We start from the raw sequence: 72089 nt of genomic DNA on the forward strand, positions 1-72089 counted from the left end.
GCTTGTTGAGCAAAACATTTAAGCTTTTAGAGATGAAACACATTGTTACACCAAGATAGTGTGATAAAGAGAGGAGATAATCTTCCAGACTTTATCAAAAAGGGTCGAAAGATCCCTATGCTTCTTGAGAATCTTTGAGATGAGCACTTGACAGTCTGAAGAAACATTTTCAATTAGAAATTTGATTGCCTGGCACTAGATTAAAGCTCTTAAAAGGGCCTCTGCTTCTGCATAAATGGGAGGTAGTCCTGAAATTGCAAAGGAGAAAACACCAGCTATAAAATTATTATTACTATCTTGAATCACTTCTCCATATCCATGGACATTATTCTTGCTCTGCATTGCTGCATCCACACTTAGCTTATAATTTTCAAGAGAAGGAAACAAATTATCATGGACCTTTTTATTTGAGGAACAATTTTTTGTGATGGTTTCAGCTCCAGGAATAATCCTGACTTAAGCTTCCTCATATTCTGTAAGTAAGAAGTAATAAAGGAATCTAAGCAAGACTTCTTATCTGCAAAAAGAGACTTTTACGATAATTCCATACAGACCACAAGACACCAAAAAATATAGCCAAATGTTGTTTGTGAAACTTATCAAATCCTCTCAAAAGCTAGAAATTCTTTAATATCACAATATCTATTATTTTTTATTAAAAAAAAGAACTCTATAAATTTAGTGTGCTTCTAATATTTACCTGCCTTGGGAAAGGAATGCGAATTAGAATCAATTTTATTAAAACAAAAGGAGCAGAAAGCATCAATCATAATTTAAATATAATATATTTATATCAAATACGACATGTTCTTCCCACCACACTAATTCCAAGTCCACACTATTAGTACCCATTTAGCATGAAAAGAAAATCGAGAAATAAGCAGGCTTAGTAGTATATTGATACTTTAGAATGACCCCATTATATATAAGATTGACCTTTTGCCTATCAAATTAATCCATTGCAAATTGATGGCCTTGAGGACTCATTTGATGAAAGCATCCTTTTGCAAGTCAGGAACCAATTCTGTTGGAATTGAGGAGAATGTTTTGCTGATAAGTAAAATTTTAAAGTAGGCAAATTTATGTTGATTTAAGAAAATTAAAAAGTACTAAACATGTTACACCACAAAGATCTATGCAAAACCCATATAAGAAAAATTAAAAATACAAACAAAAAATAAATATATATATATATATATATACATATATAAATCTTCTTAATATATTCATCATAGGAGCTTGCAGCTCGGCAGAGCAACAGAGGAAAATCAAGAAAGGAGAAGAGAGCGAGAGAAGGCCAGAATGAAGGGGATCGAGAACGAGAGTGGGAGGAACAAGCAGAGGAGAGTTCTCTGTCGTCAATGGGGTTGGGATTGGGGTTTGGGGCACTCAAAGAGAGAGAGAGTTGGGATTGGGGTAGAATGAGGTGGTGCGGTCGGCGTCAATGGGGATTGGGGTTAGGGCAGAGAGAGAGAAGAGAGGTTCTGATTCGAAATGGAGATCGATCGAAATGAGAAACCTTATTTTGATTTGGGGTTTTTTTTAAAAATAAGTGTCTTTTAGCTTCGAGTATAAATAGAAGCGAACTAATTTTGCTTCAAATTCTACCTGACGCTAAATGTCTGCGTATAATTTTATTTTTTTAAAAAAATATATCACATTTTGCTTCAAATTTTATTTTAGTTTTGGAGATATCACTGACGCTAATCAATTATTATTTATGACAGTGATCAACAGAAGCAAAAAGTGTGGGTTGACTTTTGCATCGGTTAACTAGTTTGATCAGACGCGTTGACCGACGCAAAAACCCCTTTTTGTAGTAGTGCATGTAGGCCTAGCCCACACGTGTAGGGTAGGCCATGGTAATTTTATTTGATTATTTTATTATTAAAATAAATCAAATTAAATTAACTAATTATCTTTTATTTATTGAATTAAAGATATTATTAAATAATCTATTTAATTAAAAGATAATATTAAAATAAAAGAATATAACTAATTTCTGTTAATTAATTATATAATATTTATATTTGAATTAAATAAAATATTATCTTTTATTTGAAATGATTAAATAAAAGGATTTGTTTTATAATCTTATTGTGATGAAAAATCCAACACGTAAGTACACGTATCATTTACAAGTAATAGACTCACAAGAATTAGGTCGATCCCACAAGGACTATAGTTAATTACTAAATAATTAAATTCATAATTCTATTTGGTAACAATAAAATTAAGAAAATATATTTATTTCTACTAAAAAGAAAACAAAGAAAACAAATAATTAAGGTAAAATTAACAATGATTAAAGCTTCAAGTGATTAATTTTGATTGCATCTACTTTATATGGTTTAATATAATATAAGGACAATTATTATGCTCATATTTTGAGCACTAAATATAGACATGACAAGTTTCATATAAGTCTAATAGAATGAAGGAAATAATAAATGCGAAGAATGAATGAATGCTAGGAATGAAGGAATGTCCCATTGTAGCAATAAGCTACAGTTTAAAAGATGTGATGACATGACGAGGTACTATCAGCATAATGATTTACAAGGATGCCAAGATTACAAGTTAAATCCTCCTAACTAGACTGAGATAAACGGGGCAAGTGAATAGCAGGAAAGAATGAGTTAAGTAGAAAGGGAAGATAACGAGTTTTTTAGAGCTTGCAACTCATTGACCCACATACTTGTGGGTATGTTTAAAGAGGAGCCTGGGGAGGCCAATCCTCAAGTCACTCAACTCAATTACAACAACAAATGCGAGACTCTATTGATAAGCAACATGAACAGTTTCAATACTGGTTCATGGAAAATTGGAGGAACATCGAAAGCCAACGCATTAAGCATGAACAACGGAGAGCTAACCTGTCTCAACGAATTAGAGAAACTTATCGCTCTAATCGTGGAACTACTTCCTGTAGATGTATTTCTAAGTTGGTGAGAGACTCCCCGTTGACAAACTGGTCACATAGTGCTCAAGAAAAACCCTTAACGCTTGGAACACCACCCCTAACACTAGTAACTAAGCAAGAACAAAGAAAACACCAGGCAAGGAGAGCTCGTGGAGGGAAGGTGCCTTTGAGCAAGAGCCCAAAAAGACTCGGCTTAAGGATGCCAACCAATGAGCCATCCACCTAATATTGAACGACCTCGCAACAATGAGAGAACCAACATGACTCATCCACCAAGTCTTTCTCAACATTCTCATGAAACCAGGCCTTGAGACCCTACAAGGAGAAAGGGATCTACTACTCAAACTGAAGAAAGTAGCAGGAGATGCTACTTTGAATTGAAGGCGACGATATCTGGTAGGTAAAGTCCAATGAGCCACTTCATGCTCGAAAGTACGTACTTCTGAGATGAAAGGGGTGAGTTTTGCCGTTACTTTGCCCGTGGCTCCAATGGCCAATAGTATGAATACTTCCCTCAAGTACATGGAGAGAAACTGAACCTGAGCAACTAATTCAATTCTCTTCACACTTATGATCCAGCTTAAGACTACTTTGAGGGAAGTAATCACTACCATGCTTTGAATGAACACTCCTATAGTGGGTCATCTTGAGACGATCTAGACTTCATTCTGGATGCCTCACCAGAGTGCCTTCGTGACCCCGCGGTTTGGAGATGAGCTAAGAGCTCGATTCCTTCTTCCACTTCAAATTCACTCTTTCTTGCTTGCATTTTCGATGCTCTAACGACTTTTTGCAACTGTCTCCTCCATTATTGGAAACTCCAACAATGTGTATAATGTAATATGATGAATAAGGTGGCTGGTACCTTTTCTTTCTTCTATTCCCCTAGGGTACACCTCATTTACACTAATTAGAAAGCCCAACAACTCCCCTCTGGCCCACTAGTTCTCTATATCCCATTCTCACATTAGCCAGGTAGCATAGATTTAAGTGACTGCCACCTCCGCGCTAACTCGGCTGAAAAAAATTCTCACTGCACTTTGTCCACGTTACTTCTCAGAATGCTAAATTTATTGCAACAATTTCTTCAGCAATTTATTCCAGTTTTAGCTTCAATATCCATTTTAGCCTAGCATTCATTTACTTTCATGTATCACTTTAACTTTTCTTTACTAAACAACAAAAAAACAAACAATATTTAGTTAAATAAGAATTAGCTAAAACTAACAATTTACAAGACTCAAAAAGCTAACATACTAAACAAAAAATTAAGATATAAACTAATCAACTTAACAAATAAATACACTTTCATTACTCTTTTCATGATAAATCAAGTTTAAAGCCACTAAAAATCAAGTTTATTACAGAGTTATCATAAATCTACATACTCCACGAGATAATATTATTTATGAGTTTTTGTTGTGTGGCTTTATAAATCATTCTTTTCTCTTCTCCTTTGAGTGAATCCCTATTTATAAGAATATAGTGGTGGTTACTCAACCTTATCTTAGTGAAAAATTACACTTGATGGGTGGTTAATGCCCACATTTCACATATAACTGAACATTTAGATAAGTATAAAAAACTAATTTTATTTAAGATACAAAGAATGGTCTTTGACTTGCTCATACCATGTTACTTGTGAACAGATGCATTATTGTGTGTATAATATGAGGTGATGCATCACTGAGTGTGTAATACGAGGATATGTATTGATGAGCATGTATTACGAGGAGATGCATTGTTGTTGTGTAATAAGAAGAGATGCATCGTGGACTATATGTATTACAAGAAGATACAATGTTGAACATGTATTACGTGGACTATGTATTACGAGAAGATATAATGTTGAACATGTATTGCGAGAAAATACATTGCTGACTATGTGGTATGATGAGATGCATTGCTGCTGTGTAATACGAGGAGATGCATTCCTAAGTGTGTAATACGAGGAGATGCATTACTGATTGTGTGATACGAGGAGATACATTTCTTACTGTATAATGCAAGGAAATGCATTCCTGACTGTGTAATATGAGGAGATGCATTGCAGACTGTGTAATACGATGAAATATTCATGACTGTTTAATACAAGGAGATGCATTCCTGACTGTGTAATATGAGAAAATGCAATATCTTTGTATTACAACCAAGTACAAGATCTTTGTATTACGACCAGCCACAAGATCCTTGTATTACGACCAGCTACAAGATCTTTATATTATGAGATGTTGAATATTTATCAAAATAACATCCCGACAATATTGAAATATCTCACTTCATGAACTTTGTGATCCTTATGTAGATGAGGTCACCTCACGTGTTGAATCCTAAATTTATTCAACTAGTCTCACAATACATTTGTTACAAGATTTATTATTTATGTCACGTGTCATACAATTAGACTTGTTTATTAATAAATAGTCTAAAAAATAAGTATAATAATCTCCGTTATTGAAAAATTATATCACAAATTCCTATTTTTAATATAGGACTTATTTTCATAATAATGTGCATGATAATTTACTACTTAATGGGCTCGTTTGGGCAACGTATTAGGTCGTATTGTATTGTATTGTATTATATTGAATTGTATTTTATGCAATATTTTTATGTGAAACTATACGTGGTTTTAACTTTTATGGACAGCTAAATATATAATATTATAGTATAAATTAAAGTTTAACATAGTATAATATAAAAATATGATATATAATCCAATTCAATATAATACAATACAATACAATACGACCTAATACGGCGTTCCAAACGAGCCCAATTAGTCATATAGTACTAATAATCTCTTAATTTCCATGTTTAATCATGTCTTATTACACAAACCAAGCGGAAAACAAACTTAATTATTTAGTGTTGGATAATAATTTTACTTTGAGAAAATTCAGTCGGCAACTTTTTCTACTGTTATATAATGATATAATTTATAATAACAAGCTCTTTCTTTAAGTTAAATAAATAAATAAAAACCTTAGTATATGAATTTGATCCTAGCTAGTACGCATTATAAAATGGTGAATTTTTAACATGTGTAAATTATATAAATTTCCAAATGTTTATAGAATTAAAATAAACTAATATAAAATGAAAATACAAAAATAAAATGATCGTCATCATGTCATAATTAGATATGCTTAGAAAGAATTACAAAAAAAATGAGTAGAAATTTGTCCAAAATATTTAGTGAATCAAATTAACAGGAGACGAAGGTGTTGCCGAAGTTCAATCCGTCAAACTCCATAGCCAATATTCTTATTTATTTCTTGTTCATGGTCTTGCTATCATCAGTAGTCCTAGTCTCCTTCGGTGAGAGGGGTTTCTTATCTTGATTATCAGTAGTACTAGTCACGAAGGTCTCCCCAAAATTCAGTCCATCAAACTCCAAACCCAATCTCATTTCATTCTTCTTCTTCATTGCCAGAGATTTGTGATCTTCATCACTACTCATCATCACTTTGTTCTTTGTCGACGCTTTGTTATTCATCAACCAAGAAGAAAAAAATTTCTCCCCAAATAAGATTTCAGCACCCCTAATTTCGAAGCTACTAAACAGAGAATTTATTGTGGAAAATGTTATTATTAATTTGTGAAATTAATTTGATTAAATCCTAAAATGAGCCCTTGAAACTTGAAATAGAGAGTGTATTATTAGTTGTATACGTAGGCAGTAATAATATTTGAGTTTGTGAAAGAGGAAAAGGGGTATATTTATAGAGAACTAATTTACTGATAGTTTCTTATTTCTTTTAGGATTAGGATTTATAATACGTTACGTTGGCGTCAAGAAAAAAGCAGGCCTAACTGATTTATTTTTTAATTAAATTTGAAAGAAAAAAAAAAAGAAAAAGATATAATCATATAAATATACATATAGCACATATAATTATCTTTTAAATAACACACCCGTCATTGACATTATTTTAGTTTAAAGCATACTAAATAAAAAAAATAATAATAAAATCTTAAAAAAGATCGAAATGAATATTGTGTGTCAATACATTTTCATTATTTAGTTAGTTATATATAAATTAACAAGCCGCTCGGTTAAAAAAAAATATATTATTTTAAAGATGTTTTTTCTTATATTTAAATCTTGTAAAAAATATATATTTTCATTATTTGATCATTTATTCCTTTTAAATTTTTAGGTATGATATGATAGATCTGTTTTCTCGTCTTTTCTGTTTTATTTTTTAATAACGTCTTCTGTGTTTTATTATTTTTTGGTTCTTAAGTGTAAAATATCTATTTTTAATTTTAAGAAATATATTATTATTAAAATTTATTAGTAAAACAATGAGCATACTTTTGCCTTCGTACAATTTTACAATTAATGTTTCTTAAAATGACAATATATAATAATTGGGACATGATTTTGTCCCATCTTTGTACCTTTACGGAATGTATTTCGTGATGTACGGACAATGGATTAGATGAAGGAGTTATTTGATCTAAGGCCTGAGATTGATCTAAGGGTAATTGGGGTTAAAAAATAATAACCTACCCTGACACACATCTAATATACACTGAGACCCATGTAATGTATCACGGAATACATTCCGTAAAAGTACATTACGGAACAAAATCGTGTCCCTATAATAATTTTACATAAGTAATTTATAAAGATATTTTTATATAAATTTATTATTGTGACGATACTTTTATTTTTGGGTAAACATCATTTTCAACATTGTTATTATTTTGGATTAGTTAATAACTAGTAAACAACAACGTGAATGTTAAAAAAAAAAAAAATTATATAAATAAATGATGTATTTTATTTAATAATATTTAAATAATAAAATTTTATTAAATTTTAATTTTAAAAATTTTTTATATAATTTTTTTTTTTGAAAAATATAAGAAGTAATTAAGTAGATGTAAATCACGATCTAGACAACAACGTAGTCATTACTAACAAAACTGGAGAAAAATTACAATTTTATAAATTTTTGGTACTTATGTCGCTAAAAATATTATTAGATTTATGTCACTTACAAATTCAAAAGATTGGGTACTTATGCTGCAATTTACTCAAAAATCTTCTTGTGATTCTCTCATACTGATAAAATAAGTCATCCCTTGTTGTGTTATCTCTATAAAGATCCAAAACTGATGTTATCATCGTACTCCACCTGATGTAATAAATAATAAAATAATTATTCAACCAAACTATTAAAAAAATTTATCAATATTTTTAATTTGTGATCATTACTAATTTTTAATGTAACTGTTAACGTGGATTTTCGTTAACTAATAAATAAGTACTTTTGTAATAAATGATCTCCAAAATTAATTAAGTAATAATTAATAATAATAATAATAGTACAATAAATGACCAGAGAATTTTTATGTGGTTGAAGTTAATTCTTCATAGTCCACGAGTCCATCTTATTCTACGTTGATAAATTTTATATAGAATACAATAAATTATTTTACAGAATGAATAATAGATATAATTCTCTATCTATTTCCGAAAATGGTTGTCCTTTATTCCTTGGGTTTTGTCTCTATTTATACTAGTCTAGGATGTAAGTTATTCTCTTGAGATCTTATCACTTGTAACTATTCGTGAAACATGGATAATTCCTACGTTTCATCTTTACGCACATGAGATAATTACAAGTAACTTCTCATAACCACACTTTTAACTTTATCCACAAACGGTTATGATGACTATGTTTCATACTCCTCGTAGTATGACAATTTTTGTTTACACTTTATCGCAAGCCAGCGTCTAAGTATATGTTGTAGTATTCCTTGCGTTCTTCTATTAATATTGAGTGAGGCACACGCGTTGTCACACCAAGAAAATTGTGAGGTGAAGGTGTTGTATTTAGTCTTTCAATATACTCACGTGTATGTGTGTCAATGAGTTACAAGCTCTTTGGATAACTCATTATCTACTCTTGCCAAATAATTTGTTTATGTGTTCTGTGTAGTCCAAGATGGACTTTCTTTGTTTGTCTTGCTGGTCTCATCAATTGGATGTTATCATTCATGTCTCGCCATTGTTTATAGGAGGGTGAGTTTGAATATTTTTACCAACTGTACTTTTCTAGGCGAGTTGTCTGAATGCATTTATTGTTGCATAATGCAGGCTGGTTCATATTCTAACTATATTACACGTGTCAACACCATATTGCTACTCAAAATATGAGTAAAAAAATAGCTCCCTAAAAAGTATTTTTTTTAAAAAAATAAAAAGGACTTTTTAAATGCCTTGAGGTTACGATCATATTTTTCTCATTTTAAAACTGCATGCTTTATTTTTAGCAATTTATAACTTCAAGGTAATATTATTTTAGCATTTATTACTCTGACCTTTCTCTTTCCAATAGTTCCCATCCGTTCGATCTATCATCATTGTGATCGAACAATTTTTATCTTTTGGGTATAAAATCCAAAATCCCTTTAATTTTGCCATTTTCACCCACGAAGCTCTCGAAACTCAAAAGAATCTCACCCATCTTTTTTCTAAGATTTCATGCCCTCACTGTCCCTCACATATTTTCTTCGAATTTCGATTGATTTCATTTTTTAATCCCAAAAATTCCATGGTCCAGGCCCCTTGCACCAGGAGTTTTCTTCAAGAAGCCCTTCAAGACCCAAATTTTTTCGTCGAACCTGTTACACCCAAAATTCGGCTAGAGGACACGTGTCAAGATTAAGGGAATATGAATCAATGCAATTGCTTTTCATGGAATAACTCATTAATTACGTAAGTATCAGAGTATATTTGTAACCCGCTGACTGTAAGGTCTTAGGCGAGGAATTAATGTACAAACTGACACTTAGTATATTAGCGAGAAACCATATGTCGCTAAATGCGAATAGCGAGGCACCAAAGAAAGCGACATGTATCAATCGTGAAAGTCCTTAGCGTACAAAGAACAAACTAAGTGTAAAAGTCGGATCAGTTCAAGAACAAGTAAGCGAGGTGACCGTCTCGTTATGGGAAGATTTCATATAACTTCATCATGTTAGTGTCAGCGAGGCTTACAATCCCAACGAGCCAGACTATAGCATTCAAGTGAGCCTCGAAGAATTCTTTGAGGATAAGAACCGCAATCGAAACCAAACATATATCATCGACCTCGAAAGGAAGAACGGTCCCAACTCGCTATTGAGAATTTGAGATCACTGGAACCAAGTTTCTGTCGAGACATCTCCAGATAAAACAGCTAAAGACATGTTTAATACACGATTGTTTTGACCTAATAAAAGCGGAAAAATCATAGCTATATGATTTTCAAATCATAAACCGCATTTACACTACGTGATATGTAATCAAATCCCATGATTTTAGGGATGATTGTTGTAAACATATTCCGGTCAACTTTGTAATTAATTGCCCACTATGTAATTAGAAATAGTGACAAACAAGATCAAAAAAGGGAGGAAAAAACTCATACAAGAGAATTCCTAAAAAAACAATCAGAAATCTGAATAAGATTAACTCGTGGACTATGCAGAATTTTAACTGCAAAACCACGTAAAAAACTTTGTGTTCATATCTTTATTTCTATAGCTTTATTTTTCTGTGTGAAATTACTACTATGAGGCTCAAATTTAGTTAACGAAAATTTAGGGCTAGAAACATTTAAGGTTGTGTGATTTGCAGGTCTCGAGTTTAACTTTGCTCTATTTTTTCAAGAAATTTTTTGGGGTATTATAATTTGACAATACCATGTCCTATTTTAATCCAACTCCCAAACCCCTTAGAATCAAACTATCCTTAATTACAGGTCGTAGTTTTAAGCCTCAAATTCTCAAACCTCAGTCTATACGTAAAATCAAATGATAGAAAAATTAGCAAGCACCTAATTAGGACCAATCAGGAAGAGGTATACACCTATTCAATTCTTGAATGAAGTCATATATAGAAGATAGGCGTCATTGTCAGCAAGAAGCAGCTTGGCCTGAATCGCTCAACTTAGTAAATTTACCCTTAGCAAGGCCATTATATTTACCACAAGTCATTGTTGCTTTTCCACCAAGTTACTTAGAATTTAAATTCATGGCTTCTAAAGTTCGCAAATCCAAGATGCCCTAGAATCATACTGTTACATTTGAAGCATAAATGATCGAGTCTAGGTTTAGATAATTTTTCCATTATGTTGGGGATGTTTAAGATCTTATGACATTAGGAACGAGAAAGGATGTCACATTCGCTCAGTTGCACCTGGTGAATTTAGTTGTTTCCCTCTAGAATGTGTCTTAAAGGACGAGGGTTGCAGCACCAGCGAGTCTTCAAACAATAGACAGGGAACACTGAATATAAGTTTGAAGAGTTGGGTCACAAACGGTCTAGAATGTCGGTGGAGCCTTGATTTTATTTTCAGATAGTAAAGTAATCTGAACTTAGTGGGATGTTATAAATTATTTTAGAAATGCACTCAACTACTTATTTTGTTTTTAAATATGAATGATCATTCGCTTTTTGCATATTTATTGTAAAATATGTTGTATATTTCTAAACAGTTTTGAATCTTTTCAATTAATGCATCAAAAATAGTATTTTGTAAAATAAGACAAAATATCAGGACATTACATGATCGAATATCCATAACTAGCTATTGTGTGTTTTTGGGAGAAATTTTGTGGTTTGCCAGTCAAAGAAAGAAAGTACTATTTTAAGGTCTTCTACTGAGACTAAATTCATAAGCATGGCAATAGTTGTTTATGAAATCACACGAATATAGTCTCTTCTTTCAGAACTTAAAATGAAGTCCTCTCTCACTCCATCTATTTGGTGTGACAATCTCAGCTCTGTAATGTTAGCAGCAAACTCGATTCTTTATGCTAGAACAAAACATATCGAGATTGATCTATACTTTGTTCATGACAAAGTTCTCATTAAAGAAATCAAAATATCTCATGTTCTAGTAGACTTTTAAATTGCAGATTGCCTCACTAAACTTATATCGAGCAATCATTTTCCTACGCATCAAGACATGTCTTATGATTAAGTACACTTACTTTAAGGGGGACTGCCAAGGAAAAAGAAGTTGAGTCATCTTAAACTTGCTTTATTTTTTGTTATTACTTTTCAATACTGTTACTAAATGGTTTCAGTTAGTTAGTTTAGTTTTCTAAGATTATCTTTTGGTGATTGGTGAGGTGGTACTGTAAGGGTATTCACAGATTAATTAATTTGGTCTAGAATTTCAATTTTTCAAATCAAATTACAGTGTTACGTTTACCAATTAAATGATCAAACCAATCCACTCAAAACTGATTAATTTAGTTCAAAACTATAGTTTATATTTCGTAGTTGTTGTAAATTTTTTTTTACAATAATTGTTTATTTTTCTGGTAACTTTATTTACTTTTAATAAATTTATAATACATAAATAACAATAAAAAATTATTATCATAACAATATTAACAATATTAGGTCAATATCAAAATTCTATCAAGTTTTTCTCAAATGTCAACATTTTATTTATATAATAGGTAAAAAAATATAATATATATTGTATTAGCTCCCATTAAGTATATATAAAATAATTATACACATTGATTTGATTTGAATCGCTATTGAAATTTCTAAAACCGTACGTGATCGAATTGAAGAATTTTAAATAGTCCGACTAGACTAAATCATTCACACTAAATTTATTTAGTGTGGTCTAAAATAATTTGGCTCAAATTAATTAAGATTTAGAAATAGAGATGGAAAGTTCGCTTCACGTTCTCTTATACATTTCTTTACAGAATATAGTGGAAATTCACATGGGCCAAAAATATTTAATTTGATAATAAATTATCAAAGTAGCTACGTTACTTCATTCCATAGTATAGTTGGTGGATAAGATATGATAACACAATATATATATTTTATTAAGTTGTTTTATTTTATTTGTGAACATATTTTAATTATTAATTACTAGTGGTACTGGTAGTAACATGAATTAGATTCACACCTGACATACATTCCATATCCATCTAATTATATAGCAATACAAAAACATATCCAATTTAACTAAAAATCAATACTTATCTCCTTCCGCCTCTTTATTTTTACATTATTTTTAAATAAATAAACAAATGTTGGAATACATATCCATTACCATTTTTATTTTTATTAATTAATATACAATAATCAAATATTCATATCCATTAAATCATGTGATACGATATTACCATTTTGAATCACAAGTTAGATCATCTTTAATACAAAATTTTAGATATTTTATTAAATTTGACATTAAAAATAAATAAATATTATATTTAATATAATATTTATAATTGTACTCCAATACATAATAATAATTTAAGATGTAAATTAATCTGAAAATAAAAAATATTAATATTATTAACAAGTTAAATATTTAAAAAAAATTAATTAAAATTTTTATTCTCAAACTAATAATATAATTATATCACATGAGTCTAAACTAAAATAATGTACCATATAATAAAATTTATATATCATATAAGTAAAAAATATATATAACATGCTAATAAATTATATGCGTTAACAAAAGACAATAGAAAATATAACTTAAATATCATTTTAAGAAGATGAAATACTGTTTAACAAAAAAAAATACATATACTATTTACCAAAACATATATATACTAACAATAATAATAAAAAAAAAGATATATTACTAACAAATATATATATGGGTGCACTCTTAATGGGTATTACTTATGAATGGGTAAAATTAAAAAATTTTGAGTTTTTATACTTAAATTTTTTATCTAATTAAAATAATCTCTCATTTTTATATCATATGGGCTGAGATTGTTCCATCGGTAAAAAAAATTAAAAAAAAAAAGTTTTTTAGCAAGAAAAATAAGAAAAGTTTAAGTTAAATATTTTTGTATGAACATATTTTTGATATAGTGTAAAAAGAGATATTTTTTAATATATTTTTTTAATTAAGTAGTTAAATTAAGCATAGAAATTCAAATTTGTGATTTTATTATTCGTTATTAGATCAAAATTCGATGGTTTGATATTTTTAAAATTAATATTTATAGTTAAATTTGTTTAGTAACCATTCATGGGTAATACCTATTAAGAAGTGTTCCATATATATATACTAACCAAATTATATACTACAACTAAAATATATATATAATAACAACAAAATTATATATCACCATTGTATATAATAAAATAGAAAAGAATAATATTATTTAATAAATAAATGATATGTCATATAATTAAAATATATAAAACTAATAATTTATTTTATGTAGCATACAAATAAAATTATATATCTACATTGAAATATATGTATTATATTAACAAAATTATATATCACTATTATACATTATAAAATAAAATAAATATCATTTAAAAATAATAATATATCATATATAAAAAATATGTATATATACCAATAACCTACATCAATTTATAAAAAAAAAAAAAATTGACATAACTTTAAAATAAAAAGAATTTTAACAAAAACTAATGTAAATATATCATAATACTTGATATGTTTCTAATTCTAAAAAAAAAAAAATTAAAATATTATAGATTTTTTTATGTTAAGACAATATAAGTAATAAATATAGTAAAAAGGTTGTTTCTTATAAGTTGTAAAATGAGAACATTTACATACTGATAAGATTTAGGGTCATCTATTATAATTTTTTTTTAATTGTAAAAATATGATAAAGTGTTGTTTTGTGTTAAATGTAGCACAATTTTATATTATAATAATGTCATATAGGAATGCTAGTTTGTTTTAGTTAAAAAAGAAAAGAATAGTCAAAGTTAGCTAAAAAGGAAGTCAAAGTACTAAAAATGTTGACTTTGTTGAAATAATAAGAAGACCAGCGTGGCCGCCTCACGCGATTTTAGGAGGTAACGTCGTCTTTTCTTGCTTTACTATATAGTCAGTCCCTCATTCCCTCTTCTTTATATAAATAAACCCTTCAAATTCTAATTCAATCCAAAGATTTCTAATCATTTTAGATATAAAATAAATACTCTTTTCGATCGATCCTATCCACAATGAATTCTCTCTTCAGTTGTTTCGATGTTTTTTGCGCTGAAGTTATGTTGGGCAAGACTCTCAAGACCTCCTCCTTCGCTTCTCCTTTTTCTCCCGTGAACAATAAAGCACTGGATGTCGATAATAAGGTCTTCATCTGTGAACAAGATCGCAAGTCTTTGCCGGCGGCCAATGATCAGGGAAAGAAGAAGGTGATCAGATCGGCCCCGGAATTTGATGGATTGAACTGTTTCGAGACTTTCGTCTCTTATTGATGAGATATATTCATTTGTACCCAGACAATTTTGATTCTTTCTCTTCTTTCTACCTAGCTAACTTGAATCAATATACGATTCTTTTATTATTTTACTACTATACATTCTATTCTTTATTCTATTCTTTGTTGTAATAAATTTAGTGACATTTATTTTTTATGGAAAAAAGTATTCTGTTCTTAATTTTTATGTTCATTCATATATACTCTGTTTCAAACAAAATTTCATTGTTATAGTTTCCTAGTCTATACATATATAGACTATTCATGATCTAATCATTTAAACTACATATAGTACTAAGGTACTTTAAGATTTATGCGTAAAATACACATAGCCATATGTTATGTATAATAATCTCTTAACTGTGAGGATAGTTGATAGACTACATGATCTGCGTGAACTATTAAAACCAAATTCAGTCCTAATTGGACTAAACGAGTTGTTCATTAGTCTAAGTGAGTGAGGTTGGTGTGAACTCATTTTGTCTCTGAAATGGTGTGAATTTGATCTGAATGAAGTCAAAACTTGGACTGAATAAGTTATGAACCTATAGTGTGATTTGTGAACTGTGAAGCTCTCCAAACTAGGTTCGAATGAGGTCTAAACAAAAATTTCTAGCTACTATTGTAGGATCATAACATGAAAAAGATTGTAGCATCAACAGTTAACCTTAAGAATACTTATATTCAATTTTATCTACCACTCAGAAGGCACAACAGTAGAAACTGTTGCAGTAGGTTCATTCAATCTCCTAATTTGAGCACTCAACTATTGTGCAAGGTCAGTCGCAGAGAACTTTTTATTTCCAACCACTAACAGCAATTTAATGGTAAATCATCGAAGAACAAAAGAACTAGCAACGAAACAAAACAAAACAAGATCGTGTCACATAGACAAAACTAAAACACTTAAAACTATATCATAGAGACATGACTAATAAAACACTCAAAATCATGTTACAGAGACAAGACTAATTGCAATAGCAAAATACAACCCAAACCAAGCAACACAACCCAAGGAAGATCAGCGGGCCTAACCGAAGAAAAAAGACAACCTCGAGAAATCCTAATTTTTTTTTATATAAAGTTAGTTTATATTTAGAATAAAATTTGAACATTTTATTATTAATTTAAAAAAAAGTAAAAAAGAAAAAAATCAATTGAAATACCTCCTATGTGTAGAAGAAATAACTATTCTCTAGAGATAGTAGGAAAATGATTGCCGCCAATTAAACATAAGTATCACAAAACTAAAGGAATTCAATTTCATAAAACAAAATTTATAATTAAAAATGGTGGAAGTGTCATAAAAAATAACAAGGTCGACCTCTTATTTACATCCAATAGCAACTTAATTTGTAGTAAAGTCTAAAATAAAATAATAATGTCAATAAATAATATTTATCTAATTATTAAAATTTTATTATGAGATTAATTATAACTTTGTAGCTAGTGTAATTTAAATCTCATGTCTAAAGCAGGCCGGCCCAAGCCTAGGGCCCCCAAAATTTAGTTTAAGTGTTAGTTGTTTGGGCTTAATTTAGTATATATTTTTTGGGAAATTTACAAAAATATTGGAATTTTAGTTAATTTTTACAAAAATACTGTCACACGAATTTTTTTCAAAAATACTGTGTTTTTATAAAACACCAATAGAACACAAAACAGAACAATTCAAAAAAACAGTAGAACAACTAAAAAATATTAGTAGAACACCAGTAAAACCTTAGCACAGTATACTGCAGTATGAAATTTATAAAAAACACAGTAAAAAAATAAAAAAAATATCGCCTGACAGTATATTTGTAAAAAAATAATTAAAGTTAGTATACTATGGAAATTTCCCTTTGATTAATCTACTAACAATTATGGGGATATAATTTTGTACAGCTAAAAAAAATAAAAATGGGTTGCTGGGATGGCCCATATAAAAGACAGTTAAATAAAAGTAAAAAAAAAAAACAAAATAATTATAGTCTTCTCTTTATCTTGTACCAAAAGAAAATAAGTAAAGAAAAAGAAAGACCAATCACCGACGAAATCAGATGATTTTTCTCTTCTCTTCTTTTTTTCTTTTCAAACAGGAAATAAAGATTAAAGAGAAATTATAAAATCTAATTCAGAAAAAAAGTTTGTATTCAAATACATTAAGATATGTTAAAATTTACTTTCTCGTGGCACTTTAATTTTTCTTTACTAAACAAAAAACAAACAAGATTTAATAAAATATGAATTAGCTAAAACTAACAATTTACAAGACTCAAAAAGCTAACATAATAAATAGAAAAATTAACTTAACAAAAAAAATAGAAAAATTAAGATACAAACTGTTGATTGAGGTTTTCGGCAACCAATAAAATAATAATAATTTAGAGAGCTGTAAGAAATTAAGAGAGAGAGATTTTTACGTGATTGGGGCGTTAATGAGCCTTAGTCCACGAGTCTGTATATTTATGATAGTATTTAATACAGAGAATGTTCTTGGTGAGTTTTTACTCTTCTAGTTCTTATGAAACCCAGAATTCTCGACTATGAGCTTGGGGGGGTATTTATAGTGTTTTTGCGGGGTGATCCCTAGAATTAAGGTACATGCATTTCTGTAACTATCAGTAAAGCCATACATTCCCAGTGAATTTATCATAGGTAATGCATGGTCTAATCCCTAGGTTCTGTAGGAATTTTATGAGGGTAGTCCTTAATCCCTTTTGACTGATGTGATTCTTCACAGAGTAGCCGTTACTAGACTTTATTGATCATAGCCTAGTAGGTACAGATTGGGGGTTGTGCCGTCAGACTTTACTGCGTATGGCAGTTTCAATACGCCTCCTCCCATGCGGCATTAAATTCGAGATGACTGTTCAGATGAAACCTGACACCATCCGGAGATGCTTTGTTGCCATCTTGCTTTCCGGGAGCATACGAGACTTGCATGCCTTCTCCGGGAGGCATGTCTAAGGTAATCCTTCACTTTAAGAAGACTTAGCTGTTTTATTCAAATGCTAAACTTTTTCCGTCCACGTGTCCTCATTCGGTTGGTCCATGTATTTTGGGCAAAATCAGGGGCAACACAAACTAATCAACTTAACAAACAAATACACTTTCATCACTCTTTTCATAATAAATCAAGTTTAAAGCCACTAAAAATCAAGTTTACCATAGAGTTATCATAAATTTACATACTCCACAAGTTAATATTATTTATGAGGTTTTTGTTGTGTTTACGATTTGGCAAAATTTCTATAAATCAGTCTTTCTCTTCTCTTTTCAGTGAACCCCTATTTATAAGAATATGATGGTGGTTACTCAACCTTATCTTAGTGAAAAATTACAATTAATGGGTGGTTAATGCCCACATTTCACATATAACTGAACATTTAGATATGTACAAATAACTATTTTTATATAAGATACTAACAAACAAGATTTAATTAAATAAGAATTAGCTAAAACTAACAATTTACAAGACTCAAAAAGCTAACATACTAAATAGAAAAATTAAGATACAAACTAATCAACTTAACAAACAAATACACTTTCATTACTCTTTTCATGATACATCTAGTTTAAAGCCACTAAAAATCATGTTTACCATAGAGTTATCATAAATTTACATACTCCACGAGTTAACATTATTTATGAGTTTTTTGCTGTATTTACAATTTAGTAAAATTTCTATATATCAGTCTTTTCTCTTCTCCTTTGAGTCTATTTATAAGAATATGATGGTGGTTACTCAACCTTATCTTAGTGAAAAATTACAATTAAAGGGTGATTAATGCCCACATTTCACATATAACTGAACATTTAGATAAGTATAAATAACTATTTTTATTTAAGATACAAAGAAATGACCTTTGACTTGGTTAGACCATGTTATTTGTGAGCAGATGTATTATTGTGTGTGTAATATGAGGTGATGCATCACTTAGTGTGTAATACGAGGAGATGTATTGATGAGCATGTATTGCGAGGAGATGCATTGCTATTGTATAATAAGAAGAGATGCATTGTGGACTATCATGTATTACGAGAAGATAAAATGTTGACCATGTATTATGAGAAAATACATTGTTGACTATGTAATACGATGAAATGCATTGTTGTTGTCTAATACGAGGATGCATTCCTAACTGTGTAATAAGAGGAGATGCATTGCTGACTGTGTGATATGAGGAGATACATTCCTTACTATATAATGCGAAGAAATGCATTCTTGTACGTAATATGAGGAGATGCATTCCAGACTATGTAATACGAGGAGATACATTCATGACTGTTTAATACGAGGAGATGCATTCCTGACTATATAATCAATGTGTAATATGAGAAAATGCAATATATTTGTATTACGACCAGGTACAAGATCTTTGTATTACGACCAGCCACAAGATCCTTGCTTACGACTAGCTATAAAATCTTTGTATTACGAGATGTTGAATGTTTATCGAAATAATCCCTTCAATGTTGAAATATATCTCACTTCATGAACATTGTGCTCCTTATATAGATGAGGTCACTTCACAGGTTGAGTAGTCCTTTGTTTATTCAACTAGTTTCACAATACATTTGTTACAAGATTTATTATTTTATGCCACGTGCAATACAATTCGACTTGTTTATTGAATAGTCTAAAAAATAGGTCTAACAATTTCTATAATTAAAAATTGTATCACAAATTCTTATTTTTAATAAAAAACTTATTTTCATAATGTAGATATAATTATAATTTATTAATTAATTTTAATACATTACTAATAATTTCATAATTTTGATGTTTAATCATGCCTTATTACACAAACCAAGCACAAAACAAGCTTATTTAGGGTTGGATAATAATTTTACTTACTTTGAGAAGAAAATTCCCTCGGCAACTTTTTCTATTGTTATATAATGATATAATTTATAATAACAAGCTCTTTCTCAAGTTAAATAAATAAAAAAAAAATTAATTTGATACTAGTACGCATCATAAAATGGTGAATTTTTAACATGTGTAAATTATATAAATTTCCAAATGTTTATAGAATTAAAATAAACTAATATAAAATGAAAATACAAAAATAAAATGATCGTCATCGTGTCATAAAGATATGCTTTGAAAGAATTAAAAAAAATAAAGTAAAAATTTCTCCAAAATATTTAATGAATCAACTGGAGACGAAGGTGTTGCCGAAATTCAATCCATCAAACTCCATAGCCAATCTTATTTATTTCTTGTTCATGGTCTTGCTGTCAGTAGTCCTAGTCTCCTTAGGTGACAGGGGTTTCTTATCTTGATTATCATGACTAGTCACGAAGGTCTCCCCGAAATTCAGTCCATCAAACTCCAAACCCAATCTCATTTCATTTTTTTTCATTGGCAGAGATTTGTGATCTTCATCACTTCTCATCACTTTGTTCTTTGTCGATGCTTTGTTATGCATCAACCAAGAAGTGAAAAATTTCTCCCCAAAGAGGATTTCAGCACCCCTAATTTCGAAGCTACTGAACAGAGAATTCATTGTGGAAAATGTTGTTATTAATTTGTGAAATTAATTTGATCAAATCCTAAAATGAGCCCTTGAAACTTGAAATAGAGAGAGTATTAGTAGTAGTGCTAAGTACGTAGGTAGGCAATAATAATATTTGAGTTTGTGAAAGAGGAAAGGGGCAGATTTATAGAGAACGAATCTACTTATAGTTCCTTATTCCTTTTAGGATTAGGATTTATAATAGTACTGATTTTTGAATTAAATTTGAAAAAAAAATGATATATATACATATATCTGATACTATTTTAGTTTAAATCATACAAAATAAATAAAATAAAATCTTAAAAAAATTCGAAAAGAACTAGATATTGTCAATACATTTTCATTATTTATTTATATATAAATTAACAAGCCCCTTTCGTCAAAAATAAAATAAAATAAAATAACAAGCCCCTCGGTTAAAAAAAAAAATTGAAGATATTTTTTCTTATATTTATTTTATTTTTTTTTATAAAAGAAATAAACGGAAGGTTAACGTCAATCGTTAACTTCCTAGAATTTTTTAACTTTTTTTTATTTAGAATCTTTAGTGTATAATCGATCCCCTCCATAATAGGATTTGATTGTCTATCCAAGTACCAACAACCTTTTTTGCGATATTTTCTCCTTTTTTTAAGACTCTAAATCAAAACCTTCTAAAGAATAGGATCTGTTCAACCGGTTCCTTTTCAATTTCAGAATCTGTAAAATCGATGGCCTACACACCCATGATATCTTTTTCGTTTTCTTCATCGCCTACACACTAGAACTGCACTTCGACACCACACCCTTTCTTCTAAGCTTTCTCTTTTGACCGATTCCCCACTCAACGCTCCCTTTGTGTAAGTTTTTATTTTTCTACCCTGCCCCTTTGTCTCTGATTGAGTCACACTTTTTTTATTCTTATGTGTAGTCTTTTTTTATTAAAGACATATGACATATTTTGTGATTATTTTGATACTGTAGCTTCAGATGTTCCAATCCGATGGTAATCGAACTCCAATAAAGAAAACAGTTTTTCATAATTTTATCAAAAGAGAGGAGAGACTCCCTGGTACGATAACCTTTGTCGAACCGTCACAGATCTTCCTCTTATTGAAATGGGTGTCAGTGGTGTCACTAGCAATCCAATGGTATTTATTATTTTCCTTCTTTCTATCATTATTGTTCCTCACTTAGGATTAGGAACATGCATGCACAAATCTCACTTCTTTATTTGCAATATCTAAACAGGACGAAAGGGTCAACTCCAATTATTTTATATTCTTTATTGAATTTTGTCTGATGGGATTACCCCTAATCTTCTTTTTCGTCTATTTGTTTCAAGCAACCCCCTAACATGTTTTTTTATAATTTATGAAAATACCAGATTTTCCAGAAAGCAAATTTATCTTCTAACACCTACAATGACCAATTTAGGTATAAGATATACTAATATAATATTCTTTGCACTATAAGAATCAATAACTTATTCAAATATATCAATGGAAAATATAAGTTGCGCAACCAAAGAAGCAATGTCAATATTTCAAATGATATTTGCTACATTAAAAAAATGAAAGAAACCTAGATTTTGGGTGATATCACATTGGCATAGATGCTTGTTGACGATTAGAATAAGCTTGAGGCCTCTGGGCGAAATGGTCTCTCAATAGTAACCAGTGTTGCTTAGTTCTTTGTCGGTAGGGTTGACACTCTTATTGATAAGTTGGTTTAGAAGATTGGAACACATGAGGTCCTTGATCTTCCCCGAAAGGTGAATTATTTTTATTACTTGTCATTCAGTTTTTTGAGTGTGGAATTGAGAAGGTAGAAGAATTTGCTCACATATTTCTAAATAACGTAGTTTGGCTGCAGTAGCTCAAGCGAGCCGCCTTAGCTTACTAACTTTACAAGAAGAAATTTTCTAGCCAGTGACTCTGTGGTGGCCTCCACCCATTCATCTCCTTCTCTGTCATTATAATCTTCTCATAATCTGGTAATTCTTATTATTCTCTTTGTACCAATTTTAAATTTTTCAGTTTTGGGTCAAATGGTAAAGTAGGAATTTTAAAGTAAACATTGTATGAAAGTAAAATATTATTTATTTTTCGTTTAAGATTGATCGTTTATACTCACTTACTCCTTTCATTTTTCAATACTAATGTTTTCTTATGTTAACTTTATAATTTTCAGGTAAGCTTATTTTTTTTTTTTCTTTCTAGAGTTTCAAAAGTTGTGGTGAGAAGATTGAAGCAGTTGCTTCCAAATTAAGTTCCATGTTGGTATGTACACATGTCAATGTAATTAAAGTAAAGTTTTATTTATCTATTATAGTAATGTTACAGTATGCTGTACTCATTTATTGGCTGTTAAAATATGCTAAATTATTTTTATTAACATTTTTTTTTTGTAAAGACTTTCTCATCTTCTTTCTTTGTTTTGTTATTTATGTCTATGGATCTAGAATGAATGAAGAATGTAAAATACAAACACTTCACCATTTCTTTTAATTACCAGAATTTAAGAAATAGCCATTTTTTTTCTTTTTACAAGCACTTTACACATATATTACTTAAACTATCGTTTTCAAATTACTACCATGGTTTCAACTATTTCCAATCTAAAATAAATATTATTTAATTTAAAGTTATTTATGATATATATATTTTTTCTTAAAAAAAAATATAACCTAAAATAAAATTAATCATACGTGCCTTGGCACGTAATATCTACTAGTATATATATATATATATGGAACACTTCTTAATGGGTAATACCCATTGATGGGAACTAAAAAAAATTAATAAGGTAATAATACAATAACCTTTTTATGGAAAGTTTCTAAAAATTATTTTTTTTTAAAAAAAAAAATTATATTTATTTTTTTATAAAATTGGAAATAATAATTACAACTAATAATTTGAAAAAAAAAATTATAAATTATTTTTAAAAATTAATTAAATTTACTACTTTATTATTTTATGAAATTATGAGTTTATTAATAATTTATTATTGTAAAACTAAAAATCATTTACATGTATATTAATGTGTTTTTTTTATTAGAAGAATAGGAGCTTGATTGTGGAATCCAATTGTCTTAATATTATTTATATTCTTAAAAATAAAACGCTACAATACTTCTTAGTTCTAGATTAACCATCCAATGATTTTTTTGATATTACCATGAATCATTCTCCTAGAATAACTAATGAGGTGTTGTTCATTATTTATATTTTTAAGATTGGAAGATGATAAACTTGTCTAGGGATCAAATATAATTTTTTGTGTTGAAATTCTTGTCTTGGCAATTGCCATTATTCAATAATGTTTATGACACTTTTTTCTTCCTTCATTTTTTTTGTTAAAATTTTCTTCATTGGTTTTGTTTTTATAGATTTGGTAAGCTCAAGTATTTAAAAAAAAAAAAAAACATATAAATAATTGTTAATTATTATAAAATTAAAGATTTTAGGTTTAAAAAAAAATCTTATACATTTTATGTGCATTACAGTTTAAATCTTAAAATTATTATTTTTTTATTTTCAGTAATGCAATTTAGAATTCTAGTATGAAGAAATTTTTTAAAAAGATAAATATACATTTTTTTTTTCTTTTTAATCTTTAAAATGATTTTTATTAAAAAAAATAGTTTGTTAATTTTTTTAGTTGTGTTTTATTTTTTAAATAACAATTCCATTTATAAATTTTTTATTTCTATTAATAGTTTTATCTATTTTAGGAATATAGAGAATAACAAAATAGGAAATATTAATTTTTTAATATTTAATTAATGATTATAAATATCAACCATTAGATATTTGATCCAATGGTCAAGAATAAAATACACATACATGGGTAATACCCATTAAGAGTATACCCATATATATCTTTATATATTAAAAGTGCCTATCTAACGGCAATTCTTGGTTTAACGATGTTGTTTTGTTTCCTCCATTAACTTTAACAGAATATTCCCAATTAATTTATATTATTTTTTTAACAAAAATTTATTCAAAAAAATACACCTTTCGTTAACATAACATTATTTTATTCAAAAAAACACACACATTCCGTTAACATCCTAAAAATAACTAATTATGCTAAAAATTAGGAGAAGAGAATGAAACAAATTGTTAGACTTATTAGTTAAAGATAAAGATAAAAGGTATAAAGTTAACGGAATGCTATTCGACCTTTCCATGATATAAAAGGTAGAAAGTTAAAGGTATAGAGTTGCCGACATGATCGACCGGGCGCTTGAGAGGGGAATCCATTTTTATTCTTTTCGGTGTTTTGTTGTTCTTCATTACGTTATTGTTCTGATTGGCTGGTGGTTACTGTGTTTGCGGGATTTAAATTAGAATATGCGGCGAAATGGAAAATTGATTATTTGTTTTAATGTTTGGGTTGATGAATTAAAGTCACTCCAATTTTTGTGTTTTGTTTTGCGACCACCGTCTTTGGTAGCTTCGACAACGGTGTTCTTTGGGCGAGTTGGCATTTTCATTTCTTAGAACTGGCCTTAATTTTAATTTCAAGTTCTTAAATTTATGTTGGTATTACTTTCATTGGATAATATATATATATAGGACTATTAGAAAGCGAAAACTCAACTTCAATACGTGTAGTTGTAGTGTTATATCGTTAAGCAAATAACTAACAACCACTGAAAGTCTGAAATGGTTTATTAATTTAATAATTTGGATTTGGCATTATTCATATCATGGAAAGGTCGAATAGCATAATGTACGGAACTGATAAAGTTTCCGACGATTTAGAACTAACCACCTTCAGAAGAGTAGAAAAAATGTATAAGCTCTACTCCGATTCAACTCTTAAACACAAAATCGTACTTTAATCTACAATTTCTTTTAGGCAAAAAATATAATTGAAGGGAAAGACAATAAAATGGTGCAGTGTAAGAGTCTCGATTTCTGATTCTTCTATAGTCGGTTCCAATGATTTGGAGAATATGGGTTTGGCACAAGAAGTATGGCTTCAAAAGTTATTTTGTCAAGTTACAGGTTAAAGTATATTAAGTATAGAGAGGTTTTGTGATCATATGTGGTTTCATGTTGTATTCTAAAAATGAATGATAACTTTATCACGATTCACGAAAGTTTGATGTTTGTATTATATAATAAATTATTATTTTTTATTTTTTTTGACCATATGACAGTTTTATTTATTAATTTTAATTTCTACCATGCACTCATATATTTGTGTATTTTTTCATTCTATTGTATTTTTGTTACAATAATATTTTTGTATTGTAGAATGATCATTTATAGGAGGCTTCAATTTTAAAAGTTCATTATTTCAATGTTTAGGACTAATTGGTTCTTTACCTTATTAGTGATGTGTTTCAAAATAGCAACTAAAAATAGCAACTAAAGACTAAACTGACATAGCTATCATCTTTGTAAGTTTAAGTTATAGGTGTTATTTTTGATGATGAAATTTCTATTATCCAATTCAATCTTATTATTATTCTTTACTTATCTTTCTAATTTGTTAATTTACGTGATATTATTTATATTTATTCTTCTAAAACAATTTTGAATATAGGAATTTTCCCATGAACAATTTGTCCGACCCATGGCCCCTAAAAATAGGGATTTTAAACAAATTAGAAGTATTGTATGTAGTACGGATTGTAAATAATTCCATTTATCTATTTCACTGAGATAAATCCTAATTTTTTTCTTTATATTGCTTACTTGACAGTGGTATTACCAATTGTTGGGTTAGTGGAGAGATTCCTTCTACCTTTGAAAATCTCTAAAATTTGCAAGAATTGTATATATACTATTTATTCTATGTACCCTCTCATGATGATATGACATGATTTAAAATAAGTTTAAAAAGTTTGTTGTCGAATTATAAAATGATCATCTTTTATTTACCAGTTATTTCCTTTTTTCTATAACTTGTGTAGATGGGCATTAGATATTAGACTTACAGGCAAGATATCTGATTTCATAGGAAGTTGGTCAAATCTTACTACCTTGTAAGGCAAGGTGAACAAATATCTGTATTTTGATGATGTTGCAATATCTATATCCTTATTAACAATAGCTTACTACTTGTTTGTCTTGATGCAAGGTTTCCTAAGGGAATACCATTCTTTACTAAAACTGTGAGAGTTAACAGGACCCAACAGAAAGCTAATAATCTTACCTGTGAACTATATATATATAAATATTTATATAGGCAGTTGAAAGATGTATTTACTGCAAGCTCTTCTCTTTGATTTATCATTGATATGAAGTCTCTTTCAATCTTCTAAGTGTAATATGTTTTAATCATAATCATAAGTACAGTTCATAAGTACTTCTAATATTACCAATTTTTTAGTATTATTAATAACAATGTGTACATCATAAGTTTATATATATAATATGGCATTCTTAAAAAGTCTATTTTTATAAAACAAATAATAAAAAATAATTTACAATTAGTTACCGAATTTTTTTAAAAAAATCATTAAAACTTAAATAAAATTAATATTTACGTGGCTCGCCACGTAACTTTCATCTAGTATATATATATTTACTTATATTTCCTTGTGTGTTTTATTTTTGAACAGCGTCTTTTGTGTTTTTTTTTTTTTATTATTTTATTTGAAAGATACAAGAGAATAAACAGGGTAAAATGAGGTTGCAAAGATTTAATGAGAATTTGAAACACAATTATTTCAAAGCACCTCTTCATCAATTCTTAATACTTGTTGAGCAAGGCTGTGAGCTGAAACATTTAAGCTTCTAGGGACGAAACAGATTGTTACACCAAAAAAGTGTGATAAAGAAGAGATAATTTTCCAGACTTTATAATTAGAAAGGCGGGTCGAAAGATCCCTATGCGTCTTGAGAATCTTGGAGATGAGCACTTGACAGTCTAAAGCAACATTTTCAATGGGAAATTTGATATTATATGCTTAAAATTAATTTATCCACTAAAAATATGCTAGCATATTTTGCATCATGCAAAATATACTCACACTATTTTTGTATCCAATTTTACCCCTAAACAAATAAAAACCAAACATCCATGTCTCTCTCTCTTTCTCCGGCATTAACCCCGACCTAGAACCCCTACCGTCGAACACACAGACCCAGAACTTCAGTCGCAAGGCCTCGCCGTCATCTTCTCTCACGGCCTCTCTCGTTTTCTGCATTTTTTTCTTCTGGTTTACCAATTTTTTGCGATATTTTGCGATATTTAGCGATGTATTTGCAATGATAGAACAAATCTGAGGTCAGGGATGAAGTTTAGTGATGATTTGCGATATTTAGCGATATTTCGCGATGTTTAGCGATGATATTCGCGATGTGTTTCGCGATATAGTGAATTGGAGATGTTTTCACGATTTCGCGACGTTTCGCGACATCTAGCGATGTTTAACGACATCGTCAAAAATAAAAAAAAATGTAGAAAACAAGCGCTGTTGTGAATTAAAGACATTTAGAGATGTTTCATGATTTCGCGATGTTTTGCGACATTTAGCGATATTTCGCGATATCGTCAAAAACCAGAAAAAAAAAATGCAGAAAACAAGCGAATGGGTTTCGCCGGAAGTGGTGCGGTGGTCGTGGGTTGTCGGGTGCTTCTCGTGGGTGGTCCGGTGGGGTTTTGATGGGAATGGGTTTGGAGAGTTAGAGAAAGAGAGAGAAACGAGAGAGTTAGAGGGAGAGTGAGGGTTTGAAATGATGAGGTATTGTTGGGATTAAAGATATTTGGAGGGTATTATTTTTACAATTTTTTTAAGAAGCATATAAAAACAATTGGGAAATTCTACAATGCACCCCCTTAAAATGGATACATTGATGCACCCTTGTTTGTTTTAGCACCCGAAATAATTTTTTAGTCAAATTTTTTCTCAGGTCGTATATGTTATAGTTATTTAAGACATCCTACAAAATTTTAAGAAATTTGAAAAAGTTTAATACGCCGAAAACTACGTTCAAACAGTGTGTTGCACGCGTGACTATTTTATTTTATACGCGTGTAAAATATACTGTTTGAACATTGTTTTTTATATTGTAAATTATTCAAAATTTCTCAAAATTTTGTAGGTTAACTTAAATAGCTATAACGTACATGAATATGAAAAAAAATTAGACTAAAAAATTCTTTTGAATGTCGAAACAAGTCAAGGGTATATCAATACATCCCTTTTAAGGAGGTGCATTGTAGAATCACCCAAAACAATTTATGCTTTTTTTTAAGTATATAATGTCAAATTTTTCTTTTTAATTGGAAATTTAACTGCATGCCACTAGTTTAAACCTCTTAAAAGAGCCTCTGCTTCTGCATAAATGGCAAGTCCTGAAATTGTAAAAGAGAAAAAACCCGTTGTAAAATTATTATTGCTATCTTGAATCACTACATATAGTACTAATCATGATCTAATCATTTAAACTACATATATAATACTAAGGTACTTTAAGATTTATGCGTAAAATACACATAGCCATATGTTATGTATAATAATCTCTTAACTGTGAGGATAGTTGATTGACTTACATGATCTACGTGAACTATTAAAACCAAATTCAGTCCTAATTGGACTAAACGAGTTGTTCATTAGTCTAAGTGAGTGAGGTTGGTGTGAACTCATTTTGACTCTGAAATGGTGTGAATTTGATCTGAATGAAGTCAAAACTTGGACTGAATAAGTTATGAACCTATAGTGTGATTTGTGAACTGTGAAGCTCTCCAAACTAGGTTCGAATGAGGTCTAAATCGTTTGACAAAAAAAATAAAAATAAAATAACATGAAAAAGATTGTAGCATCAACAGTTAATTTTAAGAGCACTTATATTCAATTTTATCAACCACTCAGAAGACACAACAGTAGAAACTGTTGCAGTAGGTTCATTCAATCTCCTAGTTTGAGCACTCAACTATTGTGCAAGATCAGTCGCAGAAAACTTTTTATTTTCCAAGCACTAACAGCAATTTAATGGTGAATCATCGAAGAACAAAAGAATTAGCAACGAAACAAAACAAGATCGTGTCACAGAGACAAGACTAAAACACTTAAAACTATATTATAGAGACAAGACTAATAAAACACTCAAAATCATGTCACATAGACAAGACTAATTGAAATAATAAAAAAAATTGAATTGCAATAGTAAAATACAATCCCAACCAAGTAGCACAACCCAAGGAAGGTCAACGGGCCTAGCCGAAGAAAAAAGACAACCTCTTGTAATTATAGATTTAAGAGCGAGAAATCCTAATTCTTTTATATAAAGTTAGTTTATAGATTGAATAAAATTTGAACATTTTATTATTAATTTAAAAAAAAAATAAAAAATAAAAAAATCAATTGAAATACTGCTATGTGTAGAAGAAATAACTATTCTCTGGAGATAGTAGGAAAATGATTGCCGCCAATTAAACATAAATATCACAAAACTAAAGGAATTCAATTGCATAAAACAAAATTTATAATTAAAAATGGTGGCAGTGTCATAAAAAATAACAAGGTCGACCTCTTATTTACATCCAATAGCAACTTAATTTGTAGTAAAGTCTAAAATAAATAATAATGTCGATAAATAATATTTATCTAATTATTAAAATTTTATTATGAGATTAATTATAACTTTGTACCTAGTGTAATTTAAAGGGTAATTTTTAGTTATATACGTAATTACTAAAATTATCTTACATATAACGATAAAAAAATAAAATATCCTATATATGTATATGCTTACCGAAAATTCGAAAAAAACTCATAACCAACCAAAAAAATGGCAACCCAGAATTTTCAGGCAACCATCGTTTGCCCAAAACGGTGCGCATCACACCCTTACCGAGCAATATATATTCATCCCAAAAAAAAAAAAGAAAAGCTTCGATCAACCAAATCCAAACTCTATCGTCGAAGCTTCGAAATCATAACTCGATCGATCGTCAAAGCTCTCCAATCATGTATGTGGAACCTGGCAACTAAATCCACCATTAAAGCTACTCAAAAGCTTCAATTCTTTGAAATCAAACAAATTTAAACAATCTCAAACTAGAATTTTGCACTGTTCGAATCTCCACCATTGAAGCTCTTCGAACAACTCAGTCGAAGCTAGTGGACCGCCATTAAAATTCGTCGAAGCTCTCCACCATTAAAGCTACACAAAAACTTCAATTCTCTGAAATTAAACAAACATAAAACATTTAAAAAGAAACTAACAAGTAAACTGTATTCTGAAATAATGAACTTAAAAATAAAAAGTAATACATCGGTATTACTTTCATAATATTAAAAACAATAAAACAGTTTCTTTATTCTAATATAAAGCTATATAAAAAAGAATGATGAAATCAAAATAGAAAAAACAATTAATTGCAACAAATAGGAAACCATCATTATGTTGATGAATATTCTATGAACATAGAATCTCTTTTGTTTATTTCTTTATTAAATTAAATCCAACATAGTTTCTATGGTGGTCAAGAAAAGGGGCATTAAGGCACAAAACTCAGAAAATAACATATATAATTGCTTAATCAAATCAAAAACACATAATCATAGATATATCCCCAAGCAAATATTCACCCATAACATCATTAAAAAGAAACTAACAAGTAAACTTTACTTTTAATAATTAAAAAAATAATTTTTTTAGTAACTTATGGAATTGGTTAGTATATTTAATTCTGTCTAATTAAATTTAATGTTTGACTTAATGTAACTTATATGATGTTTAAGATACTATTTGGTTTATTTACAAGTTATTTTATACATCTATGAAAATAGTTTATAACATATGTTTATTTATAATTTAATCTTGTAACATATAAAATAAAAAAAAAACTTTTTAGTAACCTATTAAGTTGTTGATACATTAAATTTTGTTTAAATTTAAAGATTAATTATTTATTTGTTAAAAAAATATAAAAGAAACTAAAATGCTACATTTGATCTTGGAAATCTTCTTTGGTGAAGGAGAAAGATATATACTTCTCACATATTAAAATGATCATCATAAAAAAAAAAAAAATTACAATGATGTAACTCTTAAAACCAAACAATTATTTGTGTAGTAAAAAATAATTTTTTTTAAACTTGCAAAAGAAGAAAAAGAGAGATACATGAAGTTGGAAATTTATTATAAAGTTTTTTTAAAAAATAATAAAATGAAAGAGATATTTAGATGTCATGTATTAAGAGAAAAAATATAAAATAAATAAATGAAAGTCAGATTGATAGTTGAATAAAAAAAATGACAGTTATTTTTAAATAATAATAAAAAATTATGAAAGAAAGAAAGAATAATGAATTTTATCAAAAAAAAAAAAAAGAAAGAATGGTGAATAATGCACCAGTGACGAGAGAAAATGCCGAATATATATGTATATGTAAATAACTTTCGTTACTTTTATCAATTTAAATTAATATGGGTATCCTTATAAATAAAATGTATTTTACGTGTTTGAGTGTAGTTTTCTCTAATTTAAATCTCATGTCTAAAGCAGGCCGGCCCAGGCCTAAGGCCCCCAAAATCTAGTTTAAGTGTTGGTTGTTTGGGCTAAATTTAGTATATATTTTTGAGGAAATTACATTCTATACTCTTTTTATATTGTCCTCTTTTATTTTTACTTTCTTTTTTAAAATCTATCATTTTTACCTTTTTTTTTAAATATTGTATCAATTTTGCCCCTGTCACTTCAAGATACTCTCTATGTGATTCTCTTATGTAAGGGTATTTTAGGTACAATACATATAAAAAGAGGTATGTTTCAAATAAATATAAAATTAGAGGTAAATTTAATTAATTGATGAATAAAAAAGGTATTTTTCAACTTACCCCTATATTTTTTGGTAAATTTACAAAAATACTGGAATTTTAGTTAACTTTTACAAAAATATTGTCACACGATTTTTTTTTCAAAAATATTGTATTTTTATAAAACACCAGTAAAATACAAAACAGAACAATTCAAAACAACAGTAGAACAACTAAAACATATTAGTAGAACACCAGTAAAAACTTAACAAAGTATATTACAGTATGAAATTTATAAAAAAATACAGTAAAAAAGTAAAAAATATCACCTGACAGTATATTTGTAGAAAAAATGATAAAAGTTAGTATACTATGTAAATTTACCTTTTGATTTGATTAGTCTACTAACAATTATGGGATATAATTGTGTACAGCTAAAAAAAAATAAAAATGGTCTGATGGGTTGGCCCATATAAAAGACAAAAATAATTAAAAGTAAAAAAAAAACAAAATAACTATACTCTTCTCTTTGTCTTGTACCAAAAGAAAAGAAGCAAAGAAAAAGAAGGACCAATCATCACTACAGCCTCCAACGAAACTAGATGATTTTTCCTCTTCTTTTCTTTTTTTCTTTTCAAACAAGAAATAAAGATTAAAGAAAAATTAGAAAATCTAATCTAGAAAAAAATATTTGTATTCAAATACATTAAGGTATGTTAAAATTTATATTTTTTTCTTTAGATGGTATATAACCTGTTGAATGATTGATTATTAGTATATTATATATTATTAATATTATTATGTTATTTATATATATACTTTACAGCTTATTAGTTTAAGAAGTATTTAGAGTTAGTTAATTAGTATTAGATTTTTTTTTGGGCAAATATATATATGTAATATGTATTATAGATATTAATATAATGATGTATGTAACTGAAAAATTAATATTTATTTTGTTTATTCCAGTACACCACACCATAGTATAAAAAAAAATAGGAAAAAAAAATTATATTTATTTATATATTTTATATTATATAAATGGTTGAGGTTGAATCCTCTTTTCTTTCCAGTGAATGGTTTGAATGATACCATTTAATTTATTTGGTATCTTGATTTAAAAATTGTTTTTTTAAATTATTTTTAATCTTTTCTAAATTTATATGATTAATATGATTTGCATAATTATAATTCTTTTAATTGTGTATAAATTTATTCATTCAGTTACAATATTTTTTATTTATTAAGTCATATAATTTTTTTAATGTTATAGGTAATGACTACTAAAAGAAAATACAAATCTAGAGCTCTAAAGAGGAAAGAGAAATCAAAAAAGGAAGTTTTGCTCAAAAAACAGGTTGATTCCCTCAGCAAGTATTTTGGTAACAATAAAGTAAAAACATCTATTACGAATGCAATTAAGGATGGACTTGATTGTGAAAATAATGTGAATGAAGTTGAAGATCAAGTGGTAAATGACAAAGAAGAAGAAAGTCAAAATGTTAATGAGAATGTGAATGAGAAAAGTTTAGATGATAAGAATAATTTTCCTCTTGACATAGATATTCTGAGAAATTGGAATGAAATTGATCATAATATGATTGATTTTTTAGTTGAAAGAGGTCCACAAAGAGTCAATGATGTCACATATATTAAGGATGTTTTTAGTAGAAGTTTTTCTTCAACACATTACACTAGAGATTTGCCAAATAGGGAGAAACAAGATAGAAAGTGATTAGTATATTCAGTTTCTCAAAACAAAGTATTTTTCTTTTGTTGTAAGTTATTTTCAACAAAACATCATGTGGGTCATTTTGATGATGAAGGTATAAATGATTGGCATAATATTTTTGAAAGGCTTAGAAGTCATGAGAAAAATAAGCGTCACATTATGTCGATTGCTACTTGGGTAGAGTTGGAGAAACAATTAAACCTGAATCAAACAATTGATAAATGTTTACAAGAACAAATCAACCACAAAAGGGAGCATTGGAAACGTGTATTAGAGAGAATAATTGCTATTGTGAGAAGACTTGGAAAAAATAATTTAGTATTTCGAGGAAGTAGTGAAAAGCTATATGATGATAGTAATGGGATTTTTTTTACAAATGATAGAATTGTTTGCTGAATTTGATTCAACTATGCAAGAACATGTGTGTCGTATTATGGCACATGAAACTCATTATCATTACTTGAGTCATAAAATTCAGAATGAAACAATACAGTTGTTGGCATGTGAAGTGAAAAAATCAATCATTGATAAAGTTAAAGAAGCTAAATATTTCTCTGTGCTACTTGATTGTACCCCAGATGCCAGTAATGAGGAGCAAATGTCTCTTGTATTAAGATGTGTTAATGTTTCAAATAGTCTAATATTTGTTGATGAATATTTTATAGAATTCATTAAGGTAAATGACACATCAGGACTTGGGTTACTTAATGAACTTCTACATGCATTACATACTCTTGATCTTGATGTTGATGTTGATAATATAAGAGGACAAGGTTATGATAATGGATCTAACATGAAAGGAAAAAATAAAGGAGTACAAAGCAGATTACTTGAACTAAATCCTAGAGCATTTTACACTCCATGTGCTTGTCATTCTCTAAATCTTGTACTTTCTGATATGGCTAATTGTTGCTCTAAGGCTGTGTCTTTCTTTGGCGTGCTAGAACGTATATACTCATTGTTTTCAGCTTCTACAAAAAGATGAAAGGTTTGTTACAGATCTTGTGCTAGGTCTCACTATTAAGCCATTGTCAGAGACGCGTTGGGAGAGTCGTGTTGAAAGTGTTAAAGCAATACTGTTTCAAGCTCCTCAAATAATAACTGCTTTACTTTACTTGGCAAATAGTAATGAAGATGCCAAAACAAAAAATGATGCTGAGACTTTAGCAACATATAATATTCAAAATTTTGAAATTTTACTAAGCTTGGTCATTTGGTATGATCTACTATCTGCTGTGAATAAGGTTAGTATCGTTCTTCAAAGTGAAGATATGAAAATTTATGTAGTTATTAGACAGTTGAAAACTCTCCTTTTGTTTCTACAAAAATATAGAGAAATTGGGTATGAAAAGGCTATGGTTGCAGCTACAAAGATAGCAAGTGAAATGAAAAATGAACCTGTGTTTATTGAAAAACGAACATGTCACAAAAAGAAACAATTTGATGAGAGTACTTGCAATGCAGTCGTACAATCACCTGTGGATTATTTCAAAATCAACTATTTTCTCTACATAGTTGATCAAGCTATTTCTTCATTTGAATCCAAGTTTGACTAAATATATACTCATATGAAATGATCTATTATATGTATAATGTATATATATTGATAATAATATATTTTCTTCTAAAATTAGGTTTGAACAATTCGAGAGGTTTGAAGAAAATTTTGGACTTTTGCTTAACTTGGAGAAATTGAAGTCTACAGATGGAGATAGTTTGAAGAGATTTTGTGATAATCTTACCAATTTAGTGAGCCATGGTGAGATTTCAAATTTTAATAAGGATGACCTATATCAATAGTTACAAATGCTACGACATAACTTGCCAAAAGGAACAAAAAATGCAATTGATGTGTTGAATTATATAAAAGAAGTTAATGGTAGTTACTCGAATGCTTTGATTGCTTATAGGATTATGCTAACAATTCCTGTCACGGTTGCTCACGAGAAAAGAAGCTTTTCAAAATTGAAGTTGATCAAATTTTATCTACGGTCAACGATGTTCCAAGAAAGATTGAGTGGTTTGGCTATGTTATCTATTGAAAAAGATATAATTGGAAAACTTGATTATACAAGTTTAATTAGTACATTTACATCACAAAAAGCAAGACGAATCATGTTTACATAATACTTTTGAACAAGTAAATTATTTTGCTCATTTTTGTTCTACTTTATTTAGTGATTAAAAGATCCCATAATTTTCTTTCGCTTTAAACCCCAAATTGTCTAGGACCGGCCCTGATTGTATGATTCAAATTAACGAGACATCATTGTGTTATGAAGTGTGCAATTTGAGTGTGTTATAATTATTTTCCTATTAATATTATCATCGTCACGTTCTATTCAGGAAAAGGAAACAAAACACGCGAGCTTCACGTGACTCTTTCATTAGTATTTACAACCCCATGCCTTTCCATGCCTACCACATTTATTATTATTATTATTATTATTATTGTTGTTATTAATTATTATTAAAGGGTCTTGGTTATTCCAGAGGTTACAGTCTTAAATCAACTCGTGTGAAAGTCGCTATCTGTAAATTATTCAACTATATTAACGGTTTAAATCTTAAGAAGAGAGAGGGAATGCCTTGGCCCTCCCTTACCTAAACTTCTTTATCAAATGTGAATAAATCGGTTCCATTTATATAGACCTCGTCTATATATGAACGTAATTATTTTTAATGTTGCGAAATTTCTGACTTTTGACTCTGGATAGGACTGAAGAAGATGATTGGTCAGTGTGAGTTGATTAATTTTTTATTATTATTTAAATAAATGGTGAGAACGATTCAACGTGGAATTCACATGCAGCCTATATTGGTGGATCTTACCAGGTCTATATGACTCCACGTATATACATACATATATGTAAATTATCCCCAAAAAAAAATACGGCAGTAATGTATTCTAATGTTGTAAATATTATTAGTTTATTAACAATATTACATAATGCTGACAGTGGATAGACATCCTGATACTTGGTATATATTAAATCTAATAAAGAAAATACTGAAAATATATCAATTATCATAGTTTTCATCAGTGGACATATATTTCTTAGAGATATAAGAAAGTTGAGACTAGTTCCCAAAAATTACACTCAGCTAAACAAACACTCATCCCCACTACATGGATGCCCAATAGTTACACCAAATATAAAGCACTTTACACTACATAATCTCATACTTTAAAAAGAGCAAAAGCATAAAATAACACTGCTACTCAATGTAAATTTTGACCCAACATATATAGCTCTTTAAAAGTATATAGAAAAGATAATTATACCTGTTATTTTTTCATGCCGCAGAGGATACTTTGTAAGACATCCATATTATAATAAATACAGGAAAATAACCTATTATTTCTGTTCTCTTCACTTTCTGTTTACTCTATTGGCGGGGGTTGTCATTTCTACAGCTCTTTCCTAGCGCCCAAACAAGGAAAAATAAATACTAAGAAAAAGAATAACCTTCAATGCTTGTGAAGGTAGTAGTAGTAGTAGCTCATGAAAGTAGCTGAGTGGGAAAATCCACCATTTGAGCAATTTTCACAATTTACAAATGAAGAGATTTCTTCCATGGCCGAACATGCAAAAAAATCATTCTGGAACCTGGATCATAACCTTCGTCCGATTTTAGCAAATCTTCGAGCAACCCCAAAAATAACTGCTTTTGTTAATAGTCCCTGATCAAGACTGCAGGCGAGGAGAACTGCCCCACCGATGACTAGAAGTTTAGGTATGCTTTTTCCTTCTTGTTTCTCCAATGTGTTGTTGTGTTCTTCCACCACTGATGAATCTTGACAATCATTTTCTATTGTTTTCAGGTAGTCGGCACTGACTTTCGTGTTAATATGAGCCAAATGCGCGCATCTTGAAAATGGTTCTCCAGATGCTCTAGCCTTCTGATATTTGCGCAGGCCAGGTTCAATTTTCTTAACAGCTCCCCACATACCTTGCCGAACTCCAAGTTTCGCAAGTTCCCAGGGTATTCCCATATCCTCGTGGTGAAACAGTAAGACCTCACAGGAAGTCATCAGGCCATCTCCTCTCCTTGATTCAACTGATTCATAATAAAAACAAATCAGCATCCTTGATACACTAAAAGAAGGTTCCTACATTTTAACAAAGCAGATACATGGGCAAAAGATCATCCTTAAATGAATACACTAAGACGGTTACCTGGACGGATGCACCAACTTGAATAGTATAAGTCTACGCGTCTAGGTTTGCTGCGTCTTGGAACAGATGGGTATGGTATTCCCTAAAACAATTGAACACAAGAAAATAAGTTTACTTAACTAGGAACTTTTATTGATCAACATAAACATGCCAGAAAACTATCTCTGAATGTACTCCACATTATTAAAGGACTGACAGTACTCAATAATTTCCTCTACTCAAAGTTAAAAGTACTTACCTACCGAGCTAGAAACTTTTATGATCAAATTCTAAAATGCAAAAATGATACAAAAATGGTAACAAGTTTCTCCTTCTCATACCTTAGTGACACAGTAGTAAGCCTGTCCTGATTGCCAAATGCGACGACCTATCAAGTACTCTCTATCGCTGCAAAAGAAGGGGAACTGTTCCAAAAAACAAAGAGCATTGCAAAATGTATTAGCTATGAATGAAAACACAGAAATCATGAGATGAATCAGTCTAGGATAAATAAAAGCTCTAGCTCACCTTGCGAACCCATTGAACAACCATGGCTCCAGTAGTTGGGCATTCCTCCAAAATAGATGCATGTATAAGCATGTCATCCCACTTCATTCGAAACTCATCATCCCAAAAGAAATCCCTCACCAACTCAGGTGAGGCATCTTCAAACACAGTTCTGCTACGGTATTGTGGAGGTCCGGTCTGAAAAGACACCAAACCAAAGAACAATCCAATTTAACAATTTAGCCATACAAAGAGTTCTTGCACCCAAAAATAGTTGACAAGTGAACAGTTCTCTTCCAAATCCAATTCATGCTTTTCCGAAGCTAAAGTTGCAAAGCATAGAACACTAAGATTGAAAAGAAATAAAAGTTAAACCTACCTCGGGATCCCTACGCCATGCTTGATAGCCCATAGTTTGGGTGGATCGATCCATCATCTTAATCCAAGCAGGACCTCCATCTTTCTCTTCAACAATCCGACAAAGGTGCTCCAAATCATTTCCATTCACAATAGAAGCAATTTCGTTTGCAGGCCGTGAAGAACTACACAATGGAAAAGAGGGGGAAATCATATACAAATTATCAGTATTAAGCAGAATTGGAAAGTGGGCATTTCAACATAGTAGATAATGAAATTAAGTATAGCAGAGAACAAGTTTGGATTTTTTAACGAACCCAGAATCAGAATTGACCATAGCTGGTTCGGCGAGAGCATTCTCTTGAATCCCATCTTCAGAACCCCAAGAAACGCAACTAGGCAGCTGAAATTTTAACGAATTCAAGCTTGGCATCGAAGCAAAGTAGAGAGACGACGATGTTGGTGGCGAAGACGAAGAAGCTTCTTGTTTTGAAGCCGAACAATCAGACAAATCCCTACCCACCAAACTGGCCCATTTAGGTCTCCATGCCCAACCAACCACAACCCCAACAAAAACCGCAATCCAAAGAGGAGCAATAAACAAGACGAGCTCACCCAACACCTCCACAATCGTGGGTCTCCGGAAAATCTCCAAAAATACCGAAACCAAAGCCATATCCAAACTCAAATGACGAAAAAATTGATACCCTCGATTGGAATCAAAAAGGTGCGGTCTTTAAGTACAGAAGAGATTACTCGAGGGTTTTAAAGAAGAAGAACAAGAAGAAAACCCTAAGACCCAACAACCCTTCCTCTTCCTTCTTCTCCTCCTCCTCCTCCAACCTCCCTACCTCCCAATCTGCCTCCCTCAACAGATAACGCACGAATATAAACAAAAGAAGATAATAATAAAATATAAAGAAGAAGAAGAAGAGGGGTCGAGAAAAGAATGAATGTGAAGATTAATTAAGATATTGATTGCAGAAGAAAGAGAGAGAGAGAAAGAAGTGGATAAGATTTGTGGAATAAGCGGTAGATAAACGTATTGGTGAGATTACCGTAGGGCCTTAATTGGGTTTGTTCTTTTCTCCAAATCCTTATACAAATGGCCTTCTGCTCTCGTAAAAATCAATCTCACACTCTTATTCGAACCAAGCAATTTTAGTCTTGTCGATACTTGCCTTCCCTTTTAATAAAAATTCAATATCAACCAACAATTTATGAGACTCAACCATACATTATATTCAAATCAAAATACTCTCTCTCTATTTTTTTCTTTTTTTTCTTGTTAAGAAATAAATAAAGTTTGTGCCTTTATGGAGCTGACTCACTTTACTTAGCTGTATTCTACCATTATATGTGTGTCTATATATACTATGTTGGTCGTGTTGTGGTCGCCGCGTTCTCGTTTTACACGTTTCATTTTTTTTTTTTACTTTGATTTTTCATGTTTTCATGTAATAAAGCTAAAATCTCCCCTAAAAGAAAAGCTCAAATTCATCAGTCGTGCTAGTGCAACACATTAAGTATTCACTTTTATATAACTTACTCTAATAATAATAATAATAATAATAATAATAATAAAGTATTAAAGAATATGTGCGCTATTTTTAAGTATTACTCGTGTTCAATAATAATACTCTATTATAGAAATATAAAAATACTATGTATGGTACTATTTGCTATAATATTACAAGCTACCTTCTATTATAACCTTTTAATTAATATTTGTGCTCAAAAATATATGTTAAAATATTTTTTTTCAGTGTTCGTTATAATTTTAACATCATTCCTATAAATTAAAAAAAAAAAATCGCTAATTTTTATAGTGCCAAAAATAAATTTAAAATTTTTTAAACACGCGTAGTAAATTGGAATATTAAAAACTTTGTTTTCGATACTATAAAATACTAAGAGATTATTATAAAAAGTTATAATTAGCACTCCTCATCTCACTAGTTATTTTTGGTTTTATGATTAGCACATATATTTTAAGTAATTGTTATGACATTTGTTATGATCTTCACTCTTAAGAACATTCAAACTAATAAATTTAGAGGATCATTGATTAAATATAATCTCATTTTGTTAACTAGGCCATATTAATATCAAATCTTTCAATTAAAAAAGATTATCATATATTAAACTAAAGAATAATACTTCGCGCATCTGTTCAAATATTTTTTAAACTATATCATAGTTTAAAATATAATAAACTAAAAAATAACTTTATTTTTGTAATAGTTATTTTTCTTTTAAGAAGCATTAACTTAAATATGTATGATTACATTATTTTAACGCTAAAATCATCATCAATCTAAATTAATAATTTTAATATAAAACGTTAAAATTATATAAATCCCTTTAATTTAGCAGTTTCTGATTATTTACATATATTTTATTTTATCAAGTTAATCCAACTCAAGTTTAAACAATATTTATACATCCAATATTTTAGTACATATATTTTCCAAATCATAAATCTAAGCACAATAAAAAATAATAACATTATCCTAACAATTAATATAAACTTAAATAATATGCTATAAAAAAAAACAATAATTATTTTTTATTGAGATGTACTTTCATTTCATCATTGAGAAATGTACATTTGAATATGAGTAATACATGATCATCTTTTAATTCCTTGGAAGACGCTTCTAAATCTTTCTCTATTTTATTGAGATGAGATTATACACATTTTTCATAATATTTAACATCTAAATAATAAACAATAAACTAATTAAAAGTATAATAACCCTCTTCACTTAAACTCTAAATAGTGAACTTTCTTTCATCACCTTTACATTTGTATTTTTGAAAAGCTTCCTTGCTTAAAGTTAACTATGATTTGATGAGGATATTTCATGTTAAGCAAGCCAATATGCAAAAGTATTTAGAAAAATCATGGTTATAAGAGAAATGACTTATAATAAGACGATGAGGGAAAAAATATTTTGTTTTTTTTTTTTTTGAAAGAAGAGGTTGAGGTTGTACTAATTATAATTGAAATATGGGCTAAATTTAAGTAAGAAAATGTAAACATTATAAACAAAATATTCATAATGCACAGCCTTTTAATTTATATTTTATACTTTTAATCAATCCAAATATTGACTAAATTTAAGTAAATGTACACAATATTCATAACACACACCTTTGACAATATTTTAGTCTATAGTTTTAATCAATCAAAATATTGACTAAATTTATTAAGTATGTAAACATAATATTCATAATACTCACCTTTTTACTTTATTTTTGATTAGTCTATACTTTATAATTAATCCAACCAACTATTATAAAATTGGTCTTTGGTCAATTATTGTGCTCCTCCAACCGCAACATACAATACAACTATTCATTTAAATATTATTAGGGACGCTCTTTCTTAATCTTAAATAATAGGCAACTAACTACAATTTATTAGAATTAGAAATATGCCACCAAGTTAGTGTCGTAAACTCGCAACAAACTAATCCGCGTCTTTTCTCATTTGTTCAAGTATGTCATGCTTTTTAGTGATTTTTTTAATTATTATTTTAAAATTTTATTTTTAATATACTAAGAGGAAAAGTATGTCAAGTATGTCATGTATGTCATGTGTTACAAGCTCGATCGGGGTCTTGGGTTGGTTGTGTTGATCCGAATCTTGTTGAGGCCATTAGAGTGAAGGAGGTCCTAAGTTGGCTAAAGATGCTAAATCTTTCCAATGTGATTGTTGAAACGGATAGTCTCATCACTGTTCAACCTATTCAAAGCTCGATCAATATGATTTCTCCTTTTGGCAGTTGTATTGATGATTGCAAATCCTTGTTGTTTGATTTGGAAAATATTGATTTACGTTTTATTAAATGATCCGCTAATCGTGCTGCTCATGGCTTAGCTAGAGTTTCATGGTTACAATGTAGCTACTCGGTGACTTCTATCTCGAGTAGCATTCTTAATGTAATTGCTCACGAAATGATTTAAAAGAGCACTCCCTATAAGTCCTTTAAAAGAGAAATGTTAGTACACATGGTGCCTAGTTGTGAGATGTAATATCGCAATTTAATATCGAGTCTCACTTATTTTACTTTAATAAATATTATAAAAAATTACTAATCAATTATAGTATGATACTACCTTAACAAAATATATATATATATATAATATGATACTTCACCGTAATATTAGGCACTATGGATACCTCATAACAATGCTTCCTTTAAAATAGCGATTCTTTAACAAAATTAAAAGAACCGTGAAAAAGTCATCATCAAAGAGATGATGTAAATGGATTCTCTATTTTAAAGGATCTCCATTTTCTTCAAACTCTTTTCAATATTTGAAGAATCTATTCATTCTCTAAAAATATTTTAATAGTACTTAAATTATATTTTATTCTAATTTTATTAATATGTATTATATATATTATTTAAAGAAAAAATAGTGAAAAAAAATAAAAAACTTGAAGTATGATGTAATGTAAAATTGTACAACTATAGTATATATTTAGTGTATAATGTAGCTGCACTATCATCGTTCATTTTTTATATGTTATTGTTAATCTCGTTTCTAGTCAATGACGCGAAGTCAATAAAATGATAATATAAGTGTTTGAATAATAATAAAGATTATGAATGACTGTAAACGACACACAAAATTTATATAAGGTTTGCCCCATCCTCCCTTGCTGATGGTGGCTGCCTCTTTTAGTTTACCTCCGTAGCGACTTGTAGGATTTCTTGGTGTGAATTTCCAAGATTGCACTACACCAACTCAAGCAATTGATAAAAACGACAGGGACAAAATTGTCCCAGAAATACCAATTAAACAAATGTACCAAACGACAAAGAAACTTGTTGTTTCTTTCCTGCACGACAGATCGATTGTACAAAACGATTTGTCGTTCTTCTTCGAACAAAACCAAGAGAAATCAGAGCTAACCCTAGCTCATTTCTCACTTTCGAACCTTCGAGAGTTCTCAGACTCTCTCTCTCTTTCTCTCCTTTCTCTTTGGTTCTCAAACCCTAGAACCAGAGATCCTTCTCGATCTCTTGATCGATCTTACCCAAAAATCATCCCAGAAACCCCATAAAACACACACACACAAAGATCAAACCAAAACAGTAAAGTTAGAAAGAAATCAAACACCAGAAAATTATAGAGGTTCGCCCTAAATCAGGGGTACATCCTCTTTCAAGCTCGCCTTGAAGACGATCCTCAGGATCTGCACTATTGGAGAAGATTATTACAAAACAGGTGAGAAATCCAAGTCACAAACTTGACTGGTATTTCTGATATTCACTCGATCTTTCTTTTCTGTGTTTTCTTTTGGTTTTCTCACTATCTCACTAACTCTCTTGTCTTTTCTCTTCGCATGAACAACTGGATCTACAACTTTGAGAATTAAACTCTCAGATCTGGCTCTTGGTTTCTGGTATCTCTCAACTGAGAGATTGGTAAGTCTCTGGTCTTCTTTTATAGTTGTAGATTAGGGTTGATCAAAGGTTTAGGAGTTAGTTACAATTTCGGTTGTAACTAACTACTAGATCTTGATCCACTAGAGGCGAAGCCACCTAGGATCGAGTCCTTTTATTTGTATTTTTCTTCTCTTCTTGTAAAACTGTAATAATAAGTATTACAGGGGGGATCTAATTTAACAATTTCCACCTTAGATCTCTCCTGGAATACGTATTATTATAGTGCGTTGTCCTTCAAGGGTCTTAGCTCATAGTGGTAATGGTCATCCACCATTACCAACCCCTAATAAGTCCAAGCAGTGCTTGAACTTAGTTAAGGGTAGCACCTTTGTACCGATATCAGAAGGATTCTCTTCTGTGGGAACTTTCTCTATCTGTACAACCTCTGTGTCACTTTATCTCGTATAAAGTGGTACTTAATTTCTACATGTTTGGTTCTGTCATGAAAGACAGGATTCTTACACAAGTGGATACAACTCTGGCTGTCTGAGTAGATTATAGGTTCTTCTTCAAGTAGTTTTAGCTCTTCTAGTAGTCTTTTAAGCCAAATAGCTTCTTTAATTGCTTCTGTAACAGCTACATACTCAGATTCTGTTGTAGATAATGCTACAACAGGCTGCAGTTGTACTTTCCAACTGATACAATTCCCCCGTAGTGTAAAGAAATAGGCAGAGGTAGATTTTCTACTGTCTCTGTCACCTGCATAGTCTGCATCACTGTACCCAGTGATCATTCTACTATTGTCCCTTCTCTTGTAGTTCAATCCCACTTCTATAGATCCCAATAGGTACCTGAACAACCACTTCATAGCCTCCCAGTGTTGTTTACCTGGGTTTGACATGTACTTGCTTAGTACACTAATGGCATAGGCTAAATTTGGTCTAGTACTGACCATTAGATACATCACTGATCCCACTGCACTTGATAGGGCACTTCACTCATAGATTCCTTCTCAGCTATAGTTTTAGGACATTGGTCTTTACTTAGGTAGTACTGATTAGTCATAGGTTGTTTAGTTTGCTTTGCATTAGTCATAGAGAAATTTTCTATGACTTTCTTTATGTAGTTCTTGTGATGTAGCCTTAGTGTTCCATGTTCCCTGTTCCTAGAGATATTAATGCCTAGGATCTTAGCAGCCTTGCCTATGTCCTTCATCTCAAACTCTTCTCTTAGCCAACCCTTCATTAGGTCAATTCTGGTCCTTTCTTTGCTCACAATGAGCATGTCATCTACATACAGAAGTAAGTAGATGACTTCATCAATTTTAGTGCCCTTGTAGTATAGACATGTATCATAGTAGCTTCTAGTGAACCCTTTCTTGATCATAAACTCATCAAACCTTTTGTTCGATTGTCTTGGTGACTGTTTAAGTCCATACAGGGACTTAATCAGTTTGCAAACCAAGTCTTCCTTGCCTTTTTCCTCATATCCCTTAGGTTGTTGCATGTAGATCTCTTCCTCAAGTTCCCCATGTAGAAATGCAGTAGTTACATCCATTTGATCAACTTCTAGGTCAAATTGAGTAGCTATGGTAAGTATAATTCTAATAGTTTTATACTTAGCCACAGGTAAGAATATCTCATTAAAATCAATCCCCTCTTTCTGTGTAAACCTGTTAGCCACTAGTCTTGCCTTAAACTTCTTAGGATCTGCCTCAGTAAGTCCTTCCTTGTGTTTGAAAAGCCACTTGCATGAAACTATGCTCTTTCCCTTAGGTTTCTTAACAAGTATCCAGGTTCTGTTCTTTCTCAGAGATTCCATCTCTGTATCCATTGCCTTGGACCATTTCTTGGCATCTTTATCAGTCATGGCTTCCTCATAAGTCTTAGGTTCTGTCATTTCCACTCCCATAGCACAAAAGAATGCATAGGCTAGCACTTCTTCCCAAGCAGTGAAACTAAACCTCTGTGTAGGTCTAGAAACCCTTCTAGTTCTGTCTCTGGTCAGTTGGTAATCTTGTATTGCCTTAGTTTTTTGCCCTTCTTCTAGAATAGGTTCCACCTGAAAGTTGTCATCCTGAACTTGGTCGTTTCCTTCCAAGTTTTCATCTCCTTGAGTGTTTTCCACCTGTTCTGGTTCCACCTGAGCAGTATTAGGTTGAGTGTTCCTTGTTTGCATGTCCACAGATGTGCCTGCAGGGTTAGTGTCTAAAGTAGGACTAGATACAGAGTTATTATTAGTAATACAAGGAAATAAGTCTTCCTTAAAAATAATATCCCTACTATTTATAGCTTTAAACCCTTATTTTTCTCTTACCCATAACCTGTAACCTTTAGTGCCTTCAGGATAGCCTAAGAACACACATTTGAGAGCTCTAGGTTCCAATTTACCAACACTCTGATGTGCATAGGCTGCACATCCAAACACTCTTAAGTTTGAAAGATCAGGGGGCTTACCTGACCAGATCTCCTCTGGTGTCTTGAATTCAATGGCACTGGATGGACATCTGTTCACCAAGTAAGCTGCTGTTAACACAGCTTCTCCCCAGAATCCTTTAGTGAGTCTAGATTGCATTAATAGGCATCTGACCTTGTTCATCAAGGTCCTATTCATCCTTTCTGCTACCCCATTCTGTTGAGGAGTGATCCTCACAGTTCTGTGCCTTTGAATTCCAACAGAACCACAGTACCTATTAAATTCATCACTGCAAAACTCCAAGCCATTGTCAGTCCTTAAGGTTTTAACCCTTTGATTAGTTAGATTTTCCATAAGAGTTTTCCATTGTATGAATTTAGATAATGCCTCATTTTTATGTTTAAGTAAAAATACCCAAACTTTCCTGGAATGGTCATCTACAATTGACATAAAATACACATTACCACCATGTGTTGGAGTTTTCTCTGGTCCCCAAAGATCAGAGTGAACATACTCCAAAATGTGTTTAGTTTTATGAATGCCAGTTTTAAACTTTAACCTATGATGTTTGCCTAGAACACAAGATTCACATAAATCAACCTTACTTACTTTGTCCTTACCCAGCAGCCTTTGATCACTCATGATCTGTAGGCCTTTTTCACTGATATGCCCCAATCTTCTATGCCATAGGACAGCTTTTAGGTCTTCTGGATTGCTAGTGATTGCATTGTTGCATTGTGTCACTGGTTCTCCATCTAGATAGTATAGCCCTTCATGTTTATGACCTTTGATAATAGTCATAGTTCCTTTACTTAGCTTCATTGAACCTGATTCAATTTTGCTAACAATACCCATGTCATCTAGAACACTTATAGAAATTAAATTTCTAGCAAGATTAGGGACATACCTCACACCAGTTAGGGTTCTAAAAATTCCATCAAACATTTTGAAACTGACATTACTTGAGCCTTCTATATTGCATGTATTGTTGTTTCCCAGTATTACTTTGCCACCTTTAGAGTCTCTGTAGTCAGTTAGGATTTCCCTAGAGTTTGTCACATGAAAAGTACACCCAGAATCCAGTATCCAATCATCTTTGAAAGATGTGGATGCAACATAAACTTCACCACTGTCATATCCATCAGAGTAGTTAGCTTCTTATTGCTTGTCACTTTGATGTTTGTTTTGATCTATTCTTTCTGGAAATCTGCCTCCTTTCTTGTTCTTGTACTTATTGTTGTAGAAGTAGCAATCTTTCTTATAGTGTCCAGTTTTGCCACAATAGAAACAACCTGTAGAATCACCAGAATCTCTTGATGGTGATCTACTCTTCCCTCTGTTTGAGTTTCTGTGATGATTTGTGCTATTACTCCTTCCTCTGTTCTGATAGGGTTTCTTGTGAGATGGCCTTCCTCTACTTAGGTTTATTTCACCATGTCCAGAGTTAGATTTCTCACTCTTCATCTCCAGGTCTTTAGACTTTAGGGCAGAAATGACTTCATCAAGTGTGATTGAAGTCCTTCCATACTTGATAGCTGTCTTTACCTCTCTGCATGAATCAGGCAATGAATTCAAAATGATTATTGCCTGATTTTCATCACTTAGAGCTTCATTCTCTCCTGAATTTGCCAATTCAATATGCATCCTTAGAAACTCATCTAAATTCTGATCTAGGGTTTTTGTATGACTCATCTTGAACCCAAAGATTCTCTCCTTTAGGTAGATCTTATTAGTTAGAGACTTTTGTTGAAACTGTTCTTCAAGTTTCTTCCAGATCTTGGCAGGAGTCTCTTCCTTGTCAACCAATCTGATGATGGCATCAGAAAGGTTAAAAATTATGATCCCAGTAGCTGTTTCTAACAGCTCTTCTTGCTGTATTTTAGTAGTGTTGTCTGGCCATTCAATAGGGTCTTCAAGAACCCTAAGTAACTTTTGTTGAGCCAATAGAGATCTGATCTTTCTCCTCCAGATCCTGTAATCACCAAATCCATCAAAACGATCAATGTCAACTTTGATATTGCTCATGTTAGAAAAATCAAAATTAAATTGAGTTGAGTTTATAGAAATTGATTGATTATCAATTTGTGGAATTTCCACAGCTTTTCCACTGTCCACAACTTCTTGTTGTGTTCCTTCTTCTTCTTCCAGTCTTTATCACTTTCTTGATCCCTTTCTTGAGTTGAATTAAGCTCGAACCAGAGCTCTGATACCACTGTAGGATTTCTTGGTGTGAATTTCCAAGATTGCCCTACACCAACTCAAGCAATTGATTAAAACGACAGGGACAAAATTGTCCCGGAAATACCAATTAAACAAATGTACCAAACGACAAAGAAACTTGTTGTTTCTTTCCTGCACGACAGATCGTTTGTACAAAACGATTTGTCGTTCTTCTTCGAACAAAACCAAGAGAAATCAGAGCTAACCCTAGCTCATTTCTCACTTTCGAACCTTCGAGAGTTCTCAGACTCTCTCTCTCTTTCTCTCCTTTCTCTCTGGTTCTCAAACCCTAGAACCAGAGATCCTTCTCGATCTCTTGATCGATCTTACCCAAAAATCATCCCAGAAACCCCATAAAACACACACACACAAAGATCAAACCAAAACAGTAAAGTTAGAAAGAAATCAAACACCAGAAAATTATAGAGGTTCGCCCTAAATCAGGGGTACATCCTCTTTCGAGCTCGCCTTGAAGACGATCCTCAGGATCTGCACTATTGGAGAAGATTATTACAAAACAGGTGAGAAATCCAAGTCACAAACTTGACTGGTATTTCTGATATTCACTTGATCTTTCTTTTCTGTGTTTTCTTTTGGTTTTCTCACTATCTCACTAACTCTCTTGTCTTTTCTCTTTGCATGAACAACTGGATCTACAACTTTGAGAGTTAAACTCTCAGATCTGGCTCTTGGTTTCTGGTATCTCTCAACTGAGAGATTGGTAAGTCTCTGGTCTTCTTTTATAGTTGTAGATTAGGGTTGATCAAAGGTTTAGGAGTTAGTTACAATTTCGGTTGTAACTAACTACTAGATCTTGATCCACTAGAGGCGAAGCCACCTAGGATCGAGTCCTTTTATTTGTATTTTTCTTCTCTTCTTGTAAAACTGTAATAATAAGTATTACAGGGGGGATCTAATTTAACACGACTCATTTCTCAGGTAGCTCCCAAATGGACTGCCCCTCCACCATGGTAGTCTCAAAGTCAACACCGATGCGGCTCTATGCTCTACGAGTAATTGTAATGGCTTGGATATGGTTATTAGAGATGATTCGGGTGTTGTTGCGCTTTAGCAAGCTGGCGTTTGGATGGTTGTTTCGTGCCCGAGGTGGTTGAAGCATTGGCTATTAGAAAGGTTTTGTCCCAATGTCTCTCTTTTGGGTATGATATAATATCATTATTGAATCTAATTGTTTGAGTGTCGTGCTGAAAATTAAAAAAAATGTCTCTTTTATTATTTCTTTGTGTCTAGTGTTGGATGATATTCTTGGTCTTTGCAATAGGCTTAAAGTTGTTAGTATTATTGTTTATTGTAATAGGTCTTGTAATGGTGTTGTTCATGTCTTGGCCAAACTTATTTTGATGGCAAGTAATAGTTTGGTTTGGTGGCCACAGAATCCTAATTGTATTTAGGATCTTTGAATAAATTTTTGCCCCCACATTTTTAGAGTACTTATTGCTCTTCGTGTTTGATGATTAAGATCTTTTCTTCAAAATAAATAAATAAATAAATAAATTTACAATGTATCCCTAAACTTCAAGTCTTCAACCGTCCATGCATGACGAATCATCTTGACATGTTGCAGATTATTTTTGTTTGGACGGTGTGAACTTTGCTTAGCCACATCTCTTTATTTCACCCTTACATTAGTCAAGATCGATGGACTATGCTTACACACACATATTATTTTTAATTTATTTTTGTTAATAAAAATAGAAAACTCAAAATTCTTTTTTCATTGGAAAATTTTCCAATACACTCTCTTAAAATGAGTGTATCGATGCTCTCTAATTTATTTTGGTATTTGAAAAAATACTAATTAGTCTAATTTTTCTTATGTCGTATACATTATATTTATTTAAGACATCTGATCAAATTTTGAGAAATTCGAAAAAATTTAACACGTCGAAAACAGTGTTCAAAGTGTCTGTTGCACGCGTGACTTTTTTATTTTATACGTGTGTGAAATAGACGGTTTAAACATTGATTTTTATATTGTAAGTTATTCTGAGTTTCTTAAAATTTTGTAGGATGTCTTAAATATCTATAACATATACAACTATGAAAAAATTTAGATTAATTTTTTTTTATAAATGCTAAAACAGTTAAGAATTGTATCAGTACACCTATTTTAATGGGGTGTATTGTAGAAACAAGTTATTTATGAGTACAAAACTTATTTTTTTTTTTTTATTTTAAATATACTTTTGGAAAATTTTATAATGCACCCCGTTAAAAGGGATACATCGATACATCTCTATCTGTTTTAGAATCTGAAATAATTTTTAGTCAAATTTTTTCTCATGGTTATGTAAATTATAGTTATTTAAGACATCCTACAAAATTTTAAGAAATTCAAAAAAGTTTTAACATGCCGAAAATTACGTTCAAGCATTGTGTTGTACGCATGACTATTTTGTTTTATACGCGTGTAAAATAGATTGTTTGAATATTGTTTTTTATATTGTAAATTATTCCAAATTTCTCAAAATTTTATAAGATATCTTAAATAGCTATAACATACATAAATATAAAAAAAAAAAATTAGACTAAATTTATTTTCTAGATACCGTAGGAGTTCGACAGTACATCCGTTTTAATAGTAAATTATAAATAAGTATGACCTCATTATAAATAGAAGAGAAATACTAAAATCTAATGGTCAAATTATTTTCTTAGCTAAATACTACTGACCTCTTACAAAAAAAATGCATATGTATTTTTTTTTTTTTACAATTTAAACCCATTCAAAAAATAACTAAAGAAGTTTATTTGTTATAATTTATAAAATTAATAGTTCTATCCCTTTATTACTAGTCTTTTTCGATCCATTTCATTCTTTATTTTTAAAATAGTTTTGTGATTATAATTATGATAAAATTAAAAACAAATAAAATGGTTGAATATTGATAAAAATAAATAAATAAATATGGGCGCCGCTTGCCACTTGAGGGAGCACCATTCATATCAGTGATAAGATTTTTGTTCTATTAATTTGTTTTTTTTTTTTCTTTTTAATAATGGATTTGCAAATAAAATTTATAATAAAACCTTGGACACTTATTATAAGCAAAAATTATCCATGAATTACGATAAAATAAGAAATATATTTTTCTATTTGTTTAAAAAATCTATATATTTTCTATAATAATAACTCATATATAGTACTAGCTAGCTAGGACTATGTCAACTCCAGAATAAAATGCAATAAAATTAAAAAAATACTTAATTTATTTATTATAAATAATATTCTACACTTTGTATTGTAAGTTGTCTTCATAGGACGATTCAACTAGAGTCACCTTAATTATATACTTTGATCAAACAAAAGTCCATAGTTATCATATGGATTTTGATAATTAAAAATGGTATACGTTAAGCCTTGCTGTAACGTTGGACTAAAGAGAAAAATGAAAAATGTTATTCATCATCATAATAAATCTGATTTTAAAAATAATAATTAAAAAAAAACCACAACTTGTTTTGTTTACTAAAAATCCAACAAAAAATAGTATTTTCTTTCTTATTTGTGTATTTTATATAGCTTTATAGTTTCTTCGTTGTGGTCATATATTTGGTTGTTGAATTAACATATTTAATAAATTTGGTTTTGTTGAATTAAATTTGGTTGTCAACCATGACATGCCACGTCTCCATGGAAAATAATGTAAGTTTTATGCTTTCTTCTTTCAAATATTCAGTATTCTCTCCTATTTTTTTTCTTTTGACAAAAGCTGTTCTCTACCAAATATTAATAATGATTAAAACTAAAATACAATAATACAATAAAAGAGAATAGAATATACTCTGTTTCTAAAATTGTCTACACAAGTTATTGGTATAGTATATTATGTTTGTTCAATTTAAAATCTTAATAATATAGAATGTCTGTTGCATTATTAATAAATCAAATGAATGAATAAGTTTTCTTCAATGAGTACAATCCAAAAATATAAATATGAATTCTAAGTTTTAGTTTTGGGTATTAATTATAATTATCCTCCAATAATAAATTGTTTACTCATATTATACGAGTAATAATATTTCTAGTATCGTATTGGGCATGAATGCATGATGATGTATTATTGAAGAACAATTTCAGGTTAAGATTTCAGATTGATCGCTATTTCTTTGGGATACAAGAGTACGGAACTTAGGCAAGCCCATGATCATAATTATTAATCAGTGATTCATATAAGTTTTACAACAATTTTTGTTTTTTTATTTACAAAACCTATTGTTTTAATACAATATATTTCACGAAATAATTTTAATAGATATGTATGTATTTATTTATTTTAATTGTATTTATTTATTTATTTTAATTTTGATTTTAAGGCAAGAGATAGAAAATAATATATTTTGTTATTTATTATTTTCTTTTGAATAGAAGTACAAAAATACATTTAATTTTGTGTGCAATAATTGAATAAATTTTAACAATTTTCAGTAAAAAAATAATGCATTGGGTGCTAAAGTAAAAAGAAAAAAAAAACAAAATTACTGAATTTGTTGTTATTTATTACTAAATATTTTAAAATAATGATAAATTTGGTATAGTATTACTCTTAAATTTAACTTTACTAGTCAATTAATTTAAACTAAGCGAAATGTATGTATATAATTTTTAAGAATATTGTTAGATGTACATACTTATTACAGTGATGTCTTGGTGCCCTCTCCTTAAGACTGGTTCAAGTTAAATTGTGATGTTAAAGTAGGAGGTAAGCACATATGTACGTATTGTAGTTGTTGCTAAAGACTACTTGAGTAAAGTGGTTTGGGTACATATGACAAAGCTGGACTTTTCAGATGTTCTTCGTGGTGAAGCTGCCACTGTTTGTTTGGCTCTTGAAGTGGCAAAGGACAAAGGCCACAAGTTTATCCTGGTAGAAAATGATTCTAAGGTAGTGATCAACTATTTCAACAGTGTTGATCCTAGATAGGAAATTGTGAACTATTCTTTATTTTGAAATATAATCATTTCTTTTTTTTTGGATGTTTATTTTGCATTACTTCTAAAACTTGTAATTTTATGGTTCATAATATGGTCAAGTGGGCCTTTGTCCATAACTGATTTGGGCGATTTTCTATCTCGTCTATTTTTGTGAACATCTTTTGTAATAGTCACGAGGTCTAATTTTTATTTTAATTAACGTTTTTTTTTTTGAAAAAAAAAGAGACTATCACTTTTAATTGTGTGATTGAAATTAACATGTTATTGTATATATTAACTCTTTGCAGAGATTGATCTTGTCAAATCCACTATGAACAAGATACAAATGCCATAGATTAAAAAAAATGTGGTAGTATCTTAATCTCTCTATTAAGGTTAAGTCTCTCTTTTTTGAGTGAATTGGTATGTATGTATGTAAAAGTGCTTGAGTGGTGAGCCTTTTCGTCCCAGGTTATTGGCTTGTTTGTGAGTGGTGAGTCTTGTTGCTGTTTTGATCACAAGGGGGATTGCTTGTGTCGTTTGGTGTTGTTCGTTATGGCATCTAGTAGCCATGTAATGGGTGACCTTGCTGAACAATATGAGAACTTTCAGATTGATGATGAAGAAGAAGGTGTTCTTATTGAAGGGGAGGCTGATGGTGATGAACAGACCTTTGATGATAGATGGTGTCTTGTCGGAAAGTTCCTTACGGGAAGATCTATTGATTTTGATGCCATGAGACATTTAATGGCATCTCTATGGCAGCCCGGTAAAGGTGTGTATGTTAAGGAATTAGAAGCTAATCTCTACCTTTTCCAGTTTTATCATGAGATTGATATACAGATGGTGATTGATGGAAGTCCATGGACTTTTAATAAGGTTCCTCTTATTTTTCATCGATTGAAGAGTGGTGAGAATCCTAGAATGGTTCATTTGCACAAGCTTGATATGTGGGTACAGATTCATAACCTTAAGACTGGATTCATGATGGATAAAGTGGTGCGTAGTGCGGGGAATTACATTGGGACATATGTGAAGTCGGATCCAAAGAATTTTGTTGGTGTTTGGAGGGATTATTTGAGGGTTCGTACTACAGTTGACATCGAAAAGCCGCTCAAACGCCGGATGAAATTGTACAAGGAAAATGGTGAATGGATTTGGGCTATGTTTCAATATGAACATCTCCCAACCTTTTGTTTTATTTGTGGAATCATAGGCCATTCTGAACGGTTCTGTGCTAAACGCTTTGATCAAGATATTGATCAAATTGTTAAGCCATATGGTATTGGCATGAAGGCGCAGATGAGAAGAAGGAATTATCAGATTGGTTCACAATGGTTGCGGTCTGGAACGGAGCAACAGGTGGTGGTGGAGCCGCATGATGATCGGCGATTGGGGGAAGAGGAGTTACCTGATTCAGCGACTAAGATCATGGAGGTTGATTCCTCATTTCAGGGAAATGGTATCAATTCTGGTGGTGATAATAATGGAAAGAATCATAGCATTCAAAGTGGTGCTGTATCTAGCCAAAGAATATGGAAAGAAAATCCCATGCAATCAGCTAGCAATGTTAACGTGGAGGATGATGGGGAAGATGTTTCCAAAATTATCCTAGACTCAAAAAGGAGGCGCATGGAAGGTGGGAATGTTGGTGAAAATGATGATGTGGCAGATGGTACGTGTGTGGTGTTGGTGAACGAAATGTATGTTGGTGATGGGTCAAAAAACATGTCAAAGGTGGGTCTTGGTTCCCAAGCCCACCCATCATTATGAGTCTAATTACATGGAATTGCCATGGGCTTGGGAACCCATGGGCCATACAATTCATTAAGGATATTGTTATCCAAAAGAAGCCCATTGTGTTGTTTCTTTGTGAAACGTTGGCCAAGAAGGAGATGGTTGAGAAGCTTCGGATTTGTATTGGTTTTGAAGGAGCGTTTAGTGTTGATGCTCAAGGGAAGAGTGGGGGGGGGGGGGTGGCTTTACTTTGGCGAGATGCTGAGGAGTTTCAATTAGTTAGATTCGGCTCTAACTATATTGATGGTATTGTTCATAGTCGTGACTATGGGGATTGGAGGTTGACGGGTTTATATGGTGAGCCCAATCGTAGCTTGCGTAAGCGGACTTGGGATCTTCTTCGTTCATTGAAAGCTGAGTGTGAGTTGCCGTGGTGCATAGTTGGGGACATCAACAATGTTACGTCCCAACAAGATAAAAATGGAGGTAATCTTTATCCGACTTGGTTGATTAATGGGTTTTGTGATGCTTTGGATGAGTGTGGTCTTCATGATTTGGATTTGAGTGGCTACCCTTACACGTGGGAAAGGGGGCGAGGAACTGATTCTTGGGTGGAGGCTCGGCTAGATAGAGCTTTGGTTTCACAGAGTTGGCTTGCTAAATTTCCTTTGGCCAAGCTATATAACATGGAAGTGTCCACTTCGGACCACTGCCCTTTACAATTAGTTCCTGTTACCGAGACTATTCATGTGAATAATAGAGTTTTTAGATTTGAAAACTCTTGGCTAAAGGAACCAATGTGCTTTAAAGTTGTTGAAGATAGTTGGGATTTGTCCTCCGGTCTCTCCATTACAGAAAAAATACGGGATTGTGGTAATGTTTTGCTTGATTGGGGAAAAGATTACACTGGTAATTTTGGCAAAAGAATAAAGGCTTGCAAGGCGGAAATTAAACAATGGAAGATAGGGCGCGACTCTGAGTCTGTTGAGCGTTACAAAGCCGCTGAAAGTAACTTGAATAATCTTTATTTGCAACGAGAAATCTTCTGGAAGCAGAGGAGTAAGCAGCTCTGGTTGCGTGAAGGCGATCGTAATTCCAAGTATTTCCATGCCAAAGCAACATCACGAAGACGTTCGAATATTATTCACAAGCTCCAGAACTCTGATGGTGAATGGGTCGGCTGGGAAGATGGTCTCCCCACCGTGATTGTGAATTATTTCCAGCATCTATTTATGCGTTCAGATGGTGATTATTCCTCGGTTGTCAACTGTGTTTCCCAATCGGTTACTGAAGCCCAAAATAATTCGTTACTTGAGGAAGTAACTCGTGATGAAATTAAAAAGGCGTTGTTCCAAATGCATCCTGATAAGGCCCCCGGACCTGATGGTATGACTCCTGGATTTTATCAAAAATTTTGGAGTTTAGTTGGTGATGATGTGGTGCGGTTGGTTCAGAGTTTCTTTGCTACTGGTGAGTTTCCATCTGTCTTGAATGAAACTAATATTGTCCTTGTTCCTAAGAAGAAGAATCCTGAACAAATGGGTGATCTTCGGCCTATATCACTCTGTAATGTTCTCTACAAAGTTGTGTCTAAGGTGATCGCAAATAGACTCAAAGTTGTTTTGCCGAATGTTATATCTTCCAATCAAAGTGCATTCTTGCCAGGACGGTTAATTTCTGATAATATTATGGTTTCTTATGAGGTTATGCACTATATGAAACGGAAGCGAACGGGTAAAGATGGGTTTATGGCAATAAAGCTTGATATGAGCAAGGCCTACGATCGAGTTGGTTGGGCGTTTCTTGAAGCTGTGCTTATTCGGATGGGATTTAGTCCTAGATTTGTGGCTCTGATTATGTTCTGTGTGTCTACGGTGTCTTACCATGTTACTTATGGAGGAAGGAAGCTAGGTCCGATTGTTCCTGGTTGTGGAATCCGCCAAGGGGATCCTATATCTCCGTATTTGTTCTTGGTTTGTGCTGAAGGCCTCTCTTCTCTCTTATCTTTGTACGAGCAACGGAGATGGTTGACTGGGTGTAAAGTGGCTCGGAGTGCGCCTAGAGTCTCTCACATGCTATTTGCAGATGATAGCTATGTGTATTGCAAAGCTAATGAGGGTGAAGCTTCACATGTGATGCATCTTCTCCATATCTATGAACAAGCATCGGGCCAACAAGTGAATTACTCCAAGTCCTCGATCTTTTTCAGCAAGAATTGCTTGGTTGATACACGTACTAGGCTGTGTGGTCTTATGGGAATGATGGAGGCTGGGGACAATAGCTTTTACCTCGGCTTACCATGCATCTTGGGTCGTAATAAGAAAGCTATCCTGGGTTTTTTACAAGAGAAGATGAAAAAGAAAATTTTTAATTGGGAGAGCCGTTTCTTGTCAAAAGCGGGAAAGGAGGTTCTTTTGAAGTCCGTTGCCCAAGCATTGCCTTGTTATGCCATGAGTGTTTTCCTGTTAACTAAGGAGATTTGTTCTAATCTTGAAGGTATGATGGCAAAGTTCTGGTGGAAGTCCCAATCTAGTTCGGGTTCAAAGGGTGTGAATTGGATAAGTTGGAAGCGGTTGAGTAGACATAAAACTGATGGCGGGATGGGATTCAGGGATCTTCGAGATTATAATCTTTCGTTTCTTGGGAAACAAGGGTGGAGGCTTTTAACAAATGAAGACTCCTTGGTAAGCAAGATTTATAAGGCTCGTTATTATCCTTCGGGTAACTTTCTTAATGCTACTTTGGGACAAAACCCAAGTTTTATTTGGAAGAGTATTATGGAAGCACAAGGGCTAGTCAAGGAGGGTTCTAGAAAATCTATTGGCAGTGGCGATAATGTTAGTATCCTGTTGGATCCATGGCTTCCCGACCCTTCTAATCCTTTTGTTCAATCTGATCATCCGGCCTTAAGGAATCAAAATGTTTCTAGCTTGTTTTCGGTGCATTCTAAGAGCTAGGACATTGATATTATCAATGATCTCTTTGATGAAAGAGATAAGAATCTGGTGTTGTCTGTTCAATTGAGTGGCTCTGCTACAATTGATAAATGGTGCTGGCATGATGAATCCAATGGTTTTTACACGGTCAAAAGCGCATACCGCAGGCTTCAGCAAGTTGCTGGTGTGAATGTTGCTGATCAAGACCAAAGGATGTTCAAGGCTATCTGGAAGTTGGAAGTTCCCCCGAAAGTGCAGCACTTTTTGTGGCGTGCGTTAGTCGGATGCTTGCCTACAAAGTTTCAGCTCAGTACAAAAAAGGTACATGTCGATTTGTATTGCCCTTTTTGTAACATGGCCGTGGAAACTATCAGCCATATACTGCTAGATTGTCGATTCGCACGGAGCTGCTGGTGTGTTTCTAAAGCTCCGACTGGTGCGAATAATGGTGATTTTAACAGCTGGTTTACTGCTCTTCTTGAGCATTACTCGGTTGCTGTAGTTCAGGAGGCAGCTTGTGTTAGTTGGAAAATTTGGTCTGTTCGTAATGAGCTTCTTTGGAATAAAAAAACTTGCTCTGCTTTGGATGTGGTCCGTTCAGCTAGAACTGTGCTTAACCAATATTGTTCTGCTCAAACTCAAAAGACGGGGGCGTTATTGATTGATGACATCAATAATGTAGATGAGCGGTGGAAGAAACCAATTTCTAATATGGTTAAGATTAATGTTGACGGGGCTATTTTTCAAGAGCAAAACATGTTTGGCTTTGGGTGTGTTGCCCGTGATATGAATGGAATGCTTCTTGAAGCCATTTCTGCCTCTCGGTTTGGTGTGGTTAAACCAGAAATTGCCGAGACGATTGGCATTAAGGAGGCCTTGAGTTGGATAGAAAGAAAGCAATGGTCCAATGTTGTGATTGAAACTGATGCTTTGGTGGTGGTACAAGCTATTAACAGCTCAATTTTAATGCCTTCTCAGTTTGGATTACTTGTTGGGGATTGTCGGGCTTTAATTTCGTCTTTGAATAATGTTTCATTAAAATTTGTTAAACGATCTGCAAATAGGGCTGCTCATTGTCTTGCTAGAGAGTCTTGTTTTTCGTCAGATTGTATTTTTAATCAGCATAATATTTCTGCTGGTTTCAAGTCTATTGTAATGGCTGAAAGTGTTTAAATAAAATTTTCACTTTGACTCAAAAAAAAAAAAAAAAAAAAAACATATTATTGTATATAAGAAGTGTGTATAATTTAAGTATGTCCCAATTGTTTCACATTTTTTAATTTTAGTTAGTAAATAGTATATAAAATATTTTATATGTAAAATGAGGGTGTGTATGTGCATTAGCATATTAGTCACTTTTACGCATATATAAATATATTAATATTGGTCCCTAAAACTAAATAAAAACATTGAAAAAATCTTTGGTTCTGGTACACTTCGTTACCTGTTTAGGCATTAGGGAGAGTTTTATAGTCCATTTTTTAATATTTGTTTAGGCATAATTAGGAAGAGTTTTATAGTCCATTTTTATTTTTTTAATTATGTAGGTTTGTAGTTATATATTAAGGACAACGTACCTATAAACTTTTGAAAAATTATTTAAATATTTTGTTGCACATACACGTGACAATTTTATATCATATGTGTGGTAAATAAATATTTTAACCTTATTTTTTATACGAGAACTATTTGAAATTTTCTATAAATTTATAAGTACGATCATAAATAACTATAACATGCTATTTAGAAGAAAGCAAAATGTAGGCTAAGTATCTTTCCAGAATGCTGAAATAGGGATAGAACAATCATTTAGGAAGTCATAGAGATTTACCTAAAAAAAATTATTTATTTATATATGTTACATCTTGCTAATTTTTTTTAAATATTTTGTTGATATAATACTAACATAACGTTAATTTGTTTTGTTAGACAAAAAATAAATACATAAATATCAGTCTAATAATAAATTATGAAATGTATGCATGTTAATAATATTTGTATGAATTAATACTAATAAATTGAATTTCAAGTAGCGTAAGGTTGTTAAATAGACTCTCATATTATAATTATATATGTACCTCATGGCCAATGTTTATAATAGAGAATATTTGCAATGATTTGTATATAGTTTGAGAGAATTTTTGCCGAACAAAAAAAAAAAAAAGAAAAATAAGAGGAAAACTCTACAAAGTTCATACTTCATCCTTCATGGTGAAAAAAAAATCCCAATTTATTCAAAAAAAATTTAAAAATGAACCATTTCATTTTAGTAGATAATTTAACTTACCAAACTATGCTCATATAGTGTAATTAAGTGGGCAAAAGCCAAAGAATTTTGTGATAAATATAGCATATCGAGTCAATAATTGTATGAACATATCAATACTTAACTACCGTTTTAATAAGTCAATAACCTTGTGTAAGCTTAATTTAAATAACATTGTAATTAGATACATCTTACAAACAAGGCATCTTACATTAATTATTAAATTAAAATACATGTAAAATTTTGATACTTAATTATACCATATGAGATTTCAATATTAATATTTTACTCATATTGAGCACTATTGATACCTTTTAATATTTATCTTGCTTAAAATAACAATCAAGTAGTGAGTTCATATAGATACAATGAGTGATTGCCCCTCATAAAAAATGGAAAAAAGATATATTTGTATTTAATTAATTACAACTTATAAAATTATATAGTTAAAAGTTATGTTTATGGACATAGTACAACTTTAGTATATAATGGTGGGAAATTTGATTTTCTATACTTAGAAAATCAAAATTTTTTTTCCCTAAACCAAAAATTTAAAACCTAAAAAAACTATTCCTTTTTTTTCAAAACCCCAAAAATACCCCCCTCACAATATTCTCTCTCTCTCTGCATCATCTCTCTCTCCCTCTATCTCACCCCAACCGCCCACCCTCACCCGAACCACCCTCACCCACCCACGTCAACCCCAGCCTTAGATCCACCACCACTCACCCCCGTCGACCATGACCCCAACCCCTTCGACCCCAACCCCAACCCGAAAGAGCAACCCCAGTCCGACCCCAACCCCAGTCTCTGAAACTTTTTTTTTTCCTGCGATTTGAGAGAGGGAAGAAGACAGAGGTCCGATGGTCGGACCTTGGGGTCCGATGGGTCCGACCAATCGGACCCATCGGACCCCAAGGTCCGACCGTCTTTTAATTTTTTTTTTCTGCGATTTGGGAGAGAGAGGAAGAAAGAGGTCCGACCGGCTTTTAATTTTTTTTTTTCCTGCGATTTGAGAGAGAGGGGAAGAGAGAGGTCCGATGGTCGGACCTTGGGGTCCGATGGGTCCGATTGGTCGGACTCCATCGGACCCCATGGTCCGACCATCGGACCTGGGGTGTGGGATTCTTGGGACCGGGTAGATAGAGAGAGAAAGAGAGATAGTTTTAGTTTGGGGGTATTTTTGGGGTTTTGAAAAAAAAAGGTATAGTTTTTTTAGGGTTTAAATTATTGGTTTAGAAATCAAATTTTTTGATTTTCTAAGTATAGAAAATCAAATTTCCCATAATGGTTAAGATATTTTATACACATAAAAATTATTTTTATTTTTTAATATTTTAACTTTACTTTTTGAATATCTACCATTATTGAATTTAATATTTTTTTATTGTCACTCCTTTTTTACTTGAAACTATATTTAATATTATAAACATTTAAATTTGTATCAACTTTTAACATATGATATTATATCATGCTGGAAAAAAACGTACCCATGCCTCCCATATACAAAAAATTAAGTCTACAATTATTGACTTTAATCTATATTTATTAACCAAGCCCCATTACTAAAAACATTTCCCAAATTCAATGGTTCAATCAAATTAGATATCTTTTGCTCTATGATTAAGAAGAGATTCACTACTCATTATCACTACTTATTTATTAAATAAATTAATATCTTGATTGACAGTATAATTTTTGGAGCAAATAATTTTAGGGGAAGAAAATAGGAGAAAAGTATGTTATATTATAAAGGCATAAAAACAACGTGGTAAATGAATTGTATTTGTATATAAATAGATGCAATAATAGTGATACTGTAGCTAGGCACCTTCGTCCCAAAAGTAAAATATTGATTATAATTATAAAACACTTCATATAGAGTGAACCGACCACTACCCAAGTCCCTCTCTTTTATTTATTATTTATTTTTAGCCACTTATATATACATGACATAATGTGAGTTGTAACTTTCTTAAACTAGTACGGATTTTGGTAGTCAAATGATACAATTCGTCACTCGTTTTTGGTTGTTTATGAGTTTAGAAATAAATATGCAAAACGAGTCACACGTTTTTGGTCATATTTTATAAAAGTATAATAGTACTTAAATTAGTGCAACATCATTAACTTATCTCATATACTGTATAATGTGGAAAAAGAAAAAAAAAAAAGGAATACTTATAAGTGCCACACACAAATTCTGATAATTGTAAGTTACATTATTATTAACAAGACTTGTTTTAAATAATATGGAGCCCCATATATATCAATTTTGTGAATAATTTTTGTGCACTTATTATTATAACAATATCATGTGTCACTATTGATGACTACGAACCCATCTTCTTTAACAAAGCACTCTTTGCTTCTTTTTTTGGAATTATTGGGGTTAAGAGTTTGAAATTGAGATTTGCCTAACTAACGTACTATATGGGACTGTGATAACTTCTTCAGTCTATCTTTCTCAGATTATTTAAGGAATGACCCAACTTTTGGTATAGGGTAGCTAGCTTTACTAATTAGAAATTGTATCATGGTCCTACTTGTAGTACTATTTCAACTACATCCATTTCTTGATTGAAAACCCACTTCAGATTTGATAGGTTTGAAAATTTTATAAGCTTTTCTAATCTCACACCGGCCTAATGATCTTCCGACCACTTTATGTGCCTGATTTATATATATGCAAGTTCACATTGTTTAAGTGTTAGCTAGAGTTGCATTAATATATAACATGGAATAACATATTTGTATCAATTATGGACCGTATTTGTATGGTGAAAGGAGTTCATGTCACTAGTGACCACTCCTCACATTTGTAAGAAAGAGATTAAAGATTTTGTGGCCATGAAAACTTTCCGAATCAAATAGAGAAGATAGTACAAACAAAAATGTAACTAGATTTTGGACCCTAAAGTTTAGAACTAAGGCCATCTGTTATAGTGAGATTTCTCTCACCTAGAAACTCGAGACCAGAATCCTCCTTGAAGGACACGTGTATCCAGACTTCCAGTGAAGGCTGAAATGTCCATGAGAGGCTTCTCGAAGTTTAGACCTCGCCCAGGATAAAACCAGCGAGGTATCGCGGATGCGACTTAATTCACACCGCATAACCGTAATCCTCATCATACAGGGTAGACCCAACTCGCATATGTCAGAACATGTGCGAGTGCCTCCCTCTATACCTCCGCGGCAAGTATAGAGGCCAATGCCCTATGATGCAGTTTTGGTCCCAACGACCCAATAGCCCTAACGGACCAATGTAAGTTCGCATGTCCAGATGCTACCAACTTCAGCATGCGACGTCTGTAACGAGCGATCACCTAAGGACGCAGACGTTCCAAACGTACGTGCGACCCTACGAACTCAACAGACGGAACACGAACGGTCAACTCGCAGATGCGAAGGACGCATACGTTGATGAGTTCAGTAACTGTCATATATTTATTAATGTTAACGTTGTCTGAGTTTAGTCATGACAATTTAATGTGTAAATAATGGATTAACAATAAATGTGATCCTCATGTAACCGATTGGGCACCTGCTTTGTATATAAAGGGGTGATCCACCATGAAAATGCACCTACGAATCCCTTGCTACAGTGGACTAAGCAGAACAAAATCTGACTGAACCACTATATTTCATTGTCTTCTGTATTCTTTCCGGCTTTGTTGTCTGTTCTCGCATTCCTACTTGAGTACTCGCCGTTTTAGGTTGAATACTCGCATTTATCATCTTTCAAATAATTCTATCTTTTACCAGCTAAATTACACTTCTTGGTGTTGTGAAATTCTAGTAACAACATTTGGCGCCGTCTGTGGGAAACTGATTGTAAGATTTTATTTACCTCAAAGAACATCACTCAACATGGCTGGAAATCACGCTAACAGAGCTAACAATGAATCCATCAACATTGGAACGATGAGCGTACCATTGCCTGGAACCGGAGTGCCGCCTGTAGACGTCATCAACGGCGGGGTAGGGAGGAGCAACATCAGACCACTCAACCTGTTTCCAGAAACAACTGGTCCTCAAGCTGGAGGCACATCCACACCGCCAGCAACCATGCACTTTCCCCCTGTCACCCCGGCGGTCGTGTCCGAAGGAATGGTCCAGCTCACGACTGATCAATACGCTGCAATCCAGGATCAGCTGCGAGCACTACAAGCCGAGGTAGACGGACAGAGTCGCGCTCGACACCCTCCTCGGGTCCCTGCCGTTCATAATGAAAACCCTCAGGTAACAGTTTCTCGACGTCAAACTAACCGTGTACGCAGGGAGCGAAGAACTGATCCTGAAATCTTGGATTTGAATCACCCGACGTCGAGAGACCAATATGCAAGGTTGCCTAACCAGAGCACACGAACCGACGAGGATCCCGAGCGCCGCAACCCTCGCAGTCGTCATCCCCGAGATAACGACGCAGAATCAGCCTCTTCATCCTCGCATAACCGCACTCCAAGCAGATATACGAGGTCTGGCTCTGTGCAAACACAGCAGGGAGGACGCTACCGTGTACACCGAGGTGATCTGCGTGATCATCTCAATGCAGTCTTTAGGGCGCGCTCCCGCGGCCCGCGCAACACGGAGACACTCCATGATCCCCATATGGGCGATCAGGGTGTCAACGCAGTTGCCAACCCGCCTATCGCGCCGATCGCGACCACAGGGATTAATATCCCTTCAAACCTTGCCGCAGTGGCTGCGAGCCCCACTGTTGTAGCGACTCCACCTCCTGCGACAGGAGGAATCGATCAAAGTATGCTTCTGCAAGCTTTGAAAATGCTCGAACAGCAGCGTAAGCCCGTATACAAGCTGCACGGCACCTCGCCGTTTACCGCAGAAGTGCGACAGGCCCAACTTCCAAAGGGATTCCGTTTATCTGAATCCCTCAAATATAAAGGTACTTCTAACCCGTTAGACTACCTAGAGAAATTTAACACCATAATGGAAGTGGACCAGGTGCCGCAACTCGCGAAGTGTCGCATTCTCGCGGCTACGCTTGAAGAGAATGCCCATGATTGGTTCACCCAATTACCAGAGGCATCGATATCGACATGGGAGAACTTCGTCGATCTATTTCTCACACACTTCCAGGCCACGATGACGTATAGGCCACCCTATACGACTTTGGCGAACATCAAGCAAGAATCTGGTGAGTCTTTGCAGAATTATTTCAAGCGTTTTAACGCTGAGGTAACAAAAGTTGAGAAGGCTCCCGAGTCTTCGCTTGTTTGCATGTTAATAACAGGTGTCCTGCCAAGAACCGACTTCTGGAAAGAGCTACAGGCCCGAAGGCCAGAATCCTTGGTAGAATTCTTCGCCATGGCCGAACCTCATAAGAGAATCGAGAACTCCCTGGCGGAATTGGAAAAGGGCAAGAACAAGAGGCGATCACCCATACCGCGGTCGCGATCCCGCAGTCCGCGAGGAAAGAATTCCAGGGGCCGAAGCCCCAGAAGACGCAGTCCACGCAAACCGCGGAGCCCGAAGTTGGCCAAGTCGCCTCCCAAAAAGGAGTCCTCGCCCAAAAGAAAAGGAGGACCTCGCTTCGTCAATTATACTGAACTCGCCGTCCCTCGAGACCACATCTATGCGGTTGAAGAAAGGAACGGCGTCTTCAAGAAGCCGCCCCCCATCAGGGGAAATCGCGACCGAAGAGACCCCAAGAAGTTCTGTAAGTACCACAAGGATATCGGTCACACTACCCTTGAATGTTGGGTCTTGCAGGACGAGATTGAAGAATTGATCAGAAGGGGAAAATTCGACAAGTATAGAAGAAACGAGGAAAGTCATCCCCGAGCGGATGACAAAGGAGAAAATCAGAATGCGAGTGGCTCTAGAGCACCTCGCAATATCTTGACTATAATCGGAGGACCACACATCGCGGGCGACTCTCGCAAATCACAAGAACGGTATGCCAGAGAAGCCAAGGAAAAGCCGCTTACCAATGTGAACAATCTTGGTGAACGGCCAGAGAAGCTCTTCAAGAGAGACTGCGAGGACATTGTCTTCATGGAGAGCGATGCGAGATGGGTCCACCACCCGCATTCTGACGCACTTGTGATAATTGCCAATATAGGTGGAGATAACGTCCATCGCATATTGGTCGACAATGGAAGCTCGGTAAATTTACTGAACTTCCAAGCTTTCAAACAAATGGGGCTACAAGAAAAAGATTTGCGGCCCATGACATCGAGCATCTATGGCTTCACGGGAGATGTCATAGCTATAAAAGGGATGATCAAACTCCCAATCACTTTGGGAACTGCCCCAATAACTGCCAAGTCGATGGCCGACTTCGCAGTAATTGATCAATATTCGGCATACAACGCCGTGATTGGACGGCCGATTCTAAAGGAGATGAAGATCGTAACTTCGATCTATCATCTAACAATGAAGTTCCCCACTCCCTCTGGAGTAGGATCAGTGAGGGGAGTCCAATCTGACTCTCGAGAATGTTACAACGCAGCTGTAAAGCTCGCAGAAAAAAGGACGGTGAACGTTATCCACCTTTTGGACGCACCACCACCTCGCCAGGAAATCCTTCGGATCGAAGAGGTACCGCATATAGACAAACCAGACTTGGATCCGAGAATCCTTGATCACACGGCCGCAGCCCAAGCCGCGGAAGATACAATCGAGATATGGTCGGGATATCTCCACAGGTCATGTGTCATCGCTTGAACATTGACCCCGAAGTGCGAGGTGTCCGACAAAAGCGCCGCAAAATGGACCCCGCGAGGTACCTAGCGCTGAAAGAAGAAGTTGACCGCCTCCTTGCCTGCGGCTTTATACGGGAGTCATTTTACCCCGACTGGTTAGCCAATCCGGTACTCGTGCCAAAGCCCAATGGCTCATGGCGTACCTGCGTTGACTTTACAGATTTGAACAAAGCCTGTCCCAAAGACAGCTTTCCTCTTCCTAGCATTGACCAGCTTGTCGATGCCACTGCAGGCCACGCACTTTTAAGCTTCATGGATGCATATTCGGGATATAATCAAATCCCGATGTACGAACCAGACCAAGAACATACCTCGTTCATTACTGATCGAGGACTATACTGTTATAAGGTAATGCCCTTTGGTTTAATAAACGCAGGTGCGACTTATCAAAGGCTAGTGAATATGATGTTCGCAGACCTCATTGGAAAGACAATGGAGGTATATGTTGACGATATGCTCGTAAAATCGCAACATGTGAAGGATCATGTCACGCACCTACAAGCCATGTTCGACATATTGCGAAGATATAAGATGCGTCTAAACCCCTTAAAATGCGTCTTTGGAGTGGGTTCCGGAAAGTTCCTCGGTTTTATGGTAAATCAACGAGGAATAGAAGCCAATCCTGCGAAGATTAAAGCGTTGGTAGAAATTCCATCACCGACTAAGCCAAAGGAGGTTCAGAGCCTCACAGGCAAAGTCGCGGCCTTAAACCGCTTCATATCCAGATCCTCAGACAAGTGTAAAGAGTTTTTTCAGATCTTGAAGGGTAACAAGAGGTTCCAATGGGATGAGAAGTGCGAGCAGGCTTTTCAGGCGTTAAAAGACGCATCTGGGGCAACCTCCAATTCTATCAAAACCGTTGCCCGGCGAGGTCTTGTCAATTTATTTAGCCGTCTCCGAGTATGCGGTCAGTTCGGTACTTGTCCGCGAGGACCAAGGGCGTCAACACCCTGTGTACTACGTCAGTAAGCGATTACTAGACGCCGAGACGCGTTACCCTCAGATGGAGAAACTAGCCTTTGCCTTAATAATATCGTCAAGAAAATTGCGACCTTATTTCCAGGCTCACAGCATTGAAGTTCTGACAAACTTCCCCTTAAGGCAAGTTTTAGCGAAGCCAGAGGCATCGGGGAGATTATTAAAGTGGGCCATGGAATTAAGTCAGTTCGATGTCAGGTATAAACCAAGAACTGCGATCAAGGGGCAAGCCCTCGCGGATTTTATACTTGAGCTACCGAGAACAGAGGTAGCGGTTGTAGACGGTGGAAATGACATCGTCATGACAGGCAAAGACATATGGACATTGTATGTCGATGGAGCCTCAAATAATGAAGGTTCTGGTAGTGGGATATTGTTGATCAGTCCCAACAATTTCAAGGTACACGCTGCTCTACGTTTCGAATTCTCTGCATCTAACAATGAGGCCGAGTATGAGGCTTTAATCGCAGGTCTGAAATTGGCCCTCGAGATGAAAGTCGAATACCTACAAGCATTTAGCGACTCTCAAATCGTGGTATGTCAAGTAAGTGGAGAATACCTAGGGAGAGGCGGAAGATTGGTTAAATACTTAGCCATCGTCCGTGAAATCATGCAGAAATTCAAACATGTAGTTGTATCTCGAGTACCGCGTACTCAAAATGCCCATGCAGACGCCCTGGCCCGACTGGCCTCCACTAGAGAAGCCGAGTTACTCGACGTAATTCCGGTAGACGTATTGTCACATCCAACCATAGATCGAGAAATAATCATGGAGATCGATGACGCTCAGGAAATTACCTGGATGAGTCCTATCATCGCATAAATCGACAAGGGGGTCTTACCTAATGATAAAATAGAAGCAAGGAAATTGCGACAACGAGCAGCCCGCTATGTGGTATATGACCAGAGCTTGTATCGCAGAAGTTTTAGTCAACCACTTCTCAAGTGTATCAGTGGAGAAGACTGCGGTTATATCTTTGCGAGAAGTACATGAGGGAATTTGTGGCAATCACACTGGAGGCAATTCCCTTGCCTTAAAGATCATGCGGCAAGGGTATTACTGGCCAACATTGCGACAAGATGCCCTCACATTTGCAAAAAGGTGTGATAGATGTCAGCGAATAGCCACCTACACACACCAGCCTCCGAGTAACCTCCATTCTATCACGAGTCCCTGGCCCTTTGCAATATGGGGAATTGATTTAATTGGCGAGTTACCCAAGGGAAAAGGCGGAGTCAAATACGCTGTAGTCGCAGTTGACTATTTCACAAAGTGGGCTGAAGCAAAAGCACTCGCGACTATCACCGCAATGAAGTTGCGCGAGTTCGTCTACACTTCCATCATCTGCCGTTTCGGCATTCCGCACACGCTCATTTCAGATAATGGAAAACAGTTCGACTGTAAAGAAATGCGGCAGCTATGCGATGATTTGGGGATTAAAAAAGCCTTTTCCGCAGTCGCTTACCCGCAGAGTAATGGACAGACTGAAGCAGTCAACAAAATAATTAAGCACACCATAAAGGGAAAATTAGAAGATCGCAAAGGGGCATGGCCGGATGAATTACCGCAAGTCCTATGGTCTTACAACACAACCCCTCGATCTACAACTGGCGAAACACCCTTCTCACTTTCTTATGGGTGCGAGGCCATGTTGCCGGTAGAGGTTGGGGCTGGATCCTTGCGCAGAGACGCTTTCGATGTCTCGCAGAACAACGAGAATCGCCTGCTTTACCTTGATTTTTTAGAAGAAAAGCGCGATAAAGCACAACTACAAAACGCGGCTTATCAGCAACGAACTGCAAGGTACTTTAACTCGAAAGTTAAGATAAAACCTCTGCGAGTAGGGGACCTGGTCCTAAGAAAAGTAATGCCAAACACCAAAGTCCAATCTCACGGAGTCTTCGGAGACAATTGGGAAGGACCGTACATGATCGCAGATCAAATTGGTGATGCCAACTTATCGACTCGCAACACTCGATGGGACCGCGATCCCACGAGCATGGAATAGCGAGAGCTTGAAATTCTATTATCAGTAATATTCGCGTCATTTGATTCGAGTACTTATACTTAGACATTTATTGTTCAACATAATTCCTAAGTATAGGGGCATGTATACCCGCATGTATTACTGATTGTTTGAATAAAAGTACCTGTTAAGTTTTTTCTACTTTGTTACACCAAGCTGTAATTAAAGTCGCATATATATATATAATCGCGGTCACACCAAGTTGTGATTAAAGTTGAAAATAAAATCGCAAGTACCCATGTACTGCGTAAATATTAAAATGCATACTATCCCCGCGAGGATAGAAATTTGTCCAAAAAGTAAGATAAAATTCTTTAAGTACAAAAGTGCGAGTACCCGTGTACCGCATATATAAAAAAAAAAAAAGAGTGAAACTAAGATAGAAAATAATCAAGCAGCGGGAGTAGTCTCATCAGGAGCAGCCTCATCCACGATCTTGCTCACGACTTCATTCTCGACCTCCTCAGCCTGCACTCCCTCGATTTCATCTGGAAGGTTGCCTTGAGTCCGGGTAGGAGACATCGAGCGAAAGGCTTCAGCCATTTCAGCAGCTTCATCTCCAAGCAGCGAGAAGTCGAAGTCAGGGACCTTGGAGAGAGTAGTATAAATGTAATCAGACACAGCCTGATCATACTGTTTTTTCCCACTCTCTTTCTCAGCCTCCAAGTCGCGAGCCATCTCAGCGATCGTGTCCTGCGACTTCTTGAGCTCGAGCTCCAACTGTTCTTTGGCCCTGTTGACTTCCTCGAGCTCCTTGTGAAGTTCCTCCATCTTGGCCACCTCCTGCTTCAGCCTCTTTATGTTTTCCTGAAAATGGGCGTTCTGCCTCTTCAGCGAATCAGTTTCCTTCGAAGGCGTGGCCGCGGCTTTCATGAACAAAGCCACCGATTGTACGGCCAGTTCAGTAGATCGAGAAGCAAGTTCCTCATAAGGAATCTCGGCCAGTAATTTTTCCTGCATGGCCAGGAAGTCGCGAGGGCGAACCGGAGAATCAATGACAACCTTCTTCCCCTTATCCTGAGTGGTCTTGGCCAACTTCTTGGAGGAATCTGCAGCGAGCGAAGTCATCACATCGCTCTTCCTCTTCTGGGCGACGACTGGTGAAGATGCCGGTGTTCCACCCTTTTGCTTGATCTTCAGGACAGGGGCAGACTTCAAGAAAGTCATGTCTACAAGCATAAAAGACAGATAAGTAAAAATCACGATTCTACCCATCACGTTATAGCAAAAGGACGAGTTACCTGAAGTTTCTCGAGGAGTTTGCTTGGAAAGCCGTTTATCTA

The 72089-nt window shown here is 32.9% G+C and overlaps 4 protein-coding genes and 1 long non-coding RNA gene across 5 annotated transcripts in view; 2 read left to right on the forward strand and 3 right to left on the reverse strand.

Moving 5' to 3' along the window:
- The first annotated feature begins 21276 nt into the window (after nucleotides 1–21276).
- On the forward strand, nucleotides 21277–23022 carry LOC115717148 (uncharacterized). The gene is made up of 2 exons (XR_009687976.1): nucleotides 21277–21524; nucleotides 21649–23022. It is a non-coding gene; the product is annotated as an uncharacterized LOC115717148 (long non-coding RNA).
- Nucleotides 23023–34567: 11545 nt separating this feature from the next.
- LOC115718002 (uncharacterized) lies at nucleotides 34568–36176 on the forward strand. The gene is made up of 4 exons (XM_030646970.2): nucleotides 34568–35020; nucleotides 35103–35680; nucleotides 35769–35883; nucleotides 36045–36176. The coding sequence occupies exons 1-4, from the start codon at nucleotides 34568–34570 to the stop codon at nucleotides 36174–36176; spliced, it is 1278 nt and encodes a 425-aa protein (XP_030502830.2).
- Nucleotides 36177–37038: 862 nt separating this feature from the next.
- Nucleotides 37039–40669, reverse strand: LOC115715843 (uncharacterized). The gene is made up of 6 exons (XM_030644509.2): nucleotides 39476–40669; nucleotides 39181–39343; nucleotides 38823–38999; nucleotides 38636–38719; nucleotides 38316–38397; nucleotides 37039–38196 (listed from the first exon to the last, which is right to left on the reverse strand). The coding sequence occupies exons 1-6, from the start codon at nucleotides 39832–39834 to the stop codon at nucleotides 37751–37753; spliced, it is 1311 nt and encodes a 436-aa protein (XP_030500369.1). The 5' UTR covers nucleotides 39835–40669; the 3' UTR covers nucleotides 37039–37750.
- Nucleotides 40670–44993: 4324 nt separating this feature from the next.
- Nucleotides 44994–45527, reverse strand: LOC133038458 (secreted RxLR effector protein 161-like). Its single transcript, XM_061116620.1, has one exon. The coding sequence runs from the start codon at nucleotides 45525–45527 to the stop codon at nucleotides 44994–44996; it is 534 nt and encodes a 177-aa protein (XP_060972603.1).
- Nucleotides 45528–71020: 25493 nt separating this feature from the next.
- Nucleotides 71021–72089, reverse strand: part of LOC133037994 (uncharacterized) — a 1521-nt gene continuing 452 nt past the window's right edge. The window contains exons 1-2 of the mRNA XM_061115878.1: nucleotides 72048–72089; nucleotides 71021–71975 (exon numbers count right to left, since the gene is read on the reverse strand). The exon at nucleotides 72048–72089 is cut by the window's right edge and continues 452 nt beyond it. Of these exons, the coding sequence (XP_060971861.1) occupies nucleotides 71197–71975; nucleotides 72048–72089 (821 nt within the window). The 3' untranslated portion in view covers nucleotides 71021–71196. The remainder of the gene's footprint in view (nucleotides 71976–72047) is intronic.

Source organism: Cannabis sativa, chromosome 5 (assembly GCF_029168945.1).
Source record: "Cannabis sativa cultivar Pink pepper isolate KNU-18-1 chromosome 5, ASM2916894v1, whole genome shotgun sequence".
Classification (NCBI taxonomy): domain Eukaryota; kingdom Viridiplantae; phylum Streptophyta; class Magnoliopsida; order Rosales; family Cannabaceae; genus Cannabis; species Cannabis sativa.

What these genes read in the sequence shown, in the direction of transcription:
- LOC115718002 (XM_030646970.2), top strand. Translation starts at nt 34,568, where the DNA reads ATGGCACATGAAACTCATTATCATTACTTGAGTCATAAAATTCAGAAT. An exon ending in CTTGTCATTCTCTAAATCTT is followed by an intron (nt 35,021 to 35,102) that starts GTACTTTCTGAT and finishes CATTGTTTTCAG; the next exon opens with CTTCTACAAAAAGATGAAAG. An exon ending in GTGATAATCTTACCAATTTA is followed by an intron (nt 35,884 to 36,044) that starts GTGAGCCATGGT and finishes GATTGCTTATAG; the next exon opens with GATTATGCTAACAATTCCTG.
- LOC115715843 (XM_030644509.2), bottom strand. Translation starts at nt 39,834, where the DNA reads ATGGCTTTGGTTTCGGTATTTTTGGAGATTTTCCGGAGACCCACGATT. An exon ending in ATGGTCAATTCTGATTCTGG is followed by an intron (nt 39,344 to 39,475) that starts GTTCGTTAAAAA and finishes TCCATTGTGTAG; the next exon opens with TTCTTCACGGCCTGCAAACG. An exon ending in TTGTTCAATGGGTTCGCAAG is followed by an intron (nt 38,720 to 38,822) that starts GTGAGCTAGAGC and finishes TTTTTGGAACAG; the next exon opens with TTCCCCTTCTTTTGCAGCGA.
- LOC133038458 (XM_061116620.1), bottom strand. Translation starts at nt 45,527, where the DNA reads ATGTATCTAATGGTCAGTACTAGACCAAATTTAGCCTATGCCATTAGT.